General features: G+C 47.9%; 2 long non-coding RNA genes across 4 annotated transcripts in view; both read left to right on the forward strand.

Moving 5' to 3' along the window:
- LOC149524709 (uncharacterized) overlaps positions 1-13,551 on the forward strand; it is a 21,462-nt gene extending 7,911 nt beyond the window's left edge. The window contains exons 3-5 of one of the 2 annotated variants that reach the window (XR_016349214.1): positions 11,383-11,492; positions 12,015-12,108; positions 13,152-13,551. This is a non-coding gene — a long non-coding RNA (uncharacterized LOC149524709). Of the gene's footprint in view, positions 1-11,382; positions 12,109-13,151 lie in introns of both variants that reach the window. The other variant, XR_016349213.1, reaches the window with a different exon arrangement.
- Positions 13,552-22,077: 8,526 nt separating this feature from the next.
- On the forward strand, positions 22,078-43,254 carry LOC149524710 (uncharacterized). Of its 2 annotated transcripts, XR_016349216.1 has the most exons (5): positions 22,078-22,171; positions 27,414-27,492; positions 41,094-41,203; positions 41,726-41,819; positions 42,855-43,254. It is a non-coding gene; the product is annotated as an uncharacterized LOC149524710 (long non-coding RNA). The 2 variants fall into 2 exon arrangements; XR_016349215.1 differs by having other exon boundaries at positions 41,094-41,819.
- Positions 43,255-70,731: the final 27,477 nt, after the last annotated feature.

The raw sequence follows: 70,731 nt of genomic DNA on the forward strand, positions 1-70,731 counted from the left end.
TTGTACAGGTGTGGGCCGTTTGGTCGCCCTCTGCTGCCCCTCTCCTGCTCTCCTCCCGCTATGGCCCTTTAGGCCCTGGACCTCACCCGTCCCTCCTCGAGCCTCGGCTCTCCCTAGCGTCTTGTGAGGCCGAGGAAGTGTCCTCCGCTGAGCCCTGGTGACCGTTCTGCAGTTTAGCCTCCCCCTCTTTGTCCTATTGCGCGCCTCCCTCCCCGGGCCGGTGCCCGTGATGCGGGTCGGACGCTTGCTTGCCCGTTTGGCTCGTCCCGGCTGTCTGTATTGCCCTTTCTTCAGCATGGCCTCCCCTAATTCCCCTGGGACCTTCTGCCTCGTGCAGTGGGTTTTACGCAGTAGAGCTGCCCTTTTTCCCCTCCTCAGAGTCAACGGGCAGTAGGGGCAGCGGACTGGGAGGGGGGGGGAAAAAGGGCAGCTCTACTGCACGAGACCCAGTGTGGGATAGAGAAGGCGAAAGGGGAGTTTAGGGGCCAGGTGTGCTGCCTGACGGGGCAATAGAGGCGGCGGCAGTGTCCCATATTGCCTGACGGCCACTAGGCGCAGCAGTCTAGAGAGGGAGCCGCTTGGCGCCCCTTCGTCCCTTTTCTTGTCCCAGTCCCCTTTTGGGCTTCCCCACGCCCCTGTCCTCTGTTGCTCCGAGTGCCCGTTACGCCGTACAGGCTCCCCTTTGCCCGCTTCCCGTCTCGGCTCCAAGCTGGTGTTCCTTGGGCGGGGCCCGGGCCTCCTCTTGGCTGCCCTGCATCCATGCTCCTCCTAAGGGGTGCTGTACGGTGTCGGTGCCCTTCCCTCTCCTGAGTCTCCTTAATGCTTCCTCCTTTCATACGGTAGAGCTGCCCCTTAGACGCTCTCTCCCTCTTCAGCACTGCTGCCTCGTTTTCCCCTGTGTGCATTATAGCTGCCCGAGTGGGCCTTGGCCTCTAGTGCCCCTTGTACAGGTGTGGGCCGTTTGGTCGCCCTCTGCTGCCCCTCTCCTGCTCTCCTCCCGCTATGGCCCTTTAGGCCGCTGACCTCACTCGTCCATCCCTCCTGGGTCCTCCCTGTCCCCGCTGTTTGGGAGGCGATCCACCGGGCCTCTCTGGCCCTTCCCCCCGCCCACTCCTGCCGCGCCCTAGTGGCCATTCTAAGGTATAGCGCTCCCCCTTCTCCTAGTCTCCTCCTAGTCAAGGTGCCTTTTGGTAACTGGGTTTGGTTCTTTAAAGGATTTGAAACTACAGACAGAGGAATACTCTTTTTAGGGTCAAACAAAGACTTTTTTATTTTTTCTATTTAAATCAATTTACTATTCTTGATTTTTTTTAAGACAATATAATATACAAAGAAAAAGTGAAAAAAAATAGTACAGTTAAAAAAAGCAAGAAATAAAAACTTCTCTTCCAGAGATACCCTCCTGATTTACTTTTAAACAATTTATGGAGTTAACAAATATATAATATTTATGTTAAGAAAGATAGAAGCATTGCTTAGGTTCAGGAGATATTCTTTTGTTTATGTTTTTTCTGTCTTTGTGTTTTTCGTTGGAACTCACCACTGGTGTTCGTTCTTTTTTGGAGTTTATTTGTTCCCCTTTCGGAGCTTATGTACGGCAGCGAGATTCAGCGCCGGGGAGGGAGCTTTGGTTGATCAGACTTAGGATTTTGGATTCGCAACCCGTCCACTCTTGGTCTGTTTCAGCTAACTTTATATATCTTGTTTGGGTATTTTGGTACTCCTCCACTCGCTTGACAATTGCTGACATTAGATTTTTGTTGTCTTATTCTGGTTTTACAAAAACTTTCGTCTGCTCCTTTTGGGGTAATTAGCACTTTTGTTGCATACCTCTGTCTGAGTTATTTACTTCTTTAAAAGCGGCGGGGTTATTGTTGGTCATCTAATCAAATTTTGTTTTCATTTTTATCTCCTGTATCTCAGAATGCTGACTTGCTTTGACACTTACAATTAAACTAGTGCTCATTTGACATATTCTGGGTAGGCTTTAACACATCCTTTTGAGTCAAATGAGACACTTTAATTACAATAACTTTATTTCCCTCTGTGCTTGTGGATTTGCTATTTGCTCGTTTTCTATTTGTTTTATTTTCATAAATGTTATAGTTTGTTTTTGGGAAAAATTTTTACACATATAGAATATTCTTATTACAATTATTAATATTATTATTGTACAAATAATCTAAAACTCTTTTTTGATATCAACATGGATAAAAAGTTTTAAACACTTGCTTTTTGTCGTCTTGTACTTTTTATACTTAATTGTTTTATCTAAATTATGTAATACGTTTACTATTGTTATGGGTGATTCGTTTACGTGTTTTACAGTTTGATTCTTGATTGCTAGCTTAATACATTTTCTAACTTTTAACAAAATGTTCTAATTTCGTTTCTTTACGTCTAGATTTATAACTTCTATTTTTTGTAAGTTTAGTTTTTGTATTGTGAAATGCTCTACTGGTAATATTACTTGGGTGTCTTGGAAAGTTTGTTTTGTTATGGCTTTCATTTCTTTTGTTAAAAATCGGATCTACGACACTATATTTTGTTCAGTAGTCTTATTGCTTTTTTTAGTGCAGTTGTAACTCATTTGTGTTAAGTTTTATAGTTTGTTTACATTACGAAAAGGTACGGTGACATTCATTTTAACTGGTATAACATAACATTTATTATGCATTATTTTTTTGCTTAACAATTGCTAAATTGAGTCACTACAGTGACAAACAATTAAATGGGTTTGGTTAGAGCTTATGTATTCTTTACATTTATTTGGTAACTAATTAATTTTACTCGTTAATGTGGACACAACTTTTTGTCTATTAAACAATGCTGGTTTACACATCTTGAACTTTTCTGAACTATTACATTAATGCTTAGGTGTAGAAACTATTCTTTTTCTTTATACTTCACTTGTTTCTTTATATCTTTCTTGTTGGTATAATTATTGCTTCTTATCTTATATTAATTCTATGGGATGTTATTTCATGACTGATTTGTGCTGTATCTGGTATTTTGACGAATGGTGCTTTTTTACTTATCCCTCTCTCATCTTTCTTAATTTTTTGCAATAATTTTTTTCTAAAACTACTACTACTACTACTACTGTACAAACTTATGCAATTTAGATTATTTAAATACATAGATATATTGTTACTTTATTCTTGTTTTATCGGCGTTTGTATTAGATATGTTTACAGCTGTATTTACTTAATGTAATAATTTTGCCGTTTCAGCTTTTTCATGGTGACTATTATTTTTCTACTTAATGAATTAATTGCTAACAAATCTGGTTTTACATCCTCCTCCCATTGCTTTAATAATTTTTTTGGTTGCTTATATATCTTCTTTTCTTTTTTCGTGACTTTCATGTTGTGCAATTTATACTATGTTCTATTCTTTCTTTCTTTTTTATATGCTGGTTGCAATCTTATTATTACTCTTCCTGTTTTTGTTGGTTGTAAATTTGAGGGGGGTATTACAACTGTTAATGTTGGAAGGGTTGCATTACTATCTGATGTAGCTAAGGCTGTGGTTCCAGATAGTGGAATTGTTACAAATGTGGTTTGGATCTATGGGTTGTGTGTTTCTGTTGGGTTGCTAATATTAAGCTATACGCCATATAATGGTGTTATGCTAAAGCTAAATAAACTTTGGTTTGGGGCTTGCATGCTTATCATTGTATGGGGGGGAGAGGGGGGAGTGTGCGCTTTCATATGATTTGTTTACTTAATTGTTCATGTTAGCTTTAATACTATACAAGCGGGACATATTCTAACTGGTATCATTTTGTTGAATTATAACTAGAGTTTGATTTACAGGCAGTCCCCGGGTTACGTACAAGATGGGGACTGTAGGTTTGTTCTTAAGTTGAATTTGTATGTAAGTCGGAACTGGTACATACTGTAGGGGAAACTCTAGCCAAACATTTCTCCAGAGCTCAGTTTTATTCTCCCACACCTCACTTCCCTCAGTCCTTTATTCTCAAGCTGAGGTGTCTGCTGAGAAAGCCGCTCCGCGTCTCCCTGGTCCGCTGGGGGGAAGCAGCGAGTGCGGGGTTGCCTCACCCCGTTTGTAAGTAGGGATCCGATGTAAGTCGGATCCATGTAACCCGGGGACTGCCTGTACTTCTTCTTTCCTAGTGGGGGTGGTATAGTTTATTTTACACACTTGCCACTGGGCTGGTTTGTTAGCTAATTTAGTTTGGGTGGTGGTGGTGTTTTTGACTTGGGTCTAGTTTTGTTGTAATGGATCATACTTACTATTTAAGCTGGTCTATCTTGCACTGTTAACGTGATTTTTAGTGATGATGAACAACTTGTAATATATAATCTTGTGGAACTGTTAATTTCATTCTTTACTACTTAGCTAATTATGGTGTGCTAATCTTTTTCTTGTTTTTGTTGTGATTACATAGGTGAATGGTAACTTTTTTGGTCTTTCTAATGCTACTCTTTTCTCTTTATTTTTCGTTGGCTATACAATCTATATTTTTTCTCTTTGCTTTATAGGAGGGCTTTTTTTAGTTTGGTTGCTGCTTGGGTTTTATATCTGGCTGTCGGCTTGTATGTTCATTTACATTTAATAAAACTGTATCTAATACTAGGTGTTAACCTTTAAAGGTGCTATTTTTAGTTGCTGTTTTAAGGTATCAGTTTTCTTTTCTGCTACTTTGTTGGATTGAGGATGGTATGGGAAATTTAAATGCTATGTTATGCCTTTTTCTATGGACTATTGTTCTAATTTTTTTACTTCTAAATGGTGGGCTTCTATCTGATTGTATTATTTGTGGGCGTCTTTAAGCTGCTATTATTTTTTCTAAGGCTTTTAGTATGTGTTTTGCTTTTGGTTTTTTAAAAAGGAATTACTATAGTACTCTGATTTCTTAACTCTACCACAACTACTCGCTTTGGGTATTGTTTAGCACTCGGTAATGGTCTTATTATAAATCTGTTTGCTAATGGTTTCCTGGTTTATGATATTCTGGGTTATATGCTTTATTAGGCATATTTTAGCTGATTTATACGTTTAGTATTGTGGCAAATTTTACAGGCTTTTATGTATTTTTTCATGTTCTTTTATTTTAATTCTTGATTCTCTTCCTGTATATTGCTTTATCTATTCTCTTTCTTTTTGTGTCTTCAAAGTGGCTTGTGTATTCATGTAAGTATTTTATGAATGGATTTACTTCTTCTTTTTCTTTGTTTTTTTCTACTAACACTTTAAATTCTTGCAATTCTTTATCTAGTTGTTTGTGGTTAGTGTTGTATCTTTCTTTATGGCTAGGGATATGTTTTACTGATGTACCACTTACGTGATTTCTGATGATGGTCTATATTTCTCTCCACCCTGCATGTGTTTCAATGTCTGTGTTCTTTTTTAACAGTCTTTTTATACCATACATACTATCTATGCTTAATTTTTATGGTGACTTTCTTGTGTATGTTGTAATCTTATTCTAACTTTTTCTACTTCTGCTTCTTTTCTTTTAACACAATAAAGAACTTGTTTTCACATTTGGTACAGTAATATCTTGCTTTTGTTTTTCCCCCTTTCATGCTTTTATCTGTTAATATCTAGGGTGTTTCTGTTATTCTTGGTGTAGCTTTTGGGGCTTTAGGGCATTACATTTTTTCTTAGTTTAACATTTGACTAACTAGCTCGCTATAATACAGTTTTTCTTAAGTATTTGTCTGGCTTTCAAAGTTTGGTGGTATTATTTTTATGGTAAGCTATGCTACAGCTGACACTTTTGGAGTGTGTAAAGTAAGACTTACACTTGTCATTAAAAAAGTACTTATCTTTTATTTTATTAAACTTATAATAGTTTTCTATATTCACTATAATGTTTTGGGGGTTTGTTAAATTGCAAAATCAATTTATCTACTTTTTCTTGTTTTTCTCTTTGTGTTACCCACTCTTCATTCTAGTTAATTTGTAATTCTCTTGGGGGTTTCTTAGGGTCTTACTTTTTTAATAGAGTGGGGTGTTACAAATTTTGGTTTAATTCTATTAAGGCTGCTTGGGCTTTTTCATTGTAGATAATTAAATCTTTCTTTCTTTCTTTTTAATAATTTCAATAAGGGTTTTATTTTATGTCTTAACTGTTGAATACTTGCTTCATTATAATTTACTATGCTTAAAACTTCTTGTAGCTGTTTGTGGGTTTTCGGAGGGTTATTTAACTACTTACTTACACCATTGGGGTAAGTTGTACTTATTGTTTTATTTTCTATCACTTGAATTCTTAGAAGGGAGTATTTACTTTGGGCTATAGTTACTTTTCTTTCGTTTATTTGCTATCTTTGAGTGGTTAAGTGTTCTATAGCTTCTTGTGTCTTGTCTCTTCTTAAAAGGTCATCTACATAGTATATTATTCGGGGATCTTGTTCTTAACTTTGTTGACTAAGGGTATACTTTATGGCATCTGTTGCTAATGTGCTGGTGAATTTTTATAACCTTGGGGGTAATGCGTTCCACCTATAGTATTTTCTTCTAATTGAAAAATTTAAGGTTCTTTTTTATAGGTATACTATAAAACATATCGTTTAAATCTATTAGTGCTCTTTATTTTAATTCTTCTTTTTCTTTTAAATATTGTTCTATAGTTGGTTTGTTTTAGGGGGGGTGGTGGTAAAGGCAACTGGTTGTATTGCTTCATTTATTTTTCTATAATCTCTTTTTTCTTTTTTTTTGGTATTCTTTATGCTGGACTTTTATATTGGGTGTGTAATACTTGTTTAATTTATTAGTAACTCTTTTAATGACTGATTAATGGGTTCTTTTCTTTCTGCTTTTGTTGGTATACTATTCACCTTTTGTGACATGTAATTTTTCATTGGATATTTGTATTGATAATACTGTTTTTAAATTCTGTCGTATTGTTGGATTCTGTATTATTATATTTATGCTTAGTATATTCTTTTCTTTTAGTACTACTGTGGTTTTTGTTACATTCTGTTTTTGTTTTACTTTTATTACTTCTGGTTGATACATTTTATCTTCATTTAGTCTTGACGTTCATATTTTACGTTTTCTTTTTTAATGTGGTACTTTTGCTTCATTTATTATGGTTATTTGGGCTTTTGTATCTAATAACTATTTAAATTGTTCATAATTCTTGGTGTTCTAATTTAATACTTCAGCACTTATATAAATTCTATTATCTTTTTTTCTTGGATTGTTTCGGGGCTTCTGCTACTCGTTTTTTGATTTAGAGAATTTTTGTCTATTCCTGCTATCTTTTTTTTTCTATTGCTGCTTGTTTCTGTTCTTGGGGCGTTATCTTTTTAAAATCTGGTTTACTGTATCTATTTCTTAACAGAAAACTAAATATGGCTTTTTCTTCTGTGTTTGGGTCTTTCCCCTTCTTCGGGGTTTGGAAATTTTCGCACGTTTTACGCGTGTCTCTCGGGGGATCGTATGTTGGTGCTGAGGTATGTTTGCGTACTACTTTTAAATCATTTATAGTTTCTAATATTCCCCAAACACTAGTCTTTGTTAGGGCTGTTGGCTACAATTTTAGGCTTTGGTTTCTTTCGTTCTCTTCTACTCTTTGCTATACTGTTTGTGGTGTTACTTTGTCTTCTTGTTATCAGACCTGGATCTTGTATATATTTAAATTGGTGAGGATCAGCTCTCTGTGCTGCTGTTAACTGTTTTTGGCTTTTTTCAACTAGTGCTAAAGTACACGGACCCCTTTAGTTGGATCTCATTTGTCGGCAGTTAAATATTTTCTTTTCTTTTTTTTAGCATATTTTATAAGGTCTTCTAGTACTTGTTAGTTGTTTGACTTGGCAATTTTAATATTTCTGGGCTACTTCTATTTCGGTACGGATCTGTCGCGTATCGGCTGTTCTTTCTAATATGTTTTGCAGTTTTTTCTAATTTGTTTCTTTAGATGGGGTTTTTTGTGTTACGTCTGGTAATAGTATTTTGCAATCTTTTAACTTTTATTTTGCTAGATCATTATTAGCTATTAAACATCTTAACTTTGAACATGTTACATGTAGGGTTATAGGTATGATTTTTTTCCCCTATTGCTAGAAGTGCTCTTATTTTGAGCATGTTTTTCTTCCCTTTCATCTTTATTACGATAGAACTAGTGGTTGAGAGGTTTTATACCTTCTGTTTTGTTTAACTTATCAAAAGGGCATCTTCTGCTCTTGTCAAATCCTGTTCGTGACGCCATTTTGGTAACTGGGTTTGGTTCTTTAAAGGATTTGAAACTACAGACAGAGGAATACTTTTTTTTTTTTTTTTAGGGTCAAACAGATTTTTTCTATTTACTTTATAATTAATTTTCTATTGAAATCAATTTACTATTTTTGATTTTTTAAGACCATATAATATACAAAGAAAGTAGAAAAATAGTACAGTTAAAAAAAAAAAAAAAAAACCCCAAGAAATACTAACTTCTCTTACAGATATACACTCCTGATTTACTTTTAAACAATTTATGGAGTTAACAAATATATAATCTTTATGTTAAGAAAGATAGAAGCTTTGCTTAGATTCAGGAGATATTCTTTTCTTTGTTTTTTCTTTCCTTAGATTTTTTGTTGCAACTTACGACTGGTGTTCGTTCTTTTTTTAGAGTTTATTTGTTCCCCTTTCGGAGCTTATGTACGGCAGCGAGATTCAGCGCCAAAGAGGGAGCTTTAGTTGATTAAATTTAGTTTTTTAGATTCGCAACCCGTCCACTCTTAGTCTGTTTCAGCTAACTTGTTTTAGTATTTTTAGTACTCCTCCACTCGCTTGACAATTGCTGACATTAGATTTTTGTTGTCTTATTCTGCTTTTACAAAAACTTTCGTCTGCTCCTTTTGAGGTAATTAGCACATTTGTTGCATACTGCTGTCTGAGTTACTTACTCGTTTAAAAGCGGCGGGGTTATTGTTGGTCATCTAATCAAATTTTGTTTTCATTTTTATCTCCTGTATCTCACAATGCTGCCTCTCTTTGACAGTTACAATTAAACTAGTGCTCATTTGACATATTCCAAGTAAGCTTCAACACATCCTTTTCACAGTAGGCAAAAGAGACGGCCCTTTTCTCTTTGACACGCTTCTTCTGTCTGCAGTGCCCGCGAGCTCCTAGAGCTGCCCTGTCCCTGCTTTTCAGCGTCTGTGTCCACCAGGGCAGCATAGCACGCACTCCTTTTAGTCCTTTTCTGCCCCGGGTGCCCCTTCGCACTCTCTCCTTCCGCTCTGGCCCCAAGTGCCCAGCATATAGGTGGGCCTCTTTGCCCCCTTAGCCGCATAAACACCTCCTCTCCTCCCGCTATGGCCTTTTAGGCCCTGGACCTCACCCGTCCCTCCTTGAGCCTCGGCTCTCCCTAGCGTCTTGTGAGGCCGAGGAAGTGTCCTCTGCTGAGCCCTGGTGACCATTCCGCAGTTTGGCCTCCCCTTTTTCCTATTGCGCGCCCCCCCCCCCCCCCTCCGGGGCCGGTACCCGTGATGCGGGTCGGGCGCTTGCTTGCCCGCTCGGCTCGTCCCGGCTGTCTGTATTGCCCCCTTCTTCAGCGTGGCCGCCCCTAATTCCCCTGGGACCTTCTGCCTCCTGCAGTGGGCTTTACGCGGTAGAGCTGCCCTTTTTCCCCTCCTCGGAGTCAACGGGCAGTAGGGGCCGCGGACTGGGGGGGGGGGGGGGGAAGGGCAGCTCTACTGCACGAGACCCAGTGTGGGATAGAGAAGGCGAAAGGGGAGTTTAGGGGCCAGGTGTGCTGCATGACGGGGCCATAGAGGCGGCGGCGGCGGCAGTGTCCGTGTTGCCTGACGGCCACTAGGGAGCCGCTTGGCGCCCTCTAGTCCCTTTTCTGGACCCAGTCCCCTTTTGGCTTCCCCATGCCCCTGTCCTCTGCTGCTCCGAGTGCCCGTTACGCCGTACAGGCTCCCCTTTGCCCGCTTCCCTTCTCGGCTCCAAGCTGCTGTTCCTTGGGCGTGGCCCGGGCCTCCTCTTGGCTGCCCTGCATCCATGCTCCTCCTAAGGGGTGCTGTACGGTGTCGGTGCCCTTCCCTCTCCTGAGTCTCCTTAATGCTTCCTCCTTTCATACGGTAGGGCTGCCCCTTAGACACTCTCTCCCTCTTCAGTACTGCTGCCTGGCTTTCCCCTCAGGCCCTGTGTGCATTATAGCTGCCCGCGTGGGCCTTGCCTGTCGCCTTGGCCCCTAGTGCCCGTTGTACAGGTGTGGCCGTTGGGTTGCCCTCTGCTGCCCCTTAGGCTGGGCAGCGGCCCCTTTCCTGCTCTCCTCCCGCTATGGCCCTTTAGACCGTTGACCTCACCCGTCCATCCCTCCTGGCTCCTCGCCTGTCCCCGCTGTTTGGGAGGCGAACCACCGGGCCTCGCTGGCCCTTCCCCCCCACTCGCTTCTGCCGCGCCCTAGTGGCCATTCTAAGGTATAGCGCCCCCCTTCTCCCGTGTCCCCTTTCCCCCAGTTGCCACCAGGGCAGGATAGCACGCACTCCTTTTAGTACTTTTCTTACCTAGGTGCCCGTTCCCTCTCTCCTTCCACTCTGGCCCCTAGTGCCCGGCATAGAGGTCTGCTTAGTAGGCAGCAGGGTAGCACCATCATGCCATTTTTGAAGGGTTTTTTTTTTTGGTCTCTCGTGCTCTTTTCCCCTGTACTTTTCTTCCTTCCTTTTCTCCCTACTCTAATGGGTCATGATAGTGTGTCAGGTGCCCTTCCTTCTCCTCAGTCTCCTAAGGGTTAAGTTCTTAGCACATGTTTTCAGCCCAGTGCCCCATTACTAGATTTTAAAGGGAGCAGCCAGATAACTGCTGCGTCCACAGGGGGTTGTGTACGTAGGAGCCGATGTGAGGTGTGAAATGAAAGCTTATGTTCTAATGATTCTGTGTGTGCGGTTCATGTACTTGTATGATGTCTATATGTTGAATTATGGATATGGACTTTGTGCTGATACTGGCCTGAAGTGCCTTTTTATAGGGACGGATGTCCAGTCAATGACTCTGGTAATTAGCAATGGCTCTCAAGGTGCCCAATACACACTTGCAGAATGTGTCTGGGACCGTCAAGCCAGCCAATATCATAGCTTGTGACATGAGACTAAGGGATAGGTCACTTGGCCATGTCACCTGCTCCAGCTTGGAAGATACCAGGGGAGAATATAAAACGCCATGAGGTGGACTGCATCTTGCCTTCAAATCTGCTACTGATTCCAGATGCAGCCTTGCCAGGAACAGCGAGACTGGAAGACTTGTTGGCCCATCCTGACATAGGATGTAAACCAGAGACTTTTAAGATAGCAGTTTGTGACATGTCTGCCTGGAGCCTGCATTGAGAATTTGGTGATTCAATGCATGTAATGTATTCTCCTTAACAACCTTACTCTCGTGCTTTTCTTTCTTTTATTAATAAACCTTTAGGTTTTAGATTCTGAAGGATTGGCTCAGCGTGATCTTGTGGGTAAGATCCGAAGTATAAACTGACCGGGGATTTGTGGATGGTTCTTTGGGACTGGAAAGACCTGTTTGGGGTAGGTGAGATTTGGTTCTATCACCCCCTCACCTGTGTGCAGACTTGGGGCTGATTGTGGCGCACGGAGAGTTGGGGTGTCAGAGGGGTTTTGCTCTTGAGGTTTCCTGCTGTGGTTGGATTGGCAGCTGAAGTGCTCTGCCTGACTGGTATATGACCTGTTTGCAAATAGTCTCCAGTCTGGGGCTGTAATGAGCCGCCCTGGGTTTTGAGCAATTCGCCCTCAGTGGATGCCCTCAGCAGTGCCCAGACCCGGCCTGGTCCATCACGCCCATTGAGTATTTTAGGAACCGCTTTATCCTCTGCAGTCTAGTCCCAAATGTGACCGTTTGCATTCCGTAATAGGTCTTAAGTAATGTTGCCATTGGCTTTTGCTTGTTGCCTGAGGAGGAGACAAAGGCCGTATGTTCCTTCAGAATACCCAGTGTAACACGTGAAAGCAAGGCCAGTTTTTTAAGTCTGTCTTCATATAGGTACTGTTGTATAGATTTTCTGCCTTGTTGTTTGTCTGCACTCTTTCTAGTTTGTGATCGTCTTCAATGAAACGTAGTTCCAGAAACTGGATGCCATATTGAAATGGACGCCTGATTGCTGAGGACTGGAATAGAAGAATTATGGTAAGTCTCCCACTATTCACTGCGTACGTCTTCTGCCATTAGTGCTTTTTAGGAGATATAGCTGCCCCCTTCTGCTACTCCCGGTTCCCCGATAAAAGATATAACCTCCTCTTTTCCCTATTGATTGTAATGTGTCCTAATGCCAACAGGAGCTGGAGCTGTCCCCCTACTCCTTGTGCCCGTTTTTGAATATGGCCTCTCCCTCTCTCTTTTCATTGTGGGATCCTTCCTCTTCAGTAGGAAGCCTTGCCATCTAACATTTCGCTGTTGGTTCTGTTTCCACATACACACACACACACACACACACACAGCTGTTCTGGACTTAGCATCTTGACTCACAAAGGTACTTAGACACAAACTCAGGAGTTGAAGTGTGAATCTGAATTCAGGTGTCTAAATTCCAGTTTTACTCTGCCACTGAACCTTATAGGCACCTAAGTTGACTTGGCGCCTGAGCTTTCAGAGTAGATGTTCCCCGCAAGCCTATCTTTCTGATTCCTCACAGATGATAGATCACCTCACTAGCACTCCAGATGCCTATTGCCCATCAAAACCCCAATGGAAAACAGGAGTTCACCTGCCAATTGCACATGTGGGGGCCCATCTGAAAAGTTGGTTCCTAGGCCGTTTTGCATTCATAATCTGGGCAGCGAAGACTGTATCACCATCGGCTTTACAAGCCAGGGGTCAGTGCTCTCCCCAAACTGAGAGTTTAAGGTTCAGTTCTCCCCTTTGCCTGGTTCTCAGGCTAGTGTCATTCTGAGGCGGTGTCTACACTAAAATTAAGTTCAATGGCTGTGGACATACCCAGTCACTGTGTCGGTGCAGTACATCCTCACTAGCAGTGCTAGCATTGATGCAGAGCGCAGTGCACCGTGTGACAAAGGACATTTGTCCCAGGTTTTGTCACCGTGCCTGTGACCTGCACAGCACAGGCAGATACATGACCCTGGTCGCCCTGGCAACCACAATCCAAGGGCCCTCACCAGCCTTGTTAATGTTAGTGAGTGTGATACGTTCTTACTGTTTTCCTTTAATCCTAGATAATGGGCCCAGGACCCAAGGATCATCACGCCAGCTTGAGGCGGCATCGTCCTCCTGTATACGCATCATAACTTTTTTAGACAAAAGTTGCCATTGAATTGTCTGGCTTTTTTTGTTTGGTTTACTTAGCTTGTTAGGAATAACTACCTGTATTACTGATAAGAAGTTTAATTGGCGATGGGCGGAGTTGCTGTGTAACCTTCATAGTAGATTGGCTTATGTGCTCATTTGGTCTTGCTGCTAGAACCTATGGAATTGCTTGCCCTCCGTCCGCCGCGCCCCTCCTCCCCGATATAATGTATTGTAATGTTTTGCTTAACCAGTGTGTTCCAGCTTAACCCCTGGTTCTCGCTCGACCAGTGCTGTGTGTAATAAATCCTCCGACTTGTTTTCACCACATCCAGAGTGTTGAGACCTTATTCCTAACAAGTAGCTACATCTACTTGAGCTGTGCCGGAAAGGTGCCCTCGAGCCCAGATCCCACACTCCTGCACCCTCCTTCCTGCCCAGACTCCATATGTACACTCCAACTCCTGCCCAGACCCTCCACACTCCTGCAACGGTCCCTATTTCCAGACTCTGCAGCCCCATCCCGCTCCTGCACCCTTCTTCCTGCCCATAACCCTGCACCACCACACTCTAGCACCCTCTCACGCCCAGACCCCACACCTTCCCCCCCCCCCAGCCTGCTCCTGAACCCTCTCTCCTGCCCGCATTCTATGTTCCTGGCTCGCGCCCCCTCCCCCCCGCCAGACCTTGCTCTGGCAGCACACGGAGCCCCCCTCATTTTTGATCCCATCTTAGACACTAGCAGGGCCCCACAACTTCCACTAGCCCCAGCCTAAGGCAGACTTTTGAAAAACATGGTCAAAAAGTATTGCTTGTTTGCCATTGATATCGGGGTGGGAGTAAACTGCATCATGAGAGGTCTAAGGCAGGTTCCAATAACCCCTGTGACAATGTGCAAGTCTCATAAGGTTTTGCAAGTCTTTCCTACAATTGCTTGCAGCTAGGGTGTGTGGCTGGCTTGGGGGGGGGGGGAGAAGAAGTCATGTTCCCACCAAGATTTTTCCATCCCTGAGCAGAGTGAGTTTTGTCTTGTGTGCCAATATTGAGGTCACATGTGCTTGTTCAGACCTGTGCCACCCTCCTCATTAATGTATATCTTAGTATATATTTTAAATTGTTATATAAGCAGGAATACTCCAACAAGGGATAGTTAAAAATGGGGGGGGGGGGGGGGAGAGGGGGCTAAAGTTGTTGAGCAAGAAAAAGGACACCAAGAGTTAAATTAAAAAAAAATATATTAAAAAAGTATGGCCCCTTTAAGAAATGCTTTTGAGGCTTTTTGGCCCTAACAGGTTGCTTGTCTTCCTGTGCTGGGACAGGACAGCTCCCCTGTGGAACCAGGTAAGCCCCTGGGGTTTTTGTCTCCTGGCCAGAAAATACCAGACACTTTAGGTATTTTAAAATACCTAAGTCCGGTGTTGTCTGATTTTTTTGCCAGACGGGTGAAAATACCAGGTGGTCAGGTTCAATACCAGACACCTGGCAACCCTACACCATTTCGCCAACACCACCCCCATCTGAGCCCTGCCGCCATCCTGACCTTGCTCCTCTGCCCAGCAGCTTCCTGCTATGGGCTCCTGTGTGGGATACACTTGCCTTCTCCGTTGGAGCTTTCCCAGCGGCGTGGGGTCCATGCGGCCTGACCTGTGTGCAGCTAGGCAGCCACCATGGGGCTCTGGCACCAGCTCCAGCCTTGGAGAAGTGCTGAAGCTGGGGCAGGGCCGCATGATGGGAAACTGCCCTGTATGCCAAGTCCGGAGCTCAGGTGGTGGCTTGGCTGTTCCTGGGGCTGCAGTGTTGTTTTTAGCAGTTCAAATTAATCAGGATGCTATAGTTCCTGTCTCCTGGCCCCGCTTAAAGCCGCAGGCACCCTGACTAAGCCTTGTGGCAGGAAGCAATACAGCCTAATAGACACACAGGGGTGCAAGGGTGTTGAGGCTGTCATGTTACTGGATTTTAAGGGGATCAGACAGGTCACTGCTGCATCCATGGGGGGGGGGGGGGAGACGGACGGGACGGGACGTGTTTGCCCCCAAAGCCTGTACAAAGGGGGCCCAATGAGGTGTCAAATTAAAGTTTATGTTCTATTAATTCTGTATGTTCATTTACTTGTATGATATCTGTATGTGGAATTTTAAATATGTATTCTGTGCTTCTACTGGAAGATTGTCTGAGACAGATCAAAGGCCCAGGAAAGTTCAGTCAGTAACCATGCTAATTAGCAAGGCTCTCAGAGAGGCCAATACACGCGTGAAGAATGTGTCTGGGACCTGCAAACCAGCCGATAGCATGACTGCTGACTTGGAACACAAGGATAGGTCACTGAGCCATGTGACCTGCTCCAGCTTTGAAGACACCAGGGATGGATATAAAAGGCACGCTCCATCTTCCCTTGAATTCCGCCCCGATCTCCGATGCAGCCTTGTGAGGAATACTGAACCGGGAAGAATCTTTCACCCATAGGATGTACACCGGAGACTTTTAAGATAGCAGTTAGCAGAGATGTTACAAAGAGCCTGCACCGAGAACTCAGTGATTCGGCGCATGTAATGTATCCTCCTTAACAACCTTGCACTCATGCTTTTTTCTTTTAATAATAAACTTTTAGATTCTAAAGGATTGGCTCAGCGTGATCTTGTGGACAAGATCCAAAGAGCAACTGACTGGGAATTTGTGGCTGGTTCTTTGGGACAGGAAAAAGGGGTTCTATAATCCCTCACCTGGGTGTTAAGCCTGGGGCTGATTGTGGCATAGAGAGAGCTGGAGTGCATGAGCCGTTTTTCTCATGAGGCTTCCCGCTGGTGGGATTGGCAGCTGAAGCGCTGGGTGTTCAAGGGTTTGTGGCCTATTTGGGAAGGGTCTCCAGCCAGGGACTGCAAGGAGCCCTGAGGATCTGGCCCGGTCTAGAACAGGCTCAGAGTCAGCAATACAGGCTCATGAGCGCTAGGGGACCTAATGGTGTTGCGTGCTGACAGCAATACAGGCTAATGGTGTAAGGGGCTCAGATAGCAATACAGCCGACTAGGCACAAAGGTATTGGAGGCTGACACGGCAATACAACCTAAGGAGCACTCGGGGACCCGATGGCGATACAGGCTTATGGGCAAAAGGGGACGCACTGGTGTTGGGGGCTTAGAGACAGCAGTACAGACTAATGGGCACGCATTTCCGTAATAGTGTTGGGGGCTCAGTCAGCATTACTGCTTCACGGGCATGATGGTTTTTGGGGACTCTCACGGAGCAATAAAGCCTAGTGCGCACAAGGGGGCACAATAGTGCTGGAACCTGAAACCGCAATACAGCATAATGGGTGCAACGGTGTTAGGTGATGAGAGCCAGCAAAGCATCCGAATACCCACGAGGGGGCAAAATGCTGTTAGGGGTTCAGACAGCAATACAGACTATGGGACACTGGAGGGGGGCGAAATGGTGCTGGGGCCTCAGTGGTAGCAATGCTGTCTAATGGGCACACGAGGGGCAGTGTTTTTAGGTGCTCAGAGACAGCAATACTGTCTAATGGGCACAAGGGGGCGCAATGGTATTAGTTGATCAGAGACCGCAATACAGCCACATAGGCAGAAGAGGGCGTAATGGTGGTGTGACCACAGAGACAGCAATACAGGAAAATGTGCACAAGAGGGCGCAATGGTGGTAGGTGATCAGAGCGAGCAATACCGTCTAATGGGAGTAATGGTGTTGGGGGCTGAGACACAGCAATACAATGTCATGAGCACGAGGGGGCGCATTAGTGTTATGTGGTCAGACAGCAATGGAGGCTGATTCACGCTGGGGGGGGGGGGCTGCAATAGTGCTGCGGGCTCAGTGATAGCAATACAGACTAATGGGCACAAGGGGGCGCAATGGTGTTAGCTGATCAGAGACAGTAATGCAACCTCATGGGCAGAAGAGGGCGTAATGGTGTTCTGGGCACGAACAGATAAGTAATAGGGGGCGGAATGCTGTTGCGGGCTGAGAGAGACCAATACAGCCTCATGGGCACAAGGGGGCGCAGGGGTGTTGGGGAGGCTCAGACGGCAATACTGTCTAATGGGCACAAGAGGGTGCAATGGTGTTAGCTGACCAGAGAGCAATACCGCCTAATGGGGCGCAATGCTTCTGGAGACAGCAATACGTTCTAATGGACACAAGGGGGCGCAATGGTCTTAGGTGACCGGAGAGAGCAATACAGCCTCATGGGTAGAAGAGGGCGTAATGGTGTTGGGGGCTCTGAGGCAGCAATACAGGCTAATAGGCACTAGGGGTTGCGAGCTGCGAGAGACCAATACGTCCTAGTACTAGCCACAAGGGGGCAAAATGCTGTTAGGGGCTCAGAGACAGCAATACAGACTAACGGGCACGAGGGAGGAGGCGAAATGGTGCTGCGGGCTCAGTGATAGCAATACAGAGACAGCAATACTGTCTAATGGGCACAAGAGGGTGCAGTGTTTTTAGGTGCTCAGAGAGCAATACTTTCTCATTGGCACAAGGGGGAGTAATGGTGTTGGTGGCTGAGAAACAGCAACACTGTGTAACGGGCGCTAGGGGGCGAAATGGTGTTGGGGAGGCTCAGAGACAGCAAAAGAAGGACATGAGCACAAGGGGGCGCCGTAGTGTTATGCGGTCAGACGGCAGTGGAGGCTGATACACACGGAGGGCTGCAAGAGTGCTGCGGGCTCAGTGATAGCAATACAGACTAACGGGCACGGGGGGAGCGAAATGGTGCTGGAGGCTCAGTGAGAGCAATACAGACTAATAGGCGCTAGGGGGCGCATTGGCGTTGCGGGCCGAGGGACAGCAATACAGTCTAAAGGGCACAAGGGGGCGGAATTCTCTTAGGTGCTCAGAGACAGCAATACAGACTAATAGGCACTAGGGGGCGCGTTGGCGTTGCGGGCCGAGGGACAGCAATACAGGCTAACGGCCACAAGGGGGCGCAATTGCCTTAGGTGCGCAGAGACAGCAATACAGACTAATAGGCACTAGGGGGCGCGTTGGCGTTGCGGGCCGAGGGACAGCAATACAGGCTAATGGCCACAAGGGGGCGCAATTGCCTTAGGTGCTCAGAGACAGCAATACAGGATAATGGCCACAAGAGGGCGCAATTGCCTTAGGTGCTCAGAGACAGCAATACAGGATAATGGCCACAAGGGGGCGCAATTGCCTTAGGTGCTCAGAGACAGCAATACAGACTAATAGGCACGAGGGGGCGCGATGGAGTTCCGGACCGAGGGACAGCAATACAGGCTAACGGCCACAAGGGGACGCAATTGCCTTAGGTGCGCAGAGACAGCAATACAGGATAATGGCCACAAGGGGGCGCAATTGCCTTAGGTGCTCAGAGACAGCAATACAGGATAACGGCCACAAGAGGGCGCAATTGCCTTAGGTGCGAAGAGACAGCAATACAGACTAATAGGCACGAGGGGCGCGATGGAGTTCCGGACCGAGGGACAGCAATACAGGCTAACGGCCACAAGGGGACGCAATTGCCTTAGGTGCGCAGAGACAGCAATACAGGATAATGGCCACAAGGGGGCGCAATTGCCTTAGGTGCTCAGAGACAGCAATACAGGCTAATGGCCACAAGGGGGCGCAATTGCCTAAGGTGCGCAGAGACAGCAATACAGACTAATAGGCACTAGGGGGCGCGATGGAGTTCCGGACCGAGGGACAGCAATACAGGCTAACGGCCACAAGGGGGCGCAATTGCCTTAGGTGCGCAGAGACAGCAATACAGGATAATGGCCACAAGGGGGCGCAATTGCCTTAGGTGCGCAGAGACAGCAATACAGGATAATGGCCACAAGGGGGCGCAATTGCCTTAGGTGCTCAGAGACAGCAATACAGGATAATGGCCACAAGAGGGCGCAATTGCCTTAGGTACTCAGAGACAGCAATACAGGATAATGGCCACAAGGGGGCGCAATTGCCTTAGGTGCTCAGAGACAGCAATACAGGATAATGGGCACTAGGGGGCGCGTTGGCGTTGCGGGCCGAGGGACAGCAATACAGGCTAACGGCCACAAGGGGGCGCAATTGACTTAGGTGCTCAGAGACAGCAATACAGGATAATGGGCACAAGGGGGCGCAATTGCCTTAGGTGCTCAGAGACAGCAATACAGGATAATGGGCACAAGGGGTCGCGTTGGCGTTGCGGGCCGAGGGACAGCAATACAGGCTAATGGCCACAAGGGGGCGCAATTGCCTTAGGTGCTCAGAGACAGCAATACAGGATAACGGCCACAAGGGGGCGCAATTGCCTTAGGTGCTCAGAGACAGCAATACAGGATAATGGCCACAAGGGGGCGCAATTGCCTTAGGTGCGCAGAGACAGCAATACAGGATAATGGCCACAAGGGGGCGCAATTGCCTTAGGTGCTCAGAGACAGCAATACAGGATAATGGCCACAAGAGGGCGCAATTGCCTTAGGTGCTCAGAGACAGCAATACAGGATAATGGCCACAAGGGGGCGCAATTGCCTTAGGTGCTCAGAGACAGCAATACAGGATAATGGGCACTAGGGGGCGCGTTGGCGTTGCGGGCCGAGGGACAGCAATACAGGCTAACGGCCACAAGGGGGCGCAATTGCCTTAGGTGCTCAGAGACAGCAATACAGGATAATGGGCACAAGGGGTCGCGTTGGCGTTGCGGGCCGAGGGACAGCAATACAGGCTAATGGCCACAAGGGGGCGCAATTGCCTTAGGTGCTCAGAGACAGCAATACAGGATAACGGCCACAAGGGGGCGCAATTGCCTTAGGTGCTCAGAGACAGCAATACAGGATAACGGGCACAAGGGGGCGCAATTGCCTTAGGTGCGCAGAGACAGCAATACAGGATAATGGCCACAAGGGGGCGCAATTGCCTTAGGTGCTCAGAGACAGCAATACAGGATAATGGGCACAAGGGGGCGCAATTGTCTTAGGTGCTCAGAGACAGCAATACAGACTAATAGGCACTAGGGGGCGCGTTGGCGTTGCGGGCCGAGGGACAGCAATACAGGCTAACGGCCACAAGGGGGCGCAATTGTCTAAGGTGCGCAGAGACAGCAATACAGACTAATAGGCACTAGGGGGCGCGATGGAGTTCCGGACCGAGGGACAGCAATACAGGCTAATGGCCACAAGGGGGCGCAATTGTCTTAGATGCTCAGAGACAGCAATACCGGATAATGGGCACAAGGGGGCGGACTTGCCTTAGGTGCTCCGAGACAGCAATACGGACTAATAGGCACTAGGGGGCGCGTTGGCTTTGCGGGCCGAGGGACAGCAATACAGGCTAATGGCCACAAGGGGGCGCAATTGCCTTAGGTGCTCAGAGTCAGCAATACAGGATAATGGCCACAATGGGGCGCAATTGCCTTAGGTGCTCAGAGACAGCAATACAGGATAATGGCCACAAGGGGGCGCAATTGCCTTAGGTGCTCAGAGACAGCAATACAGGATAATGGCCACAAGGGGGCGCAATTGCCTTAGGTGCTCAGAGACAGCAATACAGGATAATGGCCACAAGGGGGCGCAATTGCCTTAGGTGCTCAGAGACAGCAATACAGACTAACGGGTGGGGGGGGCGAAATGGTGCTGGGGGCTCAGTGATAGCAATACAGACTAATAGGCACTAGGGGGCGGATTGGCGTTGCGGGCTGAGGGACAGCAATACAGTCTAAAGGGCACAAGGGGGCGGAATTGTCTTAGTGGCTCAGAGACAGCAATACAGACTAATAGGCACTAGGGGGCGCAATCGTGTTGCGCGCCGAGAAAGACCAATACAGCCTCATGGGCACAAGAGGGCGCAATGGTGTTGGGGGCTCAGAGACAGCAATCCAGGCTGCCCGACACTCACTAAGGGGTGTAGAATAGTGATAGAAATGTAGCCGTGTTAGTCTGGGGTAGCTGAAGCAAAACGCAGGACAATGTAGCACTTTAAAGACTAACAAGATGGTTTATTAGATGATGAGCTTTCGCGGGCCAGACCCACTTCCTCAGAGGTCTGGCCCACGAAAGCTCATCACCTAATAAACCATCTTGATAGTCTTTAAAGTGCTACATTGTCCTGCATTTTGCTAAGGGGTGTAGAGAGGTGAAAATGGGTTAAGAGGTGTCTATATAGCTAGCACTAAGGGAACGAGCGGCAGGAGTGTGAAATGGAGGCGGAACGGTCCGTGGCTCTGAAACACTCTGACATTTGAGGGCCAAGGCTGTGGCCGTTGGCGAGGGAGTTTGTGGAAGAGAAGCCCGGTGGCATGCCATGCCATGTCCTGGCACTAGGGCTCAATGGCAGGCCTTGCACCGGTAGTTTTCTGCTGTATTTAATGCCGCCTGGCCGTGTGTGACCAAGGGCGGAATTTTGGGCGGGTAGGGGAGGCAGCAGCCGTGCGCTCCGGGAGGCGGCTTGCTCTTCATCCCGTACCCGCACGCTACGGGAGCGAGGGGAACGTAAGCAAGGAACGCAAGTGCTATCCCCTCGCTCCCTTAGCGTCTGGGCACGGGAGGAAAAGCAACCTGCGTCCGTCCCGCCGCCGCCCCCGCCCGCCCGAAATTCCACCCTTGGCTAAATCCCTTAGCTAAATGACCATAAAAAAACCCAGGGACAAACGGCTTTCAGTGACACCGATGTAACTGCTCCAAATCAGAGGAGCTAGTTCAGATTCACACCAGTGTCTGAGGACAAAAAGTCAAGTTGAAAGGACTCCTGCGCTTTGATACGAGAGAACTGGCTCTTCCCTGCAGAGGAAGGCGTGGCTAGGGCACGAGACCTTCACGTGACCGAGAGAGGCGCGAGCAAAGGAGCCAATCAAAGAGAGGCGTCTGAAAGCAGCCAATCAGAGCCTCGCCGGGACATATAAAAGGAGCTGCAGCAGAGGTGAGCGCTATTTGCCGGTGGGGACTCCGAAGGTGAGGCTGGCGTCTGTGATGAGACTTGAGCGCTGCCGTTTTCGTTCCGCTGCTTCGTGAGTATTCCCCTCCCGTTGGGCCTGGAGTCTCCCCTTCGGCTGGGACCCTGCCCTGCATCCCTCACCCGCTCGGCCTAAAAACCCGTGCGCCTGGGGCCTGACTCTGCCTTGGGTGCCGTCCCACATGGGGGCGGCCGGGCCCGCGGCGTCGGGCCGCTTTTCCCCGGGGGCTGCGGGGCGGCCGGGCCCGCGGCGTCGGGCCGCCTTTCCCCGGGGGCTGCGGGGCGGCCGGGCCCGCGGCGTCCGGCCGCTTTTCTCCGGGGGCTGCGGGGCGGCCGGGCCCGCGGCGTCGGGCCGCCTTTCCCCGGGGGCTGCGGGGCGGCCGGGCCCGCGGCGTCGGGCCGCCTTTCCCCGGGGGCTGCGGGGCGGCCGGGCCCGCGGCGTCGGGCCGCCTTTCCCCGGGGGCTGCGGGGCGGCCGGGCCCGCGGCGTCGGGCCGCCTTTCCCCGGGGGCTGCGGGGCGGCCGGGCCCGCGGCGTCGGGCCGCCTTTCCCCGGGGGCTGCGGGGCGGCCGGGCCCGCGGCGTCGGGCCGCCTTTCCCCGGGGGCTGCGGGGCGGCCGGGCCCGCGGCGTCGGGCCGCCTTTCCCCGGGGGCTGCGGGGCGGCCGGGCCCGCGGCGTCGGGCCGCCTTTCCCCGGGGGCTGCGGGGCGGCCGGGCCCGCGGCGTCGGGCCGCCTTTCCCCGGGGGCTGCGGGGCCTCCTGAGCGCAAGGGTCGGAGGTGAGGGCGGATCCTATGTACGTTGCTCTTCACGGTACTGCTCTCTCTCTCTCTCTCCCCTCAGGGTGCTAGGTCCGGCGCTCATTGACTGGCGGGAGTGGAGCGGGGACTTTGCAACTGTACTACATTACAGCTAGGAAGCTCTGGACTTTAGTTTAAGGGGTGGTTGCTGTGCTTAGGGGGCACTAGGAGCAGCAACGTGCACTACGGGAGACTTCCCCTCTTTCGCTCTCTGCTGACTAACAACCAGGGTGGCCACCTCTTTTTTCCTCCTTCCTGCCCCACAATATCACTCTCTGCCTCTGTCTAGTGTGTGTTAGGCAACCTAACATTTTCTCCTTGACTCTCTGCTTGCTGACCTGTGCCTGGTATATTAGAAGTGTATGTCTCTCCTCATCGTCTCGCCTTTATCTCTGTGCCTCATCTGTTGTATTCAGGAGACTTTGTTCAGTTTAGCTGCCGCTTCCTGCCTATGGAAGCTCTCCTGTCCCTTTGTGCAATCTACCTGCTCCTCCTTCTCCCTTCCGCTCTTGGCTCTCTTCCACCCTAGTGCCCTGTGAAAACTATAACAGCTCTTTTTCCCCCCTTTCACCTCTGCTGGCTTCGTTTCCCCATTAGCTTTATAAGTGCCCCTTTGTCTTCAGTCATTTGCCCCTACTGCCCATTGTGTAGCAAAGCCTTCCATTTCTCCATCTGGTGCCCCTAAAGCCTGTTCCTCGGGATAGCCACCCTTCCTCCCACTCCTGCCTCGGGGGGCGTCCATGAGGCGCATTACCGTCCTTTTCTCCACTTTCCTTTCAGCTGTACTTAGTCCTGGTGTTGAGGTAGTTTGAGCCCCTGTCTCCTCTCAGTTTTTAATGGCCCTTGTGGGCTATAGTTGCCTCTGCTCCCCTTTCACTGTCTGCTGTCCTTCCTGCCCTTTTTGCAAGAGAGCTGCCCCTTTCTTGCCCCCCGTAGCGGCTATGAAATAAGGGCGTCCTTTTCCCGCTTGTTCTTCATTATTGAGCCTATCCTCCCTCGGTCCCCTTTCATCCTCTGCGTGCCCTGGTGGGCGTTAAAATATGGGTTTTGCCGCCTTCTCGCCTCCTCAGTCCGCTGCCCCTACAGCCCGTTGACTCTGAGGAGGGGACAGGGCAGCTTTACTGCATAACGACGCCCCCTATGGCGTGGAGAGGGTAAACGGGGGTGAGGGGCGGGTCTCTGCACAGTGGACACTAGGAGCGGTAATGTAGTAGGAGGGCTCTTTGCCCTCTTGAACTCTCTGCTGCCCCTAGCGTCCATTAGCTTGTAAAGGGGGGGGAAACGGGACAATGGGCCTCACCCCCTGTGCTGTCCCCTAGTGGCCGTTGGGAGGTATAACATGTCTTCCTTCCCTCTTTTGCCCTGAGTGAGGGTTGGTTATGGAGGCTAGGCCGCCCCTGTTTTCTGCCCTGAGTTGTGCCTCTTAGCCTTTCGATCTGCCTTTCCCGCCTTTTGACCCTCTTGCCCCTTTGCTCGACCTTTCCCTGTTGTCCTAGTGCCCGTTGTACTTGAACTGCCTTCTTTTTCCCCTTCTCCCTCTCTGCTCCCCATTGTGCGTGTTACGGCCACCCTCCTCAATTTGCTCCCTCTATTGCTGTTGTGTGGTATACAAGTGCTTTTGCTCGGAGCTGACTATTAACCGGGGTGGCCTACTCTTTTTTCCTCCTCCCCGCCCCGCTATTTCACACTCTGCCTCTGCCTAGTGCGTGTTAGGCAACCTAACCTTTTCTCCTTGACTGTCTGCTCTCCTGTGCCTCTTACGTTAGAAATGTGTCTCTCTCCTCCTCCCCCCCTTTACCTCTATGCCTCATCTGTTGTATCCAGGAGACCTTGTTCAGTTTAGCTGCCGCTTCCTCCCTATAGAAGCTCTCCTTCCCCTTTGTGTGCTTTGTGCAATCTACCTGCTCCTCCTTCTCCCTTCCGCTCTTGGCTCTCTTCCACCCTAGTGCCCTGTGTAAACAATAACAGCTCTCTTCCCCCCTTTCACCTCTGCTGTGTTCGTTTCCCCATTAGCTTTATAAGTGCCCCTTTGTCTTCAGTCATTTGCCCCTACTGCCCATTGTGTAGTAAAGCCTTCCATTTTGCCATCTGGTGCCCCTAAAGCCTGTTCCTCAGGATAGCCACCCTTCCTTCCACTCCTGCCTCGGGGGGCGTCCATGAGGCGCATAACCGTCCTTTTCTCCACTTTGCTTTCAGCTGTACTTAGTCGTGGTGTTGAGGTAGTTTGAGCCCCTGTCTCCTCTCAGTTTTTAATGGCCCTTGTGGGCTATAGTTGCCTCTGCTCCCCTTTCACTGTCTGCTGTCCTTCCTGCCCTTTTTGCAAGAGAGCTGCCCCTTTCTTGCCCCCGGTAGCGGCTATGAAATAAGGGCGTCCTTTTCCCGCTTGTTCTTCATTATTGAGCCTATCCTCCCTCGGTCCCCTTTCATCCTCTGCGTGCCCTGGTGGGCGTTAAAATGTGGGTTTTGCCTCCTTCTCGCCTCCTCAGTCCGCTGCCCCTACAGCCCGTTGACTCTGAGGAGGGGACAGGGCAGCTTTACTGCATAAGGACGCCCCCTATGGCGTGGAGAGGGTAAACGGGGGTGAGGGGCGGGTCCCTGCACAGTGACACTAGAAGGGGTAATGTAGTAAGGAGGGCTCTTTGCCCTCTTGAGCACTCTGCTGCCCCTAGCGTCCATTAGGTTGTAAAAGGAGGGCGTGGGGGGAAGGAACAATGGCCCTCAGCCCCTGTGCTGCCCCCTAGTGGCCGTTGGGAGGTAGAACATGTCTTCCCTCCCTCTTTTGCCATTTGTGAGGGTTGGTTATGGAGGCTAGGCGCCCCTGTTTTCTGCCCTGAGTTGTGCCTCTTAGCCTTTCGATCTGCCTTTCCCGCCTTTTGGCCCTCTTCTCCCTTTCCTCCTCCTCTCCCTGTTGTCCTAGTGCCCGTTGTACTTGGACTGCTTTCGTTCCCCTTCTCTCCTCCCCATTGTGCGTTACCTCCCCCTTCCTCAGTCTACCTGTAGTGTTGTTTTGTGGTATAGAAGTATCTACGCTCTGTGCTGGCTATTAACCGGGGTGGCCGCCTTTCCCTCTCTCCCACCATTTCACTCTCCATCTGCCTACTGCATGTTAGGTAATCTAGGCCTCCTCTCCTGTGCTTCAAAAGTTACGTGTGTCTTCTTCTCCTCCTCCTCCTCCCCCCCCCCCTTCTATGCCTCCTCTGTTGTGTTCAGGAGACTTGGTTTAGTTCAGCCACCACTTTATTCCTGCTTTGAATTCTCTGCTGCCTCTCGTATTGCTTAGACTGTATAAGCGGTCCACCTCCGTCTCCTGCTGCTTCCCCCCAGTGGCCAATGTGAAGAATAGCCTTCTGGGGCTCTGCTCCCCATTGTGTCGGTTATGCAGGATAGGCACGCTTGTTCCTTCCCCTTCTTTTCTGCCCTCAGTGGTGCTCTTTAAGCTTTTTCTACCATCTTAGCCCAAGTGCTTATTGCGCAGTGTAGCTGACGCTTTTAATTTTACCGCTTGTGCCTAGTGTAATTGTGCTTAGTGTCCCCTTGCCCATATACCTTATAGCAGTGGTCTCCAACCTTTCTACACCCGAGATCGCTTTTTAAATCTCCAAACAGGCGAAGATCTACCAGCCTGCCCCTTCCTTGAAGCCCCGCCCTCTCTATTCCCCTCCTGTCCATCACTTGCTATCCCCAGCCCTTACTTACAGACTCTGATAAACAGTTTATTTTTAAATTATGCGATGTTTAAAATTAAAATCATGTGTTTATAGTTATGAAATAAATGTTTTTTATTCATGCTATTTAAATCTAAAATGAAGCATTTATAATTATACATTTTGTGGGGACAGAGTTCTGCGGCGGGGGGCAGGGAAGAGGACAGGGTTCTGCAGCAGGGGACAGAGTGCCAGTGGGGAAAGGTTTCTGCAGCTGGGGACAGGGTGTCAGTGGGGACAGGAATAGAGACAGATTTCTGTAGCTGGGAACAGGGGAGTGGGAACAGAATTCTGTGGCTGGGGAGCGGGGTGCCAGTGGAGGCAGAGAGTCCCCTGCTTCTGCCTCCTCTCAGGATTCCACCCCAGAGGGAAAGCAGCGTGTGCCTGCCCCGGGGCTGAACTCCTCTCTTCTCCCCCCCGCCCGCCCGTGCAGGGAAACCCAGTGCGTGCCTGCCCCGGGGCTGACTCACCCCTCCTGTGTGGTGCAGGGAGCCAATGCTCCCTCCCGCAGTACACCCGGCAGAGCAGCTAGCGCTACTTCGGGAATCGCTGGAAGTGGTGCTAAGCTGCAGCACTACTGTCCATCCCCGGGAAGCCTACACTACCTCCATTTTCACTTTAGGTAGGTAGTGGGGCTTCTCGGGGGTGGGAGGGAAATGGGGGCGGGGCGGACAGGATGCCTCGCTATCGACTGGTCGTGGCCTCACGATTGACCAGTCGATCACGATCGACCTGTTGGTGACCACAGCCTTATAGCGATCTTCTCTGTTTTAAGCTAGTTTTTTTCCTGCATCAGACTTCCTCTAATTGGTCAACATGATGCCTGATGATGGAATTGGCACACAAGCGCTGTGGATGAGAACAAAAGAATTACGGTAAGGCTTCCCTTTCGTTACCATTCCTTCCATGTGTGCTCTTTAGCAGGTATAAATGCCCCTTGAACATGAAAGCATCTGCTACCTATAGCTTCTGTGGCTGACAATATACGCACCCTTTCCTCTCCTTTGATTCTCTTACCCTATTTTCCATTGTGGAATATAACGGCTTCTTTCCCATTATGTGTTTTTGTTGGTCCTCATGCTCTTCCTCAGTGTAGCTGCCGCTTATTTGATTGACGGTCCTCTGCTGTTTGCTCCCCTTAGGAAGAATAAAGATCCCTTACCCACTTTTCTCTTGAAACCTCCTAGTCCCCATTACTTGTACTCAGATTTGCTACCCTTTCCCTCCTTTTCTCTCCCTGGTGTGTTCCGTATTCAATGTTAAGCAGATGATCCTTTCCCTCTCGGCTAATCCCTCATACCCCTCAATGGAGCCAATACCCCCTTCTCACCTTCTATACTTCGATCTGAGCTAGGGAGCATACCTTCCATTTAGATTCCCGCTATGACCTTTTAGGCCATTGAACTCACCCATAAATCCCTCCTGGGTCCTCGCCTGTCGGGCGCTTGCTTGCCCGTTTGGCTCGTCGCGGCTGTCTGTATTGCCCCCTTCTTCAGCATGGCCGCCCCAAATTCCCCTGGGACCTTCTGCCTCCTGCAGTGGGTTTTACGCGGTAGAGCTGCCCTTTTTCCCCTCCTCAGAGTCAACGGGCAGTAGGGGCCGCGGACTGGGAGGGGGGGGGGAAAGGGCAGCTCTACTGCACGGGACCCAGTGTGGGATAGAGAAGGCGAAAGGGGAGTTTAGGGGCCAGGTGTGCTGCACGACGGGGCAATAGAGGTGGCGGCGGCAGTGTCCCATATTGCCTGACGGCCACTAGGCGCAGCAGTCTAGCGAGGGAGCCGCTTGGCGCCCCCTCGTCCCTTTTCTGGTCCCAGTCCCCTTTTGGGCTTCCCCACGCCCCTGTCCTCTGCTGCTCCGAGTGCCTGTTACGCCGTACAGGCTCCCCTTTGCCCGCTTCCTGTCTCGGCTCCAAGCTGGTGTTCCTTGGGCGGGGCCCGGGCCTCCTCTTGGCTGCCCTGCATCCATGCTCCTCCTAAGGGGTGCTGTACGGTGTCGGTGCCCTTCCCTCTCCTGAGTCTCCTTAATGCTTCCTCCTTTCATACGGTAGAGCTGCCCCTTAGACGCTCTCTCCCTCTTCAGCACTGCTGCCTCGTTTTCCCCTGTGTGCATTATAGCTGCCCGAGTGGGCCTTGGCCTCTAGTGCCCCTTGTACAGGTGTGGGCCGTTTGGTCGCCCTCTGCTGCCCCTCTCCTGCTCTCCTCCCGCTATGGCCCTTTAGGCCCTGGACCTCACCCGTCCCTCCTCGAGCCTCGGCTCTCCCTAGCGTCTTGTGAGGCCGAGGAAGTGTCCTCCGCTGAGCCCTGGTGACCGTTCTGCAGTTTAGCCTCCCCCCTCTTTGTCCTATTGCGCGCCTCCCTCCCCCGGGCCGGTGCCCGTGATGCGGGTCGGACGCTTGCTTGCCCGTTTGGCTCGTCCCGGCTGTCTGTATTGCCCTTTCTTCAGCATGGCCTCCCCTAATTCCCCTGGGACCTTCTGCCTCGTGCAGTGGGTTTTACGCAGTAGAGCTGCCCTTTTTCCCCTCCTCAGAGTCAACGGGCAGTAGGGGCAGCGGACTGGGAGGGGGGGGAAAAAGGGCAGCTCTACTGCACGAGACCCAGTGTGGGATAGAGAAGGCGAAAGGGGAGTTTAGGGGCCAGGTGTGCTGCCTGACGGGGCAATAGAGGCGGCGGCAGTGTCCCATATTGCCTGACGGCCACTAGGCGCAGCAGTCTAGAGAGGGAGCCGCTTGGCGCCCCTTCGTCCCTTTTCTTGTCCCAGTCCCCTTTTGGGCTTCCCCACGCCCCTGTCCTCTGTTGCTCCGAGTGCCCGTTACGCCGTACAGGCTCCCCTTTGCCCGCTTCCCGTCTCGGCTCCAAGCTGGTGTTCCTTGGGCGGGGCCCGGGCCTCCTCTTGGCTGCCCTGCATCCATGCTCCTCCTAAGGGGTGCTGTACGGTGTCGGTGCCCTTCCCTCTCCTGAGTCTCCTTAATGCTTCCTCCTTTCATACGGTAGAGCTGCCCCTTAGACGCTCTCTCCCTCTTCAGCACTGCTGCCTCGTTTTCCCCTGTGTGCATTATAGCTGCCCGAGTGGGCCTTGGCCTCTAGTGCCCCTTGTACAGGTGTGGGCCGTTTGGTCGCCCTCTGCTGCCCCTCTCCTGCTCTCCTCCCGCTATGGCCCTTTAGGCCCTGGACCTCACCCGTCCCTCCTCGAGCCTCGGCTCTCCCTAGCGTCTTGTGAGGCCGAGGAAGTGTCCTCCGCTGAGCCCTGGTGACCGTTCTGCAGTTTAGCCTCCCCCCTCTTTGTCCTATTGCGCGCCTCCCTCCCCCGGGCCGGTGCCCGTGATGCGGGTCGGACGCTTGCTTGCCCGTTTGGCTCGTCCCGGCTGTCTGTATTGCCCTTTCTTCAGCATGGCCTCCCCTAATTCCCCTGGGACCTTCTGCCTCGTGCAGTGGGTTTTACGCAGTAGAGCTGCCCTTTTTCCCCTCCTCAGAGTCAACGGGCAGTAGGGGCAGCGGACTGGGAGGGGGGGGGAAAAAGGGCAGCTCTACTGCACGAGACCCAGTGTGGGATAGAGAAGGCGAAAGGGGAGTTTAGGGGCCAGGTGTGCTGCCTGACGGGGCAATAGAGGCGGCGGCAGTGTCCCATATTGCCTGACGGCCACTAGGCGCAGCAGTCTAGAGAGGGAGCCGCTTGGCGCCCCTTCGTCCCTTTTCTTGTCCCAGTCCCCTTTTGGGCTTCCCCACGCCCCTGTCCTCTGTTGCTCCGAGTGCCCGTTACGCCGTACAGGCTCCCCTTTGCCCGCTTCCCGTCTCGGCTCCAAGCTGGTGTTCCTTGGGCGGGGCCCGGGCCTCCTCTTGGCTGCCCTGCATCCATGCTCCTCCTAAGGGGTGCTGTACGGTGTCGGTGCCCTTCCCTCTCCTGAGTCTCCTTAATGCTTCCTCCTTTCATACGGTAGAGCTGCCCCTTAGACGCTCTCTCCCTCTTCAGCACTGCTGCCTCGTTTTCCCCTGTGTGCATTATAGCTGCCCGAGTGGGCCTTGGCCTCTAGTGCCCCTTGTACAGGTGTGGGCCGTTTGGTCGCCCTCTGCTGCCCCTCTCCTGCTCTCCTCCCGCTATGGCCCTTTAGGCCGCTGACCTCACTCGTCCATCCCTCCTGGGTCCTCCCTGTCCCCGCTGTTTGGGAGGCGATCCACCGGGCCTCTCTGGCCCTTCCCCCCGCCCACTCCTGCCGCGCCCTAGTGGCCATTCTAAGGTATAGCGCTCCCCCTTCTCCTAGTCTCCTCCTAGTCAAGGTGCCTTTTGGTAACTGGGTTTGGTTCTTTAAAGGATTTGAAACTACAGACAGAGGAATACTCTTTTTAGGGTCAAACAAAGACTTTTTTATTTTTTCTATTTAAATCAATTTACTATTCTTGATTTTTTTTAAGACAATATAATATACAAAGAAAAAGTGAAAAAAAATAGTACAGTTAAAAAAAGCAAGAAATAAAAACTTCTCTTCCAGAGATACCCTCCTGATTTACTTTTAAACAATTTATGGAGTTAACAAATATATAATATTTATGTTAAGAAAGATAGAAGCATTGCTTAGGTTCAGGAGATATTCTTTTGTTTATGTTTTTTCTGTCTTTGTGTTTTTCGTTGGAACTCACCACTGGTGTTCGTTCTTTTTTGGAGTTTATTTGTTCCCCTTTCGGAGCTTATGTACGGCAGCGAGATTCAGCGCCGGGGAGGGAGCTTTGGTTGATCAGACTTAGGATTTTGGATTCGCAACCCGTCCACTCTTGGTCTGTTTCAGCTAACTTTATATATCTTGTTTGGGTATTTTGGTACTCCTCCACTCGCTTGACAATTGCTGACATTAGATTTTTGTTGTCTTATTCTGGTTTTACAAAAACTTTCGTCTGCTCCTTTTGGGGTAATTAGCACTTTTGTTGCATACCTCTGTCTGAGTTATTTACTTCTTTAAAAGCGGCGGGGTTATTGTTGGTCATCTAATCAAATTTTGTTTTCATTTTTATCTCCTGTATCTCAGAATGCTGACTTGCTTTGACACTTACAATTAAACTAGTGCTCATTTGACATATTCTGGGTAGGCTTTAACACATCCTTTTGAGTCAAATGAGACACTTTAATTACAATAACTTTATTTCCCTCTGTGCTTGTGGATTTGCTATTTGCTCGTTTTCTATTTGTTTTATTTTCATAAATGTTATAGTTTGTTTTTGGGAAAAATTTTTACACATATAGAATATTCTTATTACAATTATTAATATTATTATTGTACAAATAATCTAAAACTCTTTTTTTGATATCAACATGGATAAAAAGTTTTAAACACTTGCTTTTTGTCGTCTTGTACTTTTTATACTTAATTGTTTTATCTAAATTATGTAATACGTTTACTATTGTTATGGGTGATTCGTTTACGTGTTTTACAGTTTGATTCTTGATTGCTAGCTTAATACATTTTCTAACTTTTAACAAAATGTTCTAATTTCGTTTCTTTACGTCTAGATTTATAACTTCTATTTTTTGTAAGTTTAGTTTTTGTATTGTGAAATGCTCTACTGGTAATATTACTTGGGTGTCTTGGAAAGTTTGTTTTGTTATGGCTTTCATTTCTTTTGTTAAAAATCGGATCTACGACACTATATTTTGTTCAGTAGTCTTATTGCTTTTTTTAGTGCAGTTGTAACTCATTTGTGTTAAGTTTTATAGTTTGTTTACATTACGAAAAGGTACGGTGACATTCATTTTAACTGGTATAACATAACATTTATTATGCATTATTTTTTTGCTTAACAATTGCTAAATTGAGTCACTACAGTGACAAACAATTAAATGGGTTTGGTTAGAGCTTATGTATTCTTTACATTTATTTGGTAACTAATTAATTTTACTCGTTAATGTGGACACAACTTTTTGTCTATTAAACAATGCTGGTTTACACATCTTGAACTTTTCTGAACTATTACATTAATGCTTAGGTGTAGAAACTATTCTTTTTCTTTATACTTCACTTGTTTCTTTATATCTTTCTTGTTGGTATAATTATTGCTTCTTATCTTATATTAATTCTATGGGATGTTATTTCATGACTGATTTGTGCTGTATCTGGTATTTTGACGAATGGTGCTTTTTTACTTATCCCTCTCTCATCTTTCTTAATTTTTTGCAATAATTTTTTTCTAAAACTACTACTACTACTACTACTGTACAAACTTATGCAATTTAGATTATTTAAATACATAGATATATTGTTACTTTATTCTTGTTTTATCGGCGTTTGTATTAGATATGTTTACAGCTGTATTTACTTAATGTAATAATTTTGCCGTTTCAGCTTTTTCATGGTGACTATTATTTTTCTACTTAATGAATTAATTGCTAACAAATCTGGTTTTACATCCTCCTCCCATTGCTTTAATAATTTTTTTGGTTGCTTATATATCTTCTTTTCTTTTTTCGTGACTTTCATGTTGTGCAATTTATACTATGTTCTATTCTTTCTTTCTTTTTTATATGCTGGTTGCAATCTTATTATTACTCTTCCTGTTTTTGTTGGTTGTAAATTTGAGGGGGGTATTACAACTGTTAATGTTGGAAGGGTTGCATTACTATCTGATGTAGCTAAGGCTGTGGTTCCAGATAGTGGAATTGTTACAAATGTGGTTTGGATCTATGGGTTGTGTGTTTCTGTTGGGTTGCTAATATTAAGCTATACGCCATATAATGGTGTTATGCTAAAGCTAAATAAACTTTGGTTTGGGGCTTGCATGCTTATCATTGTATGGGGGGGAGAGGGGGGAGTGTGCGCTTTCATATGATTTGTTTACTTAATTGTTCATGTTAGCTTTAATACTATACAAGCGGGACATATTCTAACTGGTATCATTTTGTTGAATTATAACTAGAGTTTGATTTACAGGCAGTCCCCGGGTTACGTACAAGATGGGGACTGTAGGTTTGTTCTTAAGTTGAATTTGTATGTAAGTCGGAACTGGTACATACTGTAGGGGAAACTCTAGCCAAACATTTCTCCAGAGCTCAGTTTTATTCTCCCACACCTCACTTCCCTCAGTCCTTTATTCTCAAGCTGAGGTGTCTGCTGAGAAAAGCCGCTCCGCGTCTCCCTGGTCCGCTGGGGGGAAGCAGCGAGTGCGGGGTTGCCTCACCCCGTTTGTAAGTAGGGATCCGATGTAAGTCGGATCCATGTAACCCGGGGACTGCCTGTACTTCTTCTTTCCTAGTGGGGGTGGTATAGTTTATTTTACACACTTGCCACTGGGCTGGTTTGTTAGCTAATTTAGTTTGGGTGGTGGTGGTGTTTTTGACTTGGGTCTAGTTTTGTTGTAATGGATCATACTTACTATTTAAGCTGGTCTATCTTGCACTGTTAACGTGATTTTTAGTGATGATGAACAACTTGTAATATATAATCTTGTGGAACTGTTAATTTCATTCTTTACTACTTAGCTAATTATGGTGTGCTAATCTTTTTCTTGTTTTTGTTGTGATTACATAGGTGAATGGTAACTTTTTTGGTCTTTCTAATGCTACTCTTTTCTCTTTATTTTTCGTTGGCTATACAATCTATATTTTTTCTCTTTGCTTTATAGGAGGGCTTTTTTTAGTTTGGTTGCTGCTTGGGTTTTATATCTGGCTGTCGGCTTGTATGTTCATTTACATTTAATAAAACTGTATCTAATACTAGGTGTTAACCTTTAAAGGTGCTATTTTTAGTTGCTGTTTTAAGGTATCAGTTTTCTTTTCTGCTACTTTGTTGGATTGAGGATGGTATGGGAAATTTAAATGCTATGTTATGCCTTTTTCTATGGACTATTGTTCTAATTTTTTTACTTCTAAATGGTGGGCTTCTATCTGATTGTATTATTTGTGGGCGTCTTTAAGCTGCTATTATTTTTTCTAAGGCTTTTAGTATGTGTTTTGCTTTTGGTTTTTTAAAAAGGAATTACTATAGTACTCTGATTTCTTAACTCTACCACAACTACTCGCTTTGGGTATTGTTTAGCACTCGGTAATGGTCTTATTATAAATCTGTTTGCTAATGGTTTCCTGGTTTATGATATTCTGGGTTATATGCTTTATTAGGCATATTTTAGCTGATTTATACGTTTAGTATTGTGGCAAATTTTACAGGCTTTTATGTATTTTTTCATGTTCTTTTATTTTAATTCTTGATTCTCTTCCTGTATATTGCTTTATCTATTCTCTTTCTTTTTGTGTCTTCAAAGTGGCTTGTGTATTCATGTAAGTATTTTATGAATGGATTTACTTCTTCTTTTTCTTTGTTTTTTTCTACTAACACTTTAAATTCTTGCAATTCTTTATCTAGTTGTTTGTGGTTAGTGTTGTATCTTTCTTTATGGCTAGGGATATGTTTTACTGATGTACCACTTACGTGATTTCTGATGATGGTCTATATTTCTCTCCACCCTGCATGTGTTTCAATGTCTGTGTTCTTTTTTAACAGTCTTTTTATACCATACATACTATCTATGCTTAATTTTTATGGTGACTTTCTTGTGTATGTTGTAATCTTATTCTAACTTTTTCTACTTCTGCTTCTTTTCTTTTAACACAATAAAGAACTTGTTTTCACATTTGGTACAGTAATATCTTGCTTTTGTTTTTCCCCCTTTCATGCTTTTATCTGTTAATATCTAGGGTGTTTCTGTTATTCTTGGTGTAGCTTTTGGGGCTTTAGGGCATTACATTTTTTCTTAGTTTAACATTTGACTAACTAGCTCGCTATAATACAGTTTTTCTTAAGTATTTGTCTGGCTTTCAAAGTTTGGTGGTATTATTTTTATGGTAAGCTATGCTACAGCTGACACTTTTGGAGTGTGTAAAGTAAGACTTACACTTGTCATTAAAAAAGTACTTATCTTTTATTTTATTAAACTTATAATAGTTTTCTATATTCACTATAATGTTTTGGGGGTTTGTTAAATTGCAAAATCAATTTATCTACTTTTTCTTGTTTTTCTCTTTGTGTTACCCACTCTTCATTCTAGTTAATTTGTAATTCTCTTGGGGGTTTCTTAGGGTCTTACTTTTTTAATAGAGTGGGGTGTTACAAATTTTGGTTTAATTCTATTAAGGCTGCTTGGGCTTTTTCATTGTAGATAATTAAATCTTTCTTTCTTTCTTTTTAATAATTTCAATAAGGGTTTTATTTTATGTCTTAACTGTTGAATACTTGCTTCATTATAATTTACTATGCTTAAAACTTCTTGTAGCTGTTTGTGGGTTTTCGGAGGGTTATTTAACTACTTACTTACACCATTGGGGTAAGTTGTACTTATTGTTTTATTTTCTATCACTTGAATTCTTAGAAGGGAGTATTTACTTTGGGCTATAGTTACTTTTCTTTCGTTTATTTGCTATCTTTGAGTGGTTAAGTGTTCTATAGCTTCTTGTGTCTTGTCTCTTCTTAAAAGGTCATCTACATAGTATATTATTCGGGGATCTTGTTCTTAACTTTGTTGACTAAGGGTATACTTTATGGCATCTGTTGCTAATGTGCTGGTGAATTTTTATAACCTTGGGGGTAATGCGTTCCACCTATAGTATTTTCTTCTAATTGAAAAATTTAAGGTTCTTTTTTATAGGTATACTATAAAACATATCGTTTAAATCTATTAGTGCTCTTTATTTTAATTCTTCTTTTTCTTTTAAATATTGTTCTATAGTTGGTTTGTTTTAGGGGGGGTGGTGGTAAAGGCAACTGGTTGTATTGCTTCATTTATTTTTCTATAATCTCTTTTTTCTTTTTTTTTGGTATTCTTTATGCTGGACTTTTATATTGGGTGTGTAATACTTGTTTAATTTATTAGTAACTCTTTTAATGACTGATTAATGGGTTCTTTTCTTTCTGCTTTTGTTGGTATACTATTCACCTTTTGTGACATGTAATTTTTCATTGGATATTTGTATTGATAATACTGTTTTTAAATTCTGTCGTATTGTTGGATTCTGTATTATTATATTTATGCTTAGTATATTCTTTTCTTTTAGTACTACTGTGGTTTTTGTTACATTCTGTTTTTGTTTTACTTTTATTACTTCTGGTTGATACATTTTATCTTCATTTAGTCTTGACGTTCATATTTTACGTTTTCTTTTTTAATGTGGTACTTTTGCTTCATTTATTATGGTTATTTGGGCTTTTGTATCTAATAACTATTTAAATTGTTCATAATTCTTGGTGTTCTAATTTAATACTTCAGCACTTATATAAATTCTATTATCTTTTTTTCTTGGATTGTTTCGGGGCTTCTGCTACTCGTTTTTTGATTTAGAGAATTTTTGTCTATTCCTGCTATCTTTTTTTTTTCTATTGCTGCTTGTTTCTGTTCTTGGGGCGTTATCTTTTTAAAATCTGGTTTACTGTATCTATTTCTTAACAGAAAACTAAATATGGCTTTTTCTTCTGTGTTTGGGTCTTTCCCCTTCTTCGGGGTTTGGAAATTTTCGCACGTTTTACGCGTGTCTCTCGGGGGATCGTATGTTGGTGCTGAGGTATGTTTGCGTACTACTTTTAAATCATTTATAGTTTCTAATATTCCCCAAACACTAGTCTTTGTTAGGGCTGTTGGCTACAATTTTAGGCTTTGGTTTCTTTCGTTCTCTTCTACTCTTTGCTATACTGTTTGTGGTGTTACTTTGTCTTCTTGTTATCAGACCTGGATCTTGTATATATTTAAATTGGTGAGGATCAGCTCTCTGTGCTGCTGTTAACTGTTTTTGGCTTTTTTCAACTAGTGCTAAAGTACACGGACCCCTTTAGTTGGATCTCATTTGTCGGCAGTTAAATATTTTCTTTTCTTTTTTTTAGCATATTTTATAAGGTCTTCTAGTACTTGTTAGTTGTTTGACTTGGCAATTTTAATATTTCTGGGCTACTTCTATTTCGGTACGGATCTGTCGCGTATCGGCTGTTCTTTCTAATATGTTTTGCAGTTTTTTCTAATTTGTTTCTTTAGATGGGGTTTTTTGTGTTACGTCTGGTAATAGTATTTTGCAATCTTTTAACTTTTATTTTGCTAGATCATTATTAGCTATTAAACATCTTAACTTTGAACATGTTACATGTAGGGTTATAGGTATGATTTTTTTCCCCTATTGCTAGAAGTGCTCTTATTTTGAGCATGTTTTTCTTCCCTTTCATCTTTATTACGATAGAACTAGTGGTTGAGAGGTTTTATACCTTCTGTTTTGTTTAACTTATCAAAAGGGCATCTTCTGCTCTTGTCAAATCCTGTTCGTGACGCCATTTTGGTAACTGGGTTTGGTTCTTTAAAGGATTTGAAACTACAGACAGAGGAATACTTTTTTTTTTTTTTTTAGGGTCAAACAGATTTTTTCTATTTACTTTATAATTAATTTTCTATTGAAATCAATTTACTATTTTTGATTTTTTAAGACCATATAATATACAAAGAAAGTAGAAAAATAGTACAGTTAAAAAAAAAAAAAAAAAACCCCAAGAAATACTAACTTCTCTTACAGATATACACTCCTGATTTACTTTTAAACAATTTATGGAGTTAACAAATATATAATCTTTATGTTAAGAAAGATAGAAGCTTTGCTTAGATTCAGGAGATATTCTTTTCTTTGTTTTTTCTTTCCTTAGATTTTTTGTTGCAACTTACGACTGGTGTTCGTTCTTTTTTTAGAGTTTATTTGTTCCCCTTTCGGAGCTTATGTACGGCAGCGAGATTCAGCGCCAAAGAGGGAGCTTTAGTTGATTAAATTTAGTTTTTTAGATTCGCAACCCGTCCACTCTTAGTCTGTTTCAGCTAACTTGTTTTAGTATTTTTAGTACTCCTCCACTCGCTTGACAATTGCTGACATTAGATTTTTGTTGTCTTATTCTGCTTTTACAAAAACTTTCGTCTGCTCCTTTTGAGGTAATTAGCACATTTGTTGCATACTGCTGTCTGAGTTACTTACTCGTTTAAAAGCGGCGGGGTTATTGTTGGTCATCTAATCAAATTTTGTTTTCATTTTTATCTCCTGTATCTCACAATGCTGCCTCTCTTTGACAGTTACAATTAAACTAGTGCTCATTTGACATATTCCAAGTAAGCTTCAACACATCCTTTTCACAGTAGGCAAAAGAGACGGCCCTTTTCTCTTTGACACGCTTCTTCTGTCTGCAGTGCCCGCGAGCTCCTAGAGCTGCCCTGTCCCTGCTTTTCAGCGTCTGTGTCCACCAGGGCAGCATAGCACGCACTCCTTTTAGTCCTTTTCTGCCCCGGGTGCCCCTTCGCACTCTCTCCTTCCGCTCTGGCCCCAAGTGCCCAGCATATAGGTGGGCCTCTTTGCCCCCTTAGCCGCATAAACACCTCCTCTCCTCCCGCTATGGCCTTTTAGGCCCTGGACCTCACCCGTCCCTCCTTGAGCCTCGGCTCTCCCTAGCGTCTTGTGAGGCCGAGGAAGTGTCCTCTGCTGAGCCCTGGTGACCATTCCGCAGTTTGGCCTCCCCTTTTTCCTATTGCGCGCCCCCCCCCCCCCCCTCCGGGGCCGGTACCCGTGATGCGGGTCGGGCGCTTGCTTGCCCGCTCGGCTCGTCCCGGCTGTCTGTATTGCCCCCTTCTTCAGCGTGGCCGCCCCTAATTCCCCTGGGACCTTCTGCCTCCTGCAGTGGGCTTTACGCGGTAGAGCTGCCCTTTTTCCCCTCCTCGGAGTCAACGGGCAGTAGGGGCCGCGGACTGGGGGGGGGGGGGGGGAAGGGCAGCTCTACTGCACGAGACCCAGTGTGGGATAGAGAAGGCGAAAGGGGAGTTTAGGGGCCAGGTGTGCTGCATGACGGGGCCATAGAGGCGGCGGCGGCGGCAGTGTCCGTGTTGCCTGACGGCCACTAGGGAGCCGCTTGGCGCCCTCTAGTCCCTTTTCTGGACCCAGTCCCCTTTTGGCTTCCCCATGCCCCTGTCCTCTGCTGCTCCGAGTGCCCGTTACGCCGTACAGGCTCCCCTTTGCCCGCTTCCCTTCTCGGCTCCAAGCTGCTGTTCCTTGGGCGTGGCCCGGGCCTCCTCTTGGCTGCCCTGCATCCATGCTCCTCCTAAGGGGTGCTGTACGGTGTCGGTGCCCTTCCCTCTCCTGAGTCTCCTTAATGCTTCCTCCTTTCATACGGTAGGGCTGCCCCTTAGACACTCTCTCCCTCTTCAGTACTGCTGCCTGGCTTTCCCCTCAGGCCCTGTGTGCATTATAGCTGCCCGCGTGGGCCTTGCCTGTCGCCTTGGCCCCTAGTGCCCGTTGTACAGGTGTGGCCGTTGGGTTGCCCTCTGCTGCCCCTTAGGCTGGGCAGCGGCCCCTTTCCTGCTCTCCTCCCGCTATGGCCCTTTAGACCGTTGACCTCACCCGTCCATCCCTCCTGGCTCCTCGCCTGTCCCCGCTGTTTGGGAGGCGAACCACCGGGCCTCGCTGGCCCTTCCCCCCCACTCGCTTCTGCCGCGCCCTAGTGGCCATTCTAAGGTATAGCGCCCCCCTTCTCCCGTGTCCCCTTTCCCCCAGTTGCCACCAGGGCAGGATAGCACGCACTCCTTTTAGTACTTTTCTTACCTAGGTGCCCGTTCCCTCTCTCCTTCCACTCTGGCCCCTAGTGCCCGGCATAGAGGTCTGCTTAGTAGGCAGCAGGGTAGCACCATCATGCCATTTTTGAAGGGTTTTTTTTTTTGGTCTCTCGTGCTCTTTTCCCCTGTACTTTTCTTCCTTCCTTTTCTCCCTACTCTAATGGGTCATGATAGTGTGTCAGGTGCCCTTCCTTCTCCTCAGTCTCCTAAGGGTTAAGTTCTTAGCACATGTTTTCAGCCCAGTGCCCCATTACTAGATTTTAAAGGGAGCAGCCAGATAACTGCTGCGTCCACAGGGGGTTGTGTACGTAGGAGCCGATGTGAGGTGTGAAATGAAAGCTTATGTTCTAATGATTCTGTGTGTGCGGTTCATGTACTTGTATGATGTCTATATGTTGAATTATGGATATGGACTTTGTGCTGATACTGGCCTGAAGTGCCTTTTTATAGGGACGGATGTCCAGTCAATGACTCTGGTAATTAGCAATGGCTCTCAAGGTGCCCAATACACACTTGCAGAATGTGTCTGGGACCGTCAAGCCAGCCAATATCATAGCTTGTGACATGAGACTAAGGGATAGGTCACTTGGCCATGTCACCTGCTCCAGCTTGGAAGATACCAGGGGAGAATATAAAACGCCATGAGGTGGACTGCATCTTGCCTTCAAATCTGCTACTGATTCCAGATGCAGCCTTGCCAGGAACAGCGAGACTGGAAGACTTGTTGGCCCATCCTGACATAGGATGTAAACCAGAGACTTTTAAGATAGCAGTTTGTGACATGTCTGCCTGGAGCCTGCATTGAGAATTTGGTGATTCAATGCATGTAATGTATTCTCCTTAACAACCTTACTCTCGTGCTTTTCTTTCTTTTATTAATAAACCTTTAGGTTTTAGATTCTGAAGGATTGGCTCAGCGTGATCTTGTGGGTAAGATCCGAAGTATAAACTGACCGGGGATTTGTGGATGGTTCTTTGGGACTGGAAAGACCTGTTTGGGGTAGGTGAGATTTGGTTCTATCACCCCCTCACCTGTGTGCAGACTTGGGGCTGATTGTGGCGCACGGAGAGTTGGGGTGTCAGAGGGGTTTTGCTCTTGAGGTTTCCTGCTGTGGTTGGATTGGCAGCTGAAGTGCTCTGCCTGACTGGTATATGACCTGTTTGCAAATAGTCTCCAGTCTGGGGCTGTAATGAGCCGCCCTGGGTTTTGAGCAATTCGCCCTCAGTGGATGCCCTCAGCAGTGCCCAGACCCGGCCTGGTCCATCACGCCCATTGAGTATTTTAGGAACCGCTTTATCCTCTGCAGTCTAGTCCCAAATGTGACCGTTTGCATTCCGTAATAGGTCTTAAGTAATGTTGCCATTGGCTTTTGCTTGTTGCCTGAGGAGGAGACAAAGGCCGTATGTTCCTTCAGAATACCCAGTGTAACACGTGAAAGCAAGGCCAGTTTTTTAAGTCTGTCTTCATATAGGTACTGTTGTATAGATTTTCTGCCTTGTTGTTTGTCTGCACTCTTTCTAGTTTGTGATCGTCTTCAATGAAACGTAGTTCCAGAAACTGGATGCCATATTGAAATGGACGCCTGATTGCTGAGGACTGGAATAGAAGAATTATGGTAAGTCTCCCACTATTCACTGCGTACGTCTTCTGCCATTAGTGCTTTTTAGGAGATATAGCTGCCCCCTTCTGCTACTCCCGGTTCCCCGATAAAAGATATAACCTCCTCTTTTCCCTATTGATTGTAATGTGTCCTAATGCCAACAGGAGCTGGAGCTGTCCCCCTACTCCTTGTGCCCGTTTTTGAATATGGCCTCTCCCTCTCTCTTTTCATTGTGGGATCCTTCCTCTTCAGTAGGAAGCCTTGCCATCTAACATTTCGCTGTTGGTTCTGTTTCCACATACACACACACACACACAGCTGTTCTGGACTTAGCATCTTGACTCACAAAGGTACTTAGACACAAACTCAGGAGTTGAAGTGTGAATCTGAATTCAGGTGTCTAAATTCCAGTTTTACTCTGCCACTGAACCTTATAGGCACCTAAGTTGACTTGGCGCCTGAGCTTTCAGAGTAGATGTTCCCCGCAAGCCTATCTTTCTGATTCCTCACAGATGATAGATCACCTCACTAGCACTCCAGATGCCTATTGCCCATCAAAACCCCAATGGAAAACAGGAGTTCACCTGCCAATTGCACATGTGGGGGCCCATCTGAAAAGTTGGTTCCTAGGCCGTTTTGCATTCATAATCTGGGCAGCGAAGACTGTATCACCATCGGCTTTACAAGCCAGGGGTCAGTGCTCTCCCCAAACTGAGAGTTTAAGGTTCAGTTCTCCCCTTTGCCTGGTTCTCAGGCTAGTGTCATTCTGAGGCGGTGTCTACACTAAAATTAAGTTCAATGGCTGTGGACATACCCAGTCACTGTGTCGGTGCAGTACATCCTCACTAGCAGTGCTAGCATTGATGCAGAGCGCAGTGCACCGTGTGACAAAGGACATTTGTCCCAGGTTTTGTCACCGTGCCTGTGACCTGCACAGCACAGGCAGATACATGACCCTGGTCGCCCTGGCAACCACAATCCAAGGGCCCTCACCAGCCTTGTTAATGTTAGTGAGTGTGATATGTTCTTACTGTTTTCCTTTAATCCTAGATAATGGGCCCAGGACCCAAGGATCATCACGCCAGCTTGAGGCGGCATCGTCCTCCTGTATACGCATCATAACTTTTTTAGACAAAAGTTGCCATTGAATTGTCTGGCTTTTTTTGTTTGGTTTACTTAGCTTGTTAGGAATAACTACCTGTATTACTGATAAGAAGTTTAATTGGCGATGGGCGGAGTTGCTGTGTAACCTTCATAGTAGATTGGCTTATGTGCTCATTTGGTCTTGCTGCTAGAACCTATGGAATTGCTTGCCCTCCGTCCGCCGCGCCCCTCCTCCCCGATATAATGTATTGTAATGTTTTGCTTAACCAGTGTGTTCCAGCTTAACCCCTGGTTCTCGCTCGACCAGTGCTGTGTGTAATAAATCCTCCGACTTGTTTTCACCACATCCAGAGTGTTGAGACCTTATTCCTAACAAGTAGCTACATCTACTTGAGCTGTGCCGGAAAGGTGCCCTCGAGCCCAGATCCCACACTCCTGCACCCTCCTTCCTGCCCAGACTCCATATGTACACTCCAACTCCTGCCCAGACCCTCCACACTCCTGCAACGGTCCCTATTTCCAGACTCTGCAGCCCCATCCCGCTCCTGCACCCTTCTTCCTGCCCATAACCCTGCACCACCACACTCTAGCACCCTCTCACGCCCAGACCCCACACCTTCCCCCCCCCCAGCCTGCTCCTGAACCCTCTCTCCTGCCCGCATTCTATGTTCCTGGCTCGCGCCCCCTCCCCCCCGCCAGACCTTGCTCTGGCAGCACACGGAGCCCCCCTCATTTTTGATCCCATCTTAGACACTAGCAGGGCCCCACAACTTCCACTAGCCCCAGCCTAAGGCAGACTTTTGAAAAACATGGTCAAAAAGTATTGCTTGTTTGCCATTGATATCGGGGTGGGAGTAAACTGCATCATGAGAGGTCTAAGGCAGGTTCCAATAACCCCTGTGACAATGTGCAAGTCTCATAAGGTTTTGCAAGTCTTTCCTACAATTGCTTGCAGCTAGGGTGTGTGGCTGGCTTGGGGGGGGGGGGAGAAGAAGTCATGTTCCCACCAAGATTTTTCCATCCCTGAGCAGAGTGAGTTTTGTCTTGTGTGCCAATATTGAGGTCACATGTGCTTGTTCAGACCTGTGCCACCCTCCTCATTAATGTATATCTTAGTATATATTTTAAATTGTTATATAAGCAGGAATACTCCAACAAGGGATAGTTAAAAATGGGGGGGGGGGGGGGGGAGAGGGGGCTAAAGTTGTTGAGCAAGAAAAAGGACACCAAGAGTTAAATTAAAAAAAAATATATTAAAAAAGTATGGCCCCTTTAAGAAATGCTTTTGAGGCTTTTTGGCCCTAACAGGTTGCTTGTCTTCCTGTGCTGGGACAGGACAGCTCCCCTGTGGAACCAGGTAAGCCCCTGGGGTTTTTGTCTCCTGGCCAGAAAATACCAGACACTTTAGGTATTTTAAAATACCTAAGTCCGGTGTTGTCTGATTTTTTTGCCAGACGGGTGAAAATACCAGGTGGTCAGGTTCAATACCAGACACCTGGCAACCCTACACCATTTCGCCAACACCACCCCCATCTGAGCCCTGCCGCCATCCTGACCTTGCTCCTCTGCCCAGCAGCTTCCTGCTATGGGCTCCTGTGTGGGATACACTTGCCTTCTCCGTTGGAGCTTTCCCAGCGGCGTGGGGTCCATGCGGCCTGACCTGTGTGCAGCTAGGCAGCCACCATGGGGCTCTGGCACCAGCTCCAGCCTTGGAGAAGTGCTGAAGCTGGGGCAGGGCCGCATGATGGGAAACTGCCCTGTATGCCAAGTCCGGAGCTCAGGTGGTGGCTTGGCTGTTCCTGGGGCTGCAGTGTTGTTTTTAGCAGTTCAAATTAATCAGGATGCTATAGTTCCTGTCTCCTGGCCCCGCTTAAAGCCGCAGGCACCCTGACTAAGCCTTGTGGCAGGAAGCAATACAGCCTAATAGACACACAGGGGTGCAAGGGTGTTGAGGCTGTCATGTTACTGGATTTTAAGGGGATCAGACAGGTCACTGCTGCATCCATGGGGGGGGGGGGGGAGACGGACGGGACGGGACGTGTTTGCCCCCAAAGCCTGTACAAAGGGGGCCCAATGAGGTGTCAAATTAAAGTTTATGTTCTATTAATTCTGTATGTTCATTTACTTGTATGATATCTGTATGTGGAATTTTAAATATGTATTCTGTGCTTCTACTGGAAGATTGTCTGAGACAGATCAAAGGCCCAGGAAAGTTCAGTCAGTAACCATGCTAATTAGCAAGGCTCTCAGAGAGGCCAATACACGCGTGAAGAATGTGTCTGGGACCTGCAAACCAGCCGATAGCATGACTGCTGACTTGGAACACAAGGATAGGTCACTGAGCCATGTGACCTGCTCCAGCTTTGAAGACACCAGGGATGGATATAAAAGGCACGCTCCATCTTCCCTTGAATTCCGCCCCGATCTCCGATGCAGCCTTGTGAGGAATACTGAACCGGGAAGAATCTTTCACCCATAGGATGTACACCGGAGACTTTTAAGATAGCAGTTAGCAGAGATGTTACAAAGAGCCTGCACCGAGAACTCAGTGATTCGGCGCATGTAATGTATCCTCCTTAACAACCTTGCACTCATGCTTTTTTCTTTTAATAATAAACTTTTAGATTCTAAAGGATTGGCTCAGCGTGATCTTGTGGACAAGATCCAAAGAGCAACTGACTGGGAATTTGTGGCTGGTTCTTTGGGACAGGAAAAAGGGGTTCTATAATCCCTCACCTGGGTGTTAAGCCTGGGGCTGATTGTGGCATAGAGAGAGCTGGAGTGCATGAGCCGTTTTTCTCATGAGGCTTCCCGCTGGTGGGATTGGCAGCTGAAGCGCTGGGTGTTCAAGGGTTTGTGGCCTATTTGGGAAGGGTCTCCAGCCAGGGACTGCAAGGAGCCCTGAGGATCTGGCCCGGTCTAGAACAGGCTCAGAGTCAGCAATACAGGCTCATGAGCGCTAGGGGACCTAATGGTGTTGCGTGCTGACAGCAATACAGGCTAATGGTGTAAGGGGCTCAGATAGCAATACAGCCGACTAGGCACAAAGGTATTGGAGGCTGACACGGCAATACAACCTAAGGAGCACTCGGGGACCCGATGGCGATACAGGCTTATGGGCAAAAGGGGACGCACTGGTGTTGGGGGCTTAGAGACAGCAGTACAGACTAATGGGCACGCATTTCCGTAATAGTGTTGGGGGCTCAGTCAGCATTACTGCTTCACGGGCATGATGGTTTTTGGGGACTCTCACGGAGCAATAAAGCCTAGTGCGCACAAGGGGGCACAATAGTGCTGGAACCTGAAACCGCAATACAGCATAATGGGTGCAACGGTGTTAGGTGATGAGAGCCAGCAAAGCATCCGAATACCCACGAGGGGGCAAAATGCTGTTAGGGGTTCAGACAGCAATACAGACTATGGGACACTGGAGGGGGGCGAAATGGTGCTGGGGCCTCAGTGGTAGCAATGCTGTCTAATGGGCACACGAGGGGCAGTGTTTTTAGGTGCTCAGAGACAGCAATACTGTCTAATGGGCACAAGGGGGCGCAATGGTATTAGTTGATCAGAGACCGCAATACAGCCACATAGGCAGAAGAGGGCGTAATGGTGGTGTGACCACAGAGACAGCAATACAGGAAAATGTGCACAAGAGGGCGCAATGGTGGTAGGTGATCAGAGCGAGCAATACCGTCTAATGGGAGTAATGGTGTTGGGGGCTGAGACACAGCAATACAATGTCATGAGCACGAGGGGGCGCATTAGTGTTATGTGGTCAGACAGCAATGGAGGCTGATTCACGCTGGGGGGGGGGGGCTGCAATAGTGCTGCGGGCTCAGTGATAGCAATACAGACTAATGGGCACAAGGGGGCGCAATGGTGTTAGCTGATCAGAGACAGTAATGCAACCTCATGGGCAGAAGAGGGCGTAATGGTGTTCTGGGCACGAACAGATAAGTAATAGGGGGCGGAATGCTGTTGCGGGCTGAGAGAGACCAATACAGCCTCATGGGCACAAGGGGGCGCAGGGGTGTTGGGGAGGCTCAGACGGCAATACTGTCTAATGGGCACAAGAGGGTGCAATGGTGTTAGCTGACCAGAGAGCAATACCGCCTAATGGGGCGCAATGCTTCTGGAGACAGCAATACGTTCTAATGGACACAAGGGGGCGCAATGGTCTTAGGTGACCGGAGAGAGCAATACAGCCTCATGGGTAGAAGAGGGCGTAATGGTGTTGGGGGCTCTGAGGCAGCAATACAGGCTAATAGGCACTAGGGGTTGCGAGCTGCGAGAGACCAATACGTCCTAGTACTAGCCACAAGGGGGCAAAATGCTGTTAGGGGCTCAGAGACAGCAATACAGACTAACGGGCACGAGGGAGGAGGCGAAATGGTGCTGCGGGCTCAGTGATAGCAATACAGAGACAGCAATACTGTCTAATGGGCACAAGAGGGTGCAGTGTTTTTAGGTGCTCAGAGAGCAATACTTTCTCATTGGCACAAGGGGGAGTAATGGTGTTGGTGGCTGAGAAACAGCAACACTGTGTAACGGGCGCTAGGGGGCGAAATGGTGTTGGGGAGGCTCAGAGACAGCAAAAGAAGGACATGAGCACAAGGGGGCGCCGTAGTGTTATGCGGTCAGACGGCAGTGGAGGCTGATACACACGGAGGGCTGCAAGAGTGCTGCGGGCTCAGTGATAGCAATACAGACTAACGGGCACGGGGGGAGCGAAATGGTGCTGGAGGCTCAGTGAGAGCAATACAGACTAATAGGCGCTAGGGGGCGCATTGGCGTTGCGGGCCGAGGGACAGCAATACAGTCTAAAGGGCACAAGGGGGCGGAATTCTCTTAGGTGCTCAGAGACAGCAATACAGACTAATAGGCACTAGGGGGCGCGTTGGCGTTGCGGGCCGAGGGACAGCAATACAGGCTAACGGCCACAAGGGGGCGCAATTGCCTTAGGTGCGCAGAGACAGCAATACAGACTAATAGGCACTAGGGGGCGCGTTGGCGTTGCGGGCCGAGGGACAGCAATACAGGCTAATGGCCACAAGGGGGCGCAATTGCCTTAGGTGCTCAGAGACAGCAATACAGGATAATGGCCACAAGAGGGCGCAATTGCCTTAGGTGCTCAGAGACAGCAATACAGGATAATGGCCACAAGGGGGCGCAATTGCCTTAGGTGCTCAGAGACAGCAATACAGACTAATAGGCACGAGGGGGCGCGATGGAGTTCCGGACCGAGGGACAGCAATACAGGCTAACGGCCACAAGGGGACGCAATTGCCTTAGGTGCGCAGAGACAGCAATACAGGATAATGGCCACAAGGGGGCGCAATTGTCTAAGGTGCGCAGAGACAGCAATACAGGCTAACGGCCACAAGGGGGCGCAATTGTCTAAGGTGCGCAGAGACAGCAATACAGACTAATAGGCACGAGGGGGCGCGATGGAGTTCCGGACCGAGGGACAGCAATACAGGCTAACGGCCACAAGGGGGCGCAATTGCCTTAGGTGCGCAGAGACAGCAATACAGGATAATGGCCACAAGGGGGCGCAATTGCCTTAGGTGCGCAGAGACAGCAATACAGGATAATGGCCACAAGGGGGCGCAATTGCCTTAGGTGCTCAGAGACAGCAATACAGGATAATGGCCACAAGAGGGCGCAATTGCCTTAGGTGCTCAGAGACAGCAATACAGGATAATGGCCACAAGGGGGCGCAATTGCCTTAGGTGCTCAGAGACAGCAATACAGGATAATGGGCACTAGGGGGCGCGTTGGCGTTGCGGGCCGAGGGACAGCAATACAGGCTAACGGCCACAAGGGGGCGCAATTGCCTTAGGTGCTCAGAGACAGCAATACAGGATAATGGGCACAAGGGGTCGCGTTGGCGTTGCGGGCCGAGGGACAGCAATACAGGCTAATGGCCACAAGGGGGCGCAATTGCCTTAGGTGCTCAGAGACAGCAATACAGGATAACGGCCACAAGGGGGCGCAATTGCCTTAGGTGCTCAGAGACAGCAATACAGGATAACGGGCACAAGGGGGCGCAATTGCCTTAGGTGCGCAGAGACAGCAATACAGGATAATGGCCACAAGGGGGCGCAATTGCCTTAGGTGCTCAGAGACAGCAATACAGGATAATGGGCACAAGGGGGCGCAATTGTCTTAGGTGCTCAGAGACAGCAATACAGACTAATAGGCACTAGGGGGCGCGTTGGCGTTGCGGGCCGAGGGACAGCAATACAGGCTAACGGCCACAAGGGGGCGCAATTGTCTAAGGTGCGCAGAGACAGCAATACAGACTAATAGGCACTAGGGGGCGCGATGGAGTTCCGGACCGAGGGACAGCAATACAGGCTAATGGCCACAAGGGGGCGCAATTGTCTTAGATGCTCAGAGACAGCAATACCGGATAATGGGCACAAGGGGGCGGACTTGCCTTAGGTGCTCCGAGACAGCAATACGGACTAATAGGCACTAGGGGGCGCGTTGGCTTTGCGGGCCGAGGGACAGCAATACAGGCTAATGGCCACAAGGGGGCGCAATTGCCTTAGGTGCTCAGAGTCAGCAATACAGGATAATGGCCACAATGGGGCGCAATTGCCTTAGGTGCTCAGAGACAGCAATACAGGATAATGGCCACAAGGGGGCGCAATTGCCTTAGGTGCTCAGAGACAGCAATACAGGATAATGGCCACAAGGGGGCGCAATTGCCTTAGGTGCTCAGAGACAGCAATACAGGATAATGGCCACAAGGGGGCGCAATTGCCTTAGGTGCTCAGAGACAGCAATACAGACTAACGGGTGGGGGGGGCGAAATGGTGCTGGGGGCTCAGTGATAGCAATACAGACTAATAGGCACTAGGGGGCGGATTGGCGTTGCGGGCTGAGGGACAGCAATACAGTCTAAAGGGCACAAGGGGGCGGAATTGTCTTAGTGGCTCAGAGACAGCAATACAGACTAATAGGCACTAGGGGGCGCAATCGTGTTGCGCGCCGAGAAAGACCAATACAGCCTCATGGGCACAAGAGGGCGCAATGGTGTTGGGGGCTCAGAGACAGCAATCCAGGCTGCCCGACACTCACTAAGGGGTGTAGAATAGTGATAGAAATGTAGCCGTGTTAGTCTGGGGTAGCTGAAGCAAAACGCAGGACAATGTAGCACTTTAAAGACTAACAAGATGGTTTATTAGATGATGAGCTTTCGCGGGCCAGACCCACTTCCTCAGAGGTCTGGCCCACGAAAGCTCATCACCTAATAAACCATCTTGATAGTCTTTAAAGTGCTACATTGTCCTGCATTTTGCTAAGGGGTGTAGAGAGGTGAAAATGGGTTAAGAGGTGTCTATATAGCTAGCACTAAGGGAACGAGCGGCAGGAGTGTGAAATGGAGGCGGAACGGTCCGTGGCTCTGAAACACTCTGACATTTGAGGGCCAAGGCTGTGGCCGTTGGCGAGGGAGTTTGTGGAAGAGAAGCCCGGTGGCATGCCATGCCATGTCCTGGCACTAGGGCTCAATGGCAGGCCTTGCACCGGTAGTTTTCTGCTGTATTTAATGCCGCCTGGCCGTGTGTGACCAAGGGCGGAATTTTGGGCGGGTAGGGGAGGCAGCAGCCGTGCGCTCCGGGAGGCGGCTTGCTCTTCATCCCGTACCCGCACGCTACGGGAGCGAGGGGAACGTAAGCAAGGAACGCAAGTGCTATCCCCTCGCTCCCTTAGCGTCTGGGCACGGGAGGAAAAGCAACCTGCGTCCGTCCCGCCGCCGCCCCCGCCCGCCCGAAATTCCACCCTTGGCTAAATCCCTTAGCTAAATGACCATAAAAAAACCCAGGGACAAACGGCTTTCAGTGACACCGATGTAACTGCTCCAAATCAGAGGAGCTAGTTCAGATTCACACCAGTGTCTGAGGACAAAAAGTCAAGTTGAAAGGACTCCTGCGCTTTGATACGAGAGAACTGGCTCTTCCCTGCAGAGGAAGGCGTGGCTAGGGCACGAGACCTTCACGTGACCGAGAGAGGCGCGAGCAAAGGAGCCAATCAAAGAGAGGCGTCTGAAAGCAGCCAATCAGAGCCTCGCCGGGACATATAAAAGGAGCTGCAGCAGAGGTGAGCGCTATTTGCCGGTGGGGACTCCGAAGGTGAGGCTGGCGTCTGTGATGAGACTTGAGCGCTGCCGTTTTCGTTCCGCTGCTTCGTGAGTATTCCCCTCCCGTTGGGCCTGGAGTCTCCCCTTCGGCTGGGACCCTGCCCTGCATCCCTCACCCGCTCGGCCTAAAAACCCGTGCGCCTGGGGCCTGACTCTGCCTTGGGTGCCGTCCCACATGGGGGCGGCCGGGCCCGCGGCGTCGGGCCGCTTTTCCCCGGGGGCTGCGGGGCGGCCGGGCCCGCGGCGTCGGGCCGCCTTTCCCCGGGGGCTGCGGGGCGGCCGGGCCCGCGGCGTCCGGCCGCTTTTCTCCGGGGGCTGCGGGGCGGCCGGGCCCGCGGCGTCGGGCCGCCTTTCCCCGGGGGCTGCGGGGCGGCCGGGCCCGCGGCGTCGGGCCGCCTTTCCCCGGGGGCTGCGGGGCGGCCGGGCCCGCGGCGTCGGGCCGCCTTTCCCCGGGGGCTGCGGGGCGGCCGGGCCCGCGGCGTCGGGCCGCCTTTCCCCGGGGGCTGCGGGGCGGCCGGGCCCGCGGCGTCGGGCCGCCTTTCCCCGGGGGCTGCGGGGCGGCCGGGCCCGCGGCGTCGGGCCGCCTTTCCCCGGGGGCTGCGGGGCGGCCGGGCCCGCGGCGTCGGGCCGCCTTTCCCCGGGGGCTGCGGGGCGGCCGGGCCCGCGGCGTCGGGCCGCCTTTCCCCGGGGGCTGCGGGGCGGCCGGGCCCGCGGCGTCGGGCCGCCTTTCCCCGGGGGCTGCGGGGCCTCCTGAGCGCAAGGGTCGGAGGTGAGGGCGGATCCTATGTACGTTGCTCTTCACGGTACTGCTCTCTCTCTCTCTCTCCCCTCAGGGTGCTAGGTCCGGCGCTCATTGACTGGCGGGAGTGGAGCGGGGACTTTGCAACTGTACTACATTACAGCTAGGAAGCTCTGGACTTTAGTTTAAGGGGTGGTTGCTGTGCTTAGGGGGCACTAGGAGCAGCAACGTGCACTACGGGAGACTTCCCCTCTTTCGCTCTCTGCTGACTAACAACCAGGGTGGCCACCTCTTTTTTCCTCCTTCCTGCCCCACAATATCACTCTCTGCCTCTGTCTAGTGTGTGTTAGGCAACCTAACATTTTCTCCTTGACTCTCTGCTTGCTGACCTGTGCCTGGTATATTAGAAGTGTATGTCTCTCCTCATCGTCTCGCCTTTATCTCTGTGCCTCATCTGTTGTATTCAGGAGACTTTGTTCAGTTTAGCTGCCGCTTCCTGCCTATGGAAGCTCTCCTGTCCCTTTGTGCAATCTACCTGCTCCTCCTTCTCCCTTCCGCTCTTGGCTCTCTTCCACCCTAGTGCCCTGTGAAAACTATAACAGCTCTTTTTCCCCCCTTTCACCTCTGCTGGCTTCGTTTCCCCATTAGCTTTATAAGTGCCCCTTTGTCTTCAGTCATTTGCCCCTACTGCCCATTGTGTAGCAAAGCCTTCCATTTCTCCATCTGGTGCCCCTAAAGCCTGTTCCTCGGGATAGCCACCCTTCCTCCCACTCCTGCCTCGGGGGGCGTCCATGAGGCGCATTACCGTCCTTTTCTCCACTTTCCTTTCAGCTGTACTTAGTCCTGGTGTTGAGGTAGTTTGAGCCCCTGTCTCCTCTCAGTTTTTAATGGCCCTTGTGGGCTATAGTTGCCTCTGCTCCCCTTTCACTGTCTGCTGTCCTTCCTGCCCTTTTTGCAAGAGAGCTGCCCCTTTCTTGCCCCCCGTAGCGGCTATGAAATAAGGGCGTCCTTTTCCTGCTTGTTCTTCATTATTGAGCCTATCCTCCCTCGGTCCCCTTTCATCCTCTGCGTGCCCTGGTGGGCGTTAAAATATGGGTTTTGCCGCCTTCTCGCCTCCTCAGTCCGCTGCCCCTACAGCCCGTTGACTCTGAGGAGGGGACAGGGCAGCTTTACTGCATAACGACGCCCCCTATGGCGTGGAGAGGGTAAACGGGGGTGAGGGGCGGGTCTCTGCACAGTGGACACTAGGAGCGGTAATGTAGTAGGAGGGCTCTTTGCCCTCTTGAACTCTCTGCTGCCCCTAGCGTCCATTAGCTTGTAAAGGGGGGGGAAACGGGACAATGGGCCTCACCCCCTGTGCTGTCCCCTAGTGGCCGTTGGGAGGTATAACATGTCTTCCTTCCCTCTTTTGCCCTGAGTGAGGGTTGGTTATGGAGGCTAGGCCGCCCCTGTTTTCTGCCCTGAGTTGTGCCTCTTAGCCTTTCGATCTGCCTTTCCCGCCTTTTGACCCTCTTGCCCCTTTGCTCGACCTTTCCCTGTTGTCCTAGTGCCCGTTGTACTTGAACTGCCTTCTTTTTCCCCTTCTCCCTCTCTGCTCCCCATTGTGCGTGTTACGGCCACCCTCCTCAATTTGCTCCCTCTATTGCTGTTGTGTGGTATACAAGTGCTTTTGCTCGGAGCTGACTATTAACCGGGGTGGCCTACTCTTTTTTCCTCCTCCCCGCCCCGCTATTTCACACTCTGCCTCTGCCTAGTGCGTGTTAGGCAACCTAACCTTTTCTCCTTGACTGTCTGCTCTCCTGTGCCTCTTACGTTAGAAATGTGTCTCTCTCCTCCTCCCCCCCTTTACCTCTATGCCTCATCTGTTGTATCCAGGAGACCTTGTTCAGTTTAGCTGCCGCTTCCTCCCTATAGAAGCTCTCCTTCCCCTTTGTGTGCTTTGTGCAATCTACCTGCTCCTCCTTCTCCCTTCCGCTCTTGGCTCTCTTCCACCCTAGTGCCCTGTGTAAACAATAACAGCTCTCTTCCCCCCTTTCACCTCTGCTGTGTTCGTTTCCCCATTAGCTTTATAAGTGCCCCTTTGTCTTCAGTCATTTGCCCCTACTGCCCATTGTGTAGTAAAGCCTTCCATTTTGCCATCTGGTGCCCCTAAAGCCTGTTCCTCAGGATAGCCACCCTTCCTTCCACTCCTGCCTCGGGGGGCGTCCATGAGGCGCATAACCGTCCTTTTCTCCACTTTGCTTTCAGCTGTACTTAGTCGTGGTGTTGAGGTAGTTTGAGCCCCTGTCTCCTCTCAGTTTTTAATGGCCCTTGTGGGCTATAGTTGCCTCTGCTCCCCTTTCACTGTCTGCTGTCCTTCCTGCCCTTTTTGCAAGAGAGCTGCCCCTTTCTTGCCCCCGGTAGCGGCTATGAAATAAGGGCGTCCTTTTCCCGCTTGTTCTTCATTATTGAGCCTATCCTCCCTCGGTCCCCTTTCATCCTCTGCGTGCCCTGGTGGGCGTTAAAATGTGGGTTTTGCCTCCTTCTCGCCTCCTCAGTCCGCTGCCCCTACAGCCCGTTGACTCTGAGGAGGGGACAGGGCAGCTTTACTGCATAAGGACGCCCCCTATGGCGTGGAGAGGGTAAACGGGGGTGAGGGGCGGGTCCCTGCACAGTGACACTAGAAGGGGTAATGTAGTAAGGAGGGCTCTTTGCCCTCTTGAGCACTCTGCTGCCCCTAGCGTCCATTAGGTTGTAAAAGGAGGGCGTGGGGGGAAGGAACAATGGCCCTCAGCCCCTGTGCTGCCCCCTAGTGGCCGTTGGGAGGTAGAACATGTCTTCCCTCCCTCTTTTGCCATTTGTGAGGGTTGGTTATGGAGGCTAGGCGCCCCTGTTTTCTGCCCTGAGTTGTGCCTCTTAGCCTTTCGATCTGCCTTTCCCGCCTTTTGGCCCTCTTCTCCCTTTCCTCCTCCTCTCCCTGTTGTCCTAGTGCCCGTTGTACTTGGACTGCTTTCGTTCCCCTTCTCTCCTCCCCATTGTGCGTTACCTCCCCCTTCCTCAGTCTACCTGTAGTGTTGTTTTGTGGTATAGAAGTATCTACGCTCTGTGCTGGCTATTAACCGGGGTGGCCGCCTTTCCCTCTCTCCCACCATTTCACTCTCCATCTGCCTACTGCATGTTAGGTAATCTAGGCCTCCTCTCCTGTGCTTCAAAAGTTACGTGTGTCTTCTTCTCCTCCTCCTCCTCCCCCCCCCCCTTCTATGCCTCCTCTGTTGTGTTCAGGAGACTTGGTTTAGTTCAGCCACCACTTTATTCCTGCTTTGAATTCTCTGCTGCCTCTCGTATTGCTTAGACTGTATAAGCGGTCCACCTCCGTCTCCTGCTGCTTCCCCCCAGTGGCCAATGTGAAGAATAGCCTTCTGGGGCTCTGCTCCCCATTGTGTCGGTTATGCAGGATAGGCACGCTTGTTCCTTCCCCTTCTTTTCTGCCCTCAGTGGTGCTCTTTAAGCTTTTTCTACCATCTTAGCCCAAGTGCTTATTGCGCAGTGTAGCTGACGCTTTTAATTTTACCGCTTGTGCCTAGTGTAATTGTGCTTAGTGTCCCCTTGCCCATATACCTTATAGCAGTGGTCTCCAACCTTTCTACACCCGAGATCGCTTTTTAAATCTCCAAACAGGCGAAGATCTACCAGCCTGCCCCTTCCTTGAAGCCCCGCCCTCTCTATTCCCCTCCTGTCCATCACTTGCTATCCCCAGCCCTTACTTACAGACTCTGATAAACAGTTTATTTTTAAATTATGCGATGTTTAAAATTAAAATCATGTGTTTATAGTTATGAAATAAATGTTTTTTATTCATGCTATTTAAATCTAAAATGAAGCATTTATAATTATACATTTTGTGGGGACAGAGTTCTGCGGCGGGGGGCAGGGAAGAGGACAGGGTTCTGCAGCAGGGGACAGAGTGCCAGTGGGGAAAGGTTTCTGCAGCTGGGGACAGGGTGTCAGTGGGGACAGGAATAGAGACAGATTTCTGTAGCTGGGAACAGGGGAGTGGGAACAGAATTCTGTGGCTGGGGAGCGGGGTGCCAGTGGAGGCAGAGAGTCCCCTGCTTCTGCCTCCTCTCAGGATTCCACCCCAGAGGGAAAGCAGCGTGTGCCTGCCCCGGGGCTGAACTCCTCTCTTCTCCCCCCCGCCCGCCCGTGCAGGGAAACCCAGTGCGTGCCTGCCCCGGGGCTGACTCACCCCTCCTGTGTGGTGCAGGGAGCCAATGCTCCCTCCCGCAGTACACCCGGCAGAGCAGCTAGCGCTACTTCGGGAATCGCTGGAAGTGGTGCTAAGCTGCAGCACTACTGTCCATCCCCGGGAAGCCTACACTACCTCCATTTTCACTTTAGGTAGGTAGTGGGGCTTCTCGGGGGTGGGAGGGAAATGGGGGCGGGGCGGACAGGATGCCTCGCTATCGACTGGTCGTGGCCTCACGATTGACCAGTCGATCACGATCGACCTGTTGGTGACCACAGCCTTATAGCGATCTTCTCTGTTTTAAGCTAGTTTTTTTCCTGCATCAGACTTCCTCTAATTGGTCAACATGATGCCTGATGATGGAATTGGCACACAAGCGCTGTGGATGAGAACAAAAGAATTACGGTAAGGCTTCCCTTTCCCTAGTGTTACCATTCCTTCCATGTGTGCTCTTTAGCAGGTATAAATGCCCCTTGAACATGAAAGCATCTGCTACCTATAGCTTCTGTGGCTGACAATATACGCACCCTTTCCTCTCCTTTGATTCTCTTACCCTATTTTCCATTGTGGAATATAACGGCTTCTTTCCCATTATGTGTTTTTGTTGGTCCTCATGCTCTTCCTCAGTGTAGCTGCCGCTTATTTGATTGACGGTCCTCTGCTGTTTGCTCCCCTTAGGAAGAATAAAGATCCCTTACCCACTTTTCTCTTGAAACCTCCTAGTCCCCATTACTTGTACTCAGATTTGCTACCCTTTCCCTCCTTTTCTCTCCCTGGTGTGTTCCGTATTCAATGTTAAGCAGATGATCCTTTCCCTCTCGGCTAATCCCTCATACCCCTCAATGGAGCCAATACCCCCTTCTCACCTTCTATACTTCGATCTGAGCTAGGGAGCATACCTTCCATTTAGATTCCCGCTATGACCTTTTAGGCCATTGAACTCACCCATAAATCCCTCCTGGGTCCTCGCCTGTCGGGCGCTTGCTTGCCCGTTTGGCTCGTCGCGGCTGTCTGTATTGCCCCCTTCTTCAGCATGGCCGCCCCAAATTCCCCTGGGACCTTCTGCCTCCTGCAGTGGGTTTTACGCGGTAGAGCTGCCCTTTTTCCCCTCCTCAGAGTCAACGGGCAGTAGGGGCCGCGGACTGGGAGGGGGGGGGGAAAGGGCAGCTCTACTGCACGGGACCCAGTGTGGGATAGAGAAGGCGAAAGGGGAGTTTAGGGGCCAGGTGTGCTGCACGATGGGGCAATAGAGGTGGCGGCGGCAGTGTCCCATATTGCCTGACGGCCACTAGGCGCAGCAGTCTAGCGAGGGAGCCGCTTGGCGCCCCCTCGTCCCTTTTCTGGTCCCAGTCCCCTTTTGGGCTTCCCCACGCCCCTGTCCTCTGCTGCTCCGAGTGCCTGTTACGCCGTACAGGCTCCCCTTTGCCCGCTTCCTGTCTCGGCTCCAAGCTGGTGTTCCTTGGGCGGGGCCCGGGCCTCCTCTTGGCTGCCCTGCATCCATGCTCCTCCTAAGGGGTTGCTGTACGGTGTCGGTGCCCTTCCCTCTCCTGAGTCTCCTTAATGCTTCCTCCTTTCATACGGTAGAGCTGCCCCTTAGACGCTCTCTCCCTCTTCAGCACTGCTGCCTCGTTTTCCCCTGTGTGCATTATAGCTGCCCGAGTGGGCCTTGGCCTCTAGTGCCCCTTGTAGAGGTGTGGGCCGTTTGGTCGCCCTCTGCTGCCCCTCTCCTGCTCTCCTCCCGCTATGGCCCTTTAGGCCGCTGACCTCACTCGTCCATCCCTCCTGGGTCCTTGCCTGTCCCTGCTGTTTGGGAGGCGATCCACCGGGCCTCGCTGGCCCTTCCCCCCCCCACTCGCTTCTGCCGCGCCCTAGTGGCCATTCTAAGGTATAGCGCTCCCCCTTCTCCTAGTCTCCTCCTAGTCAGGTGCCGCGTAGGTAAGAGACGGCCCTTTTCTCTTTGACACGCTTCTTCTGTCTGCAGTGCCCACGAGCTCCTAGAGCTGCACTGTCCCTGATTTTCAGCGTCTGTGGCCACCAGGGCAGCGTGTAGCACGCACTCCTTTTAGTCCTTTTCTGCCCCTTCCCTCTCTCCTTCCGCTCTGGCCCCAAGTGCCCAGCACATAGGTGGGCCTCCTTGCCCCCTTAGCCGCACAAACACCTCCTCTCCTCCCGCTATGTCCTTTTACGCCCTGGACCTCACCGGTGCCTCCTTGAGCCTCGGCTCTTCCTAGCATCTTGTGAGGCCGAGGAAGTGTCCTCTGCTGAGCCCTGGTGACCTTTCTGCAGTTTAACCTCCCCCGCTTTTTCCTATTGCGCGCCTCCCTCCCCGGGCCGGTGCCCGTGATGCGGGTCGGACGCTTGCTTGCCCGTTTGGCTCGTCCCGGCTGTCTGTATTGCCCCTTCTTCAGCATGGCCGCCCCTAATTCCCCTGGGACCTTCTGCCTCCTGCAGTGGGTTTTACACGGTAGAGCTGCCCTTTTTCCCCTCCTCAGAGTCAACGGGCAGTAGGGGCAGCGGACTGGGAGGGGGGGGAAAAAGGGCAGCTCTACTGCACGAGACCCAGTGTGGGATAGAGAAGGCGAAAGGGGAGTTTAGGGGCCAGGTGTGCTGCCTGACGGGGCAATAGAGGCGGCGGCAGTGTCCCATATTGCCTGACGGCCACTAGGCGCAGCAGTCTAGAGAGGGAGCCGCTTGGCGCCCCTTCGTCCCTTTTCTTGTCCCAGTCCCCTTTTGGGCTTCCCCACGCCCCTGTCCTCTGTTGCTCCGAGTGCCCGTTACGCCGTACAGGCTCCCCTTTGCCCGCTTCCCGTCTCGGCTCCAAGCTGGTGTTCCTTGGGCGGGGCCCGGGCCTCCTCTTGGCTGCCCTGCATCCATGCTCCTCCTAAGGGGTGCTGTACGGTGTCGGTGCCCTTCCCTCTCCTGAGTCTCCTTAATGCTTCCTCCTTTCATACGGTAGAGCTGCCCCTTAGACGCTCTCTCCCTCTTCAGCACTGCTGCCTCGTTTTCCCCTGTGTGCATTATAGCTGCCCGAGTGGGCCTTGGCCTCTAGTGCCCCTTGTACAGGTGTGGGCCGTTTGGTCGCCCTCTGCTGCCCCTCTCCTGCTCTCCTCCCGCTATGGCCCTTTAGGCCGCTGACCTCACTCGTCCATCCCTCCTGGGTCCTTGCCTGTCCCTGCTGTTTGGGAGGCGATCCACCGGGCCTCGCTGGCCCTTCCCCCCCCCACTCGCTTCTGCCGCGCCCTAGTGGCCATTCTAAGGTATAGCGCTCCCCCTTCTCCTAGTCTCCTCCTAGTCAGGTGCCGCGTAGGTAAGAGACGGCCCTTTTCTCTTTGACACGCTTCTTCTGTCTGCAGTGCCCACGAGCTCCTAGAGCTGCACTGTCCCTGATTTTCAGCGTCTGTGGCCACCAGGGCAGCGTGTAGCACGCACTCCTTTTAGTCCTTTTCTGCCCCTTCCCTCTCTCCTTCCGCTCTGGCCCCAAGTGCCCAGCACATAGGTGGGCCTCCTTGCCCCCTTAGCCGCACAAACACCTCCTCTCCTCCCGCTATGTCCTTTTACGCCCTGGACCTCACCGGTGCCTCCTTGAGCCTCGGCTCTTCCTAGCATCTTGTGAGGCCGAGGAAGTGTCCTCTGCTGAGCCCTGGTGACCTTTCTGCAGTTTAACCTCCCCCGCTTTTTCCTATTGCGCGCCTCCCTCCCCGGGCCGGTGCCCGTGATGCGGGTCGGACGCTTGCTTGCCCGTTTGGCTCGTCCCGGCTGTCTGTATTGCCCCTTCTTCAGCATGGCCGCCCCTAATTCCCCTGGGACCTTCTGCCTCCTGCAGTGGGTTTTACACGGTAGAGCTGCCCTTTTTCCCCTCCTCAGAGTCAACGGGCAGTAGGGGCAGCGGACTGGGAGGGGGGGGAAAAAGGGCAGCTCTACTGCACGAGACCCAGTGTGGGATAGAGAAGGCGAAAGGGGAGTTTAGGGGCCAGGTGTGCTGCCTGACGGGGCAATAGAGGCGGCGGCAGTGTCCCATATTGCCTGACGGCCACTAGGCGCAGCAGTCTAGAGAGGGAGCCGCTTGGCGCCCCTTCGTCCCTTTTCTTGTCCCAGTCCCCTTTTGGGCTTCCCCACGCCCCTGTCCTCTGTTGCTCCGAGTGCCCGTTACGCCGTACAGGCTCCCCTTTGCCCGCTTCCCGTCTCGGCTCCAAGCTGGTGTTCCTTGGGCGGGGCCCGGGCCTCCTCTTGGCTGCCCTGCATCCATGCTCCTCCTAAGGGGTGCTGTACGGTGTCGGTGCCCTTCCCTCTCCTGAGTCTCCTTAATGCTTCCTCCTTTCATACGGTAGAGCTGCCCCTTAGACGCTCTCTCCCTCTTCAGCACTGCTGCCTCGTTTTCCCCTGTGTGCATTATAGCTGCCCGAGTGGGCCTTGGCCTCTAGTGCCCCTTGTACAGGTGTGGGCCGTTTGGTCGCCCTCTGCTGCCCCTCTCCTGCTCTCCTCCCGCTATGGCCCTTTAGGCCCTGGACCTCACCCGTCCCTCCTCGAGCCTCGGCTCTCCCTAGCGTCTTGTGAGGCCGAGGAAGTGTCCTCCGCTGAGCCCTGGTGACCGTTCTGCAGTTTAGCCTCCCCCCTCTTTGTCCTATTGCGCGCCTCCCTCCCCCGGGCCGGTGCCCGTGATGCGGGTCGGACGCTTGCTTGCCCGTTTGGCTCGTCCCGGCTGTCTGTATTGCCCTTTCTTCAGCATGGCCTCCCCTAATTCCCCTGGGACCTTCTGCCTCGTGCAGTGGGTTTTACGCAGTAGAGCTGCCCTTTTTCCCCTCCTCAGAGTCAACGGGCAGTAGGGGCAGCGGACTGGGAGGGGGGGGAAAAAGGGCAGCTCTACTGCACGAGACCCAGTGTGGGATAGAGAAGGCGAAAGGGGAGTTTAGGGGCCAGGTGTGCTGCCTGACGGGGCAATAGAGGCGGCGGCAGTGTCCCATATTGCCTGACGGCCACTAGGCGCAGCAGTCTAGAGAGGGAGCCGCTTGGCGCCCCTTCGTCCCTTTTCTTGTCCCAGTCCCCTTTTGGGCTTCCCCACGCCCCTGTCCTCTGTTGCTCCGAGTGCCCGTTACGCCGTACAGGCTCCCCTTTGCCCGCTTCCCGTCTCGGCTCCAAGCTGGTGTTCCTTGGGCGGGGCCCGGGCCTCCTCTTGGCTGCCCTGCATCCATGCTCCTCCTAAGGGGTGCTGTACGGTGTCGGTGCCCTTCCCTCTCCTGAGTCTCCTTAATGCTTCCTCCTTTCATACGGTAGAGCTGCCCCTTAGACGCTCTCTCCCTCTTCAGCACTGCTGCCTCGTTTTCCCCTGTGTGCATTATAGCTGCCCGAGTGGGCCTTGGCCTCTAGTGCCCCTTGTACAGGTGTGGGCCGTTTGGTCGCCCTCTGCTGCCCCTCTCCTGCTCTCCTCCCGCTATGGCCCTTTAGGCCCTGGACCTCACCCGTCCCTCCTCGAGCCTCGGCTCTCCCTAGCGTCTTGTGAGGCCGAGGAAGTGTCCTCCGCTGAGCCCTGGTGACCGTTCTGCAGTTTAGCCTCCCCCCTCTTTGTCCTATTGCGCGCCTCCCTCCCCCGGGCCGGTGCCCGTGATGCGGGTCGGACGCTTGCTTGCCCGTTTGGCTCGTCCCGGCTGTCTGTATTGCCCTTTCTTCAGCATGGCCTCCCCTAATTCCCCTGGGACCTTCTGCCTCGTGCAGTGGGTTTTACGCAGTAGAGCTGCCCTTTTTCCCCTCCTCAGAGTCAACGGGCAGTAGGGGCAGCGGACTGGGAGGGGGGGGGAAAAAGGGCAGCTCTACTGCACGAGACCCAGTGTGGGATAGAGAAGGCGAAAGGGGAGTTTAGGGGCCAGGTGTGCTGCCTGACGGGGCAATAGAGGCGGCGGCAGTGTCCCATATTGCCTGACGGCCACTAGGCGCAGCAGTCTAGAGAGGGAGCCGCTTGGCGCCCCTTCGTCCCTTTTCTTGTCCCAGTCCCCTTTTGGGCTTCCCCACGCCCCTGTCCTCTGTTGCTCCGAGTGCCCGTTACGCCGTACAGGCTCCCCTTTGCCCGCTTCCCGTCTCGGCTCCAAGCTGGTGTTCCTTGGGCGGGGCCCGGGCCTCCTCTTGGCTGCCCTGCATCCATGCTCCTCCTAAGGGGTGCTGTACGGTGTCGGTGCCCTTCCCTCTCCTGAGTCTCCTTAATGCTTCCTCCTTTCATACGGTAGAGCTGCCCCTTAGACGCTCTCTCCCTCTTCAGCACTGCTGCCTCGTTTTCCCCTGTGTGCATTATAGCTGCCCGAGTGGGCCTTGGCCTCTAGTGCCCCTTGTACAGGTGTGGGCCGTTTGGTCGCCCTCTGCTGCCCCTCTCCTGCTCTCCTCCCGCTATGGCCCTTTAGGCCGTTGACCTCACTCGTCCATCCCTCCTGGGTCCTCCCTGTCCCCGCTGTTTGGGAGGCGATCCACCGGGCCTCTCTGGCCCTTCCCCCCGCCCACTCCTGCCGCGCCCTAGTGGCCATTCTAAGGTATAGCGCTCCCCCTTCTCCTAGTCTCCTCCTAGTCAAGGTGCCTTTTGGTAACTGGGTTTGGTTCTTTAAAGGATTTGAAACTACAGACAGAGGAATACTCTTTTTAGGGTCAAACAAAGACTTTTTTATTTTTTCTATTTAAATCAATTTACTATTCTTGATTTTTTTTAAGACAATATAATATACAAAGAAAAAGTAAAAAAAAATAGTACAGTTAAAAAAAGCAAGAAATAAAAACTTCTCTTCCAGAGATACCCTCCTGATTTACTTTTAAACAATTTATGGAGTTAACAAATATATAATATTTATGTTAAGAAAGATAGAAGCATTGCTTAGGTTCAGGAGATATTCTTTTGTTTATGTTTTTTCTGTCTTTGTGTTTTTCGTTGGAACTCACCACTGGTGTTCGTTCTTTTTTGGAGTTTATTTGTTCCCCTTTCGGAGCTTATGTACGGCAGCGAGATTCAGCGCCGGGGAGGGAGCTTTGGTTGATCAGACTTAGGATTTTGGATTCGCAACCCGTCCACTCTTGGTCTGTTTCAGCTAACTTTATATATCTTGTTTGGGTATTTTGGTACTCCTCCACTCGCTTGACAATTGCTGACATTAGATTTTTGTTGTCTTATTCTGGTTTTACAAAAACTTTCGTCTGCTCCTTTTGGGGTAATTAGCACTTTTGTTGCATACCTCTGTCTGAGTTATTTACTTCTTTAAAAGCGGCGGGGTTATTGTTGGTCATCTAATCAAATTTTGTTTTCATTTTTATCTCCTGTATCTCAGAATGCTGACTTGCTTTGACACTTACAATTAAACTAGTGCTCATTTGACATATTCTGGGTAGGCTTTAACACATCCTTTTGAGTCAAATGAGACACTTTAATTACAATAACTTTATTTCCCTCTGTGCTTGTGGATTTGCTATTTGCTCGTTTTCTATTTGTTTTATTTTCATAAATGTTATAGTTTGTTTTTGGGAAAAATTTTTACACATATAGAATATTCTTATTACAATTATTAATATTATTATTGTACAAATAATCTAAAACTCTTTTTTGATATCAACATGGATAAAAAGTTTTAAACACTTGCTTTTTGTCGTCTTGTACTTTTTATACTTAATTGTTTTATCTAAATTATGTAATACGTTTACTATTGTTATGGGTGATTCGTTTACGTGTTTTACAGTTTGATTCTTGATTGCTAGCTTAATACATTTTCTAACTTTTAACAAAATGTTCTAATTTCGTTTCTTTACGTCTAGATTTATAACTTCTATTTTTTGTAAGTTTAGTTTTTGTATTGTGAAATGCTCTACTGGTAATATTACTTGGGTGTCTTGGAAAGTTTGTTTTGTTATGGCTTTCATTTCTTTTGTTAAAAATCGGATCTACGACACTATATTTTGTTCAGTAGTCTTATTGCTTTTTTTAGTGCAGTTGTAACTCATTTGTGTTAAGTTTTATAGTTTGTTTACATTACGAAAAGGTACGGTGACATTCATTTTAACTGGTATAACATAACATTTATTATGCATTATTTTTTTGCTTAACAATTGCTAAATTGAGTCACTACAGTGACAAACAATTAAATGGGTTTGGTTAGAGCTTATGTATTCTTTACATTTATTTGGTAACTAATTAATTTTACTCGTTAATGTGGACACAACTTTTTGTCTATTAAACAATGCTGGTTTACACATCTTGAACTTTTCTGAACTATTACATTAATGCTTAGGTGTAGAAACTATTCTTTTTCTTTATACTTCACTTGTTTCTTTATATCTTTCTTGTTGGTATAATTATTGCTTCTTATCTTATATTAATTCTATGGGATGTTATTTCATGACTGATTTGTGCTGTATCTGGTATTTTGACGAATGGTGCTTTTTTACTTATCCCTCTCTCATCTTTCTTAATTTTTTGCAATAATTTTTTTCTAAAACTACTACTACTACTACTACTGTACAAACTTATGCAATTTAGATTATTTAAATACATAGATATATTGTTACTTTATTCTTGTTTTATCGGCGTTTGTATTAGATATGTTTACAGCTGTATTTACTTAATGTAATAATTTTGCCGTTTCAGCTTTTTCATGGTGACTATTATTTTTCTACTTAATGAATTAATTGCTAACAAATCTGGTTTTACATCCTCCTCCCATTGCTTTAATAATTTTTTTGGTTGCTTATATATCTTCTTTTCTTTTTTCGTGACTTTCATGTTGTGCAATTTATACTATGTTCTATTCTTTCTTTCTTTTTTATATGCTGGTTGCAATCTTATTATTACTCTTCCTGTTTTTGTTGGTTGTAAATTTGAGGGGGGTATTACAACTGTTAATGTTGGAAGGGTTGCATTACTATCTGATGTAGCTAAGGCTGTGGTTCCAGATAGTGGAATTGTTACAAATGTGGTTTGGATCTATGGGTTGTGTGTTTCTGTTGGGTTGCTAATATTAAGCTATACGCCATATAATGGTGTTATGCTAAAGCTAAATAAACTTTGGTTTGGGGCTTGCATGCTTATCATTGTATGGGGGGGAGAGGGGGGAGTGTGCGCTTTCATATGATTTGTTTACTTAATTGTTCATGTTAGCTTTAATACTATACAAGCGGGACATATTCTAACTGGTATCATTTTGTTGAATTATAACTAGAGTTTGATTTACAGGCAGTCCCCGGGTTACGTACAAGATGGGGACTGTAGGTTTGTTCTTAAGTTGAATTTGTATGTAAGTCGGAACTGGTACATACTGTAGGGGAAACTCTAGCCAAACATTTCTCCAGAGCTCAGTTTTATTCTCCCACACCTCACTTCCCTCAGTCCTTTATTCTCAAGCTGAGGTGTCTGCTGAGAAAAGCCGCTCCGCGTCTCCCTGGTCCGCTGGGGGGAAGCAGCGAGTGCGGGGTTGCCTCACCCCGTTTGTAAGTAGGGATCCGATGTAAGTCGGATCCATGTAACCCGGGGACTGCCTGTACTTCTTCTTTCCTAGTGGGGGTGGTATAGTTTATTTTACACACTTGCCACTGGGCTGGTTTGTTAGCTAATTTAGTTTGGGTGGTGGTGGTGTTTTTGACTTGGGTCTAGTTTTGTTGTAATGGATCATACTTACTATTTAAGCTGGTCTATCTTGCACTGTTAACGTGATTTTTAGTGATGATGAACAACTTGTAATATATAATCTTGTGGAACTGTTAATTTCATTCTTTACTACTTAGCTAATTATGGTGTGCTAATCTTTTTCTTGTTTTTGTTGTGATTACATAGGTGAATGGTAACTTTTTTGGTCTTTCTAATGCTACTCTTTTCTCTTTATTTTTCGTTGGCTATACAATCTATATTTTTTCTCTTTGCTTTATAGGAGGGCTTTTTTTAGTTTGGTTGCTGCTTGGGTTTTATATCTGGCTGTCGGCTTGTATGTTCATTTACATTTAATAAAACTGTATCTAATACTAGGTGTTAACCTTTAAAGGTGCTATTTTTAGTTGCTGTTTTAAGGTATCAGTTTTCTTTTCTGCTACTTTGTTGGATTGAGGATGGTATGGGAAATTTAAATGCTATGTTATGCCTTTTTCTATGGACTATTGTTCTAATTTTTTTACTTCTAAATGGTGGGCTTCTATCTGATTGTATTATTTGTGGGCGTCTTTAAGCTGCTATTATTTTTTCTAAGGCTTTTAGTATGTGTTTTGCTTTTGGTTTTTTAAAAAGGAATTACTATAGTACTCTGATTTCTTAACTCTACCACAACTACTCGCTTTGGGTATTGTTTAGCACTCGGTAATGGTCTTATTATAAATCTGTTTGCTAATGGTTTCCTGGTTTATGATATTCTGGGTTATATGCTTTATTAGGCATATTTTAGCTGATTTATACGTTTAGTATTGTGGCAAATTTTACAGGCTTTTATGTATTTTTTCATGTTCTTTTATTTTAATTCTTGATTCTCTTCCTGTATATTGCTTTATCTATTCTCTTTCTTTTTGTGTCTTCAAAGTGGCTTGTGTATTCATGTAAGTATTTTATGAATGGATTTACTTCTTCTTTTTCTTTGTTTTTTTCTACTAACACTTTAAATTCTTGCAATTCTTTATCTAGTTGTTTGTGGTTAGTGTTGTATCTTTCTTTATGGCTAGGGATATGTTTTACTGATGTACCACTTACGTGATTTCTGATGATGGTCTATATTTCTCTCCACCCTGCATGTGTTTCAATGTCTGTGTTCTTTTTTAACAGTCTTTTTATACCATACATACTATCTATGCTTAATTTTTATGGTGACTTTCTTGTGTATGTTGTAATCTTATTCTAACTTTTTCTACTTCTGCTTCTTTTCTTTTAACACAATAAAGAACTTGTTTTCACATTTGGTACAGTAATATCTTGCTTTTGTTTTTCCCCCTTTCATGCTTTTATCTGTTAATATCTAGGGTGTTTCTGTTATTCTTGGTGTAGCTTTTGGGGCTTTAGGGCATTACATTTTTTCTTAGTTTAACATTTGACTAACTAGCTCGCTATAATACAGTTTTTCTTAAGTATTTGTCTGGCTTTCAAAGTTTGGTGGTATTATTTTTATGGTAAGCTATGCTAAAGCTGACACTTTTGGAGTGTGTAAAGTAAGACTTACACTTGTCATTAAAAAAGTACTTATCTTTTATTTTATTAAACTTATAATAGTTTTCTATATTCACTATAATGTTTTGGGGGTTTGTTAAATTGCAAAATCAATTTATCTACTTTTTCTTGTTTTTCTCTTTGTGTTACCCACTCTTCATTCTAGTTAATTTGTAATTCTCTTGGGGGTTTCTTAGGGTCTTACTTTTTTAATAGAGTGGGGTGTTACAAATTTTGGTTTAATTCTATTAAGGCTGCTTGGGCTTTTTCATTGTAGATAATTAAATCTTTCTTTCTTTCTTTTTAATAATTTCAATAAGGGTTTTATTTTATGTCTTAACTGTTGAATACTTGCTTCATTATAATTTACTATGCTTAAAACTTCTTGTAGCTGTTTGTGGGTTTTCGGAGGGTTATTTAACTACTTACTTACACCATTGGGGTAAGTTGTACTTATTGTTTCTATCACTTGAATTCTTAGAAGGGAGTATTTACTTTGGGCTATAGTTACTTTTCTTTCGTTTATTTGCTATCTTTGAGTGGTTAAGTGTTCTATAGCTTCTTGTGTCTTGTCTCTTCTTAAAAGGTCATCTACATAGTATATTATTCGGGGATCTTGTTCTTAACTTTGTTGACTAAGGGTATACTTTATGGCATCTGTTGCTAATGTGCTGGTGAATTTTTATAACCTTGGGGGTAATGCGTTCCACCTATAGTATTTTCTTCTAATTGAAAAATTTAAGGTTCTTTTTTATAGGTATACTATAAAACATATCGTTTAAATCTATTAGTGCTCTTTATTTTAATTCTTCTTTTTCTTTTAAATATTGTTCTATAGTTGGTTTGTTTTAGGGGGGGTGGTGGTAAAGGCAACTGGTTGTATTGCTTCATTTATTTTTCTATAATCTCTTTTTTCTTTTTTTTTGGTATTCTTTATGCTGGACTTTTATATTGGGTGTGTAATACTTGTTTAATTTATTAGTAACTCTTTTAATGACTGATTAATGGGTTCTTTTCTTTCTGCTTTTGTTGGTATACTATTCACCTTTTGTGACATGTAATTTTTCATTGGATATTTGTATTGATAATACTGTTTTTAAATTCTGTCGTATTGTTGGATTCTGTATTATTATATTTATGCTTAGTATATTCTTTTCTTTTAGTACTACTGTGGTTTTTGTTACATTCTGTTTTTGTTTTACTTTTATTACTTCTGGTTGATACATTTTATCTTCATTTAGTCTTGACGTTCATATTTTACGTTTTCTTTTTTAATGTGGTACTTTTGCTTCATTTATTATGGTTATTTGGGCTTTTGTATCTAATAACTATTTAAATTGTTCATAATTCTTGGTGTTCTAATTTAATACTTCAGCACTTATATAAATTCTATTATCTTTTTTTCTTGGATTGTTTCGGGGCTTCTGCTACTCGTTTTTTGATTTAGAGAATTTTTGTCTATTCCTGCTATCTTTTTTTTTTCTATTGCTGCTTGTTTCTGTTCTTGGGGCGTTATCTTTTTAAAATCTGGTTTACTGTATCTATTTCTTAACAGAAAACTAAATATGGCTTTTTCTTCTGTGTTTGGGTCTTTCCCCTTCTTCGGGGTTTGGAAATTTTCGCACGTTTTACGCGTGTCTCGGGGGATCGTATGTTGGTGCTGAGGTATGTTTGCGTACTACTTTTAAATCATTTATAGTTTCTAATATTCCCCAAACACTAGTCTTTGTTAGGGCTGTTGGCTACAATTTTAGGCTTTGGTTTCTTTCGTTCTCTTCTACTCTTTGCTATACTGTTTGTGGTGTTACTTTGTCTTCTTGTTATCAGACCTGGATCTTGTATATATTTAAATTGGTGAGGATCAGCTCTCTGTGCTGCTGTTAACTGTTTTTGGCTTTTTTCAACTAGTGCTAAAGTACACGGACCCCTTTAGTTGGATCTCATTTGTCGGCAGTTAAATATTTTCTTTTCTTTTTTTTAGCATATTTTATAAGGTCTTCTAGTACTTGTTAGTTGTTTGACTTGGCAATTTTAATATTTCTGGGCTACTTCTATTTCGGTACGGATCTGTCGCGTATCGGCTGTTCTTTCTAATATGTTTTGCAGTTTTTTCTAATTTGTTTCTTTAGATGGGGTTTTTTGTGTTACGTCTGGTAATAGTATTTTGCAATCTTTTAACTTTTATTTTGCTAGATCATTATTAGCTATTAAACATCTTAACTTTGAACATGTTACATGTAGGGTTATAGGTATGATTTTTTTCCCCTATTGCTAGAAGTGCTCTTATTTTGAGCATGTTTTTCTTCCCTTTCATCTTTATTACGATAGAACTAGTGGTTGAGAGGTTTTATACCTTCTGTTTTGTTTAACTTATCAAAAGGGCATCTTCTGCTCTTGTCAAATCCTGTTCGTGACGCCATTTTGGTAACTGGGTTTGGTTCTTTAAAGGATTTGAAACTACAGACAGAGGAATACTTTTTTTTTTTTTTTAGGGTCAAACAGATTTTTTCTATTTACTTTATAATTAATTTTCTATTGAAATCAATTTACTATTTTTGATTTTTTAAGACCATATAATATACAAAGAAAGTAGAAAAATAGTACAGTTAAAAAAAAAAAAAAAAACCCCAAGAAATACTAACTTCTCTTACAGATATACACTCCTGATTTACTTTTAAACAATTTATGGAGTTAACAAATATATAATCTTTATGTTAAGAAAGATAGAAGCTTTGCTTAGATTCAGGAGATATTCTTTTCTTTGTTTTTTCTTTCCTTAGATTTTTTGTTGCAACTTACGACTGGTGTTCGTTCTTTTTTTAGAGTTTATTTGTTCCCCTTTCGGAGCTTATGTACGGCAGCGAGATTCAGCGCCAAAGAGGGAGCTTTAGTTGATTAAATTTAGTTTTTTAGATTCGCAACCCGTCCACTCTTAGTCTGTTTCAGCTAACTTGTTTTAGTATTTTTAGTACTCCTCCACTCGCTTGACAATTGCTGACATTAGATTTTTGTTGTCTTATTCTGCTTTTACAAAAACTTTCGTCTGCTCCTTTTGAGGTAATTAGCACATTTGTTGCATACTGCTGTCTGAGTTACTTACTCGTTTAAAAGCGGCGGGGTTATTGTTGGTCATCTAATCAAATTTTGTTTTCATTTTTATCTCCTGTATCTCACAATGCTGCCTCTCTTTGACAGTTACAATTAAACTAGTGCTCATTTGACATATTCCAAGTAAGCTTCAACACATCCTTTTCACAGTAGGCAAAAGAGACGGCCCTTTTCTCTTTGACACGCTTCTTCTGTCTGCAGTGCCCGCGAGCTCCTAGAGCTGCCCTGTCCCTGCTTTTCAGCGTCTGTGTCCACCAGGGCAGCATAGCACGCACTCCTTTTAGTCCTTTTCTGCCCCGGGTGCCCCTTCGCACTCTCTCCTTCCGCTCTGGCCCCAAGTGCCCAGCATATAGGTGGGCCTCTTTGCCCCCTTAGCCGCATAAACACCTCCTCTCCTCCCGCTATGGCCTTTTAGGCCCTGGACCTCACCCGTCCCTCCTTGAGCCTCGGCTCTCCCTAGCGTCTTGT

This window comes from Pelodiscus sinensis, chromosome 3, assembly GCF_052426305.1.
Source record: "Pelodiscus sinensis isolate ZL-2025 chromosome 3, ASM5242630v1, whole genome shotgun sequence".
In the NCBI taxonomy this organism is placed as follows: Eukaryota; Metazoa; Chordata; order Testudines; family Trionychidae; genus Pelodiscus; species Pelodiscus sinensis.